Source organism: Lynx canadensis, chromosome C1, assembly GCF_007474595.2.
Source record: "Lynx canadensis isolate LIC74 chromosome C1, mLynCan4.pri.v2, whole genome shotgun sequence".
In the NCBI taxonomy this organism is placed as follows: Eukaryota; Metazoa; Chordata; class Mammalia; order Carnivora; family Felidae; genus Lynx; species Lynx canadensis.
The window spans coordinates 107,020,654-107,092,742 of record NC_044310.1 but is presented as its reverse complement, the minus strand read 5'-3'; the positions used below and the strand labels follow the sequence as shown (position 1 = coordinate 107,092,742).

General features: G+C 43.4%; 2 protein-coding genes across 2 annotated transcripts; both read right to left on the bottom strand.

Moving 5' to 3' along the window:
- Positions 1-14,669: 14,669 nt before the first annotated feature.
- Positions 14,670-16,603, bottom strand: LOC116738216 (putative small proline-rich protein 5). Its single transcript, XM_032594099.1, has 2 exons — positions 16,522-16,603; positions 14,670-15,297 (listed from the first exon to the last, which is right to left on the bottom strand). The coding sequence occupies exons 1-2, from the start codon at positions 16,601-16,603 to the stop codon at positions 15,026-15,028; spliced, it is 354 nt and encodes a 117-aa protein (XP_032449990.1). The 3' UTR covers positions 14,670-15,025.
- A 33,242-nt stretch (positions 16,604-49,845) lies between these two features.
- LOC115520949 (involucrin-like) lies at positions 49,846-51,432 on the bottom strand. Its single transcript, XM_030325776.1, has 2 exons — positions 51,159-51,432; positions 49,846-50,465 (listed from the first exon to the last, which is right to left on the bottom strand). The coding sequence occupies exons 1-2, from the start codon at positions 51,430-51,432 to the stop codon at positions 49,846-49,848; spliced, it is 894 nt and encodes a 297-aa protein (XP_030181636.1).
- Positions 51,433-72,089: the final 20,657 nt, after the last annotated feature.

The window sequence follows — 72,089 nt, the reverse complement described above, 5'->3', positions numbered from 1 at the left end:
CCTAGGCAGTTGGAACAGAGTGCCATCTCCTGGGCTCACCAAGACAGTGCAACTGTTTCCAATTTCAACAGAGTTCCTCCTTTGCAAGGCTGGTACAGTTGGGAGGCAAGGAGACCTCAGATGCAGAGGAGGCCCTAGTTATTCCTCTTACTTTACAGGCAGAAAATCTAAGGACCTCAGCTGGGACTCTTCTCATCCCAATGGCTCTCAAGCTGGGTCAGGGTGAGGGATCAGAGAGATCCCTCCAGAGGGATCAGCTACCTCCCATTGGAGTCAGTGTCTTTCCAAAGTTCCCTTGCTGGCTTAAGATCATAGTGGGGTTCAATGAAGACAGACTGACTTGAGTCATTGCATGGGAAATGGGGAAGGACTTAGTGAGATTCAGGAAGGCCAACTTGAATGGAGAGTAAGAGAAACTCTCTCTGGGAAAGCTTCCATTTACTCAACAACTACTACATAAAATGTAAGACTCTCTACCTTGTTGCTCCCAATCCCTGCAGGAGGAGAAGCACCACCACTGTGTGGCTGACGAGGAGACTGAAACCCACAGAGGTTAAGTAACTCATCCTAAGTCATGTAGCTGGTAAATTGTCTGACCAGAGCCCAAGCCTCCATCAGTCTGGATCTAAGACTGAGCTCTGCACTGCATCACACTGCCTCCCCCCAAACTATGTGTTCCCATGCCTCTTTACCCATCTGGCGCAGGACATGTGGACAGGCAGGCCACACTATGCTGTTCTCTCAGGCAGTCAGCAGACTATAGCATGAGAGTTTGCTGACCAGACACAGACACAGTGCTTTGAACAGCAGTATAGTATAAGTTTATGGGGGACTTATTAGTGCCAAACCCCGTGTATGGTGAACAAACAGGCAGTGGGTGGTGAGGAAGACAAGTGACCAGGTGATCACAAGAGAGTGTGACAGTCTCCAGGCCCCTAGTGCAGCAGGCTAGGAAAGCTGTAGGACATTTCAGCCTCCGTTGGGGGTTCACCAAAAGCTTTTGGACAAGGTGGTATCTAAGCATAGACCTCTGTCATCTTTTCCCTTTTTAGAATCAATGCTCTGGGGGTCCCTGGGTGGCTCAGTCTGTTAAGCATCCAACTCTTGATCTCAGCTCAGGTCAGGATCTCATAGTTTGCGAGATTGAGTTCCTCATCAGGCTCTGTCCTGACAGCATGGAGCTGGCTTGGGATTCTCTCCCTTTCTCTCTTTCTGCTCCTCCCCCACTCATGCATGCACACACGTGTGCTCTCTCTCTCAAAATATATAAATAAACATAAAAGGAATAAAAAAAACCGATCACTGCTCTAACAAACCACTGTCACTGGAAGAGCAGGGGAGACATTGTGAAGCTCAGGCCTAATTTGTGGAAAGCTTCCGTGTGCTGGAATGTGCTCCTGGCTGGTGAGGCTATGGGAGCCTCTGCACACAGAGGCAGGCCAGGAGCTGGCCAGGGAGGCTCTCTTGTAGTGGGACTCATGGTGAGAATGAGTGGACCAGCATAAACGACCAGATGATCTCATGACATGCCACCCTGGTGTGTGCTCATTCACCTTTGGTTATAACAGAGCTGTTAGCACAGTCCTGTCTAAACACTGCTCTGGCTTCACATTAGTAAAAGAGAAAGCCACAATTGGCAAAGGATCCACAAATGGAAGATGAATCTTGAGATGAGAGAGTTGGGATGAGGGTCTGTACACTTTGTCTCGGGGGTTATTCCCACCGGTGACCTTTCAAGACCGTCTCTAATTTCAGGTGGTGGAGATTTCTCACAGAGTGGGCTTTAATTACTACTTAGCTCCCACTCTTCTGCTTGCTAAAAACTTTTTCTGGCCCCCAGACCTAGGGAAACCAGCCCCTCTTGGCCCATTTTGGAGGCAGGAGGAACTTGAGTTAGTCTGAGTCTGAGCTGCTTGAACTCTGTTGTTGGCACCTGACCGTGTCCTGAGTGCAGACCTGGCCTTGCTCACCCCTTTACATGGCCACTGTCCTTGCTGTCTGATCCTGTCTCTATTACTTTCCTCTTTTCTTGCCACCTGCCCTGCAACCACAGGCTGCCAGCCCCCCGGGACAGCAAAGCCATCGCTATTCTATTAACCACCCCATCTATTCTTTTTTTTAAATATGAAATTTGTTGTCAAATTGGTTTCCATACAACACCCAGTGCTCATCCAAACAGGTGCCCTCCTCAATATCCATCACCCACACTCCCCTCCCTCCCATCCCCCATCAACCCTCAGTTTGTTCTCAGTTTTTAAGAGTCTCTTATGCTTTGGCTCTCTCCCTCTCTAACCTCTTTTTTTTTTTCTTTTCTTCTTCCCCTCCCCCATGGACTTCTGTTAAGTTTCTCAGGATCCACATAGGAGTGAAAACATATGGTATTTGTCTTTCTCTGTATGACCTATTTCACTTAGCATAACACTCTCCAGTTCCATCCACATTGCTACAAAAGGCAATATTTCATTATTTCTCATTGCCACGTAGTATTCCATTGTGTATATAAACCACAATGTCTTTATCCATTCGTCAGTTGATGGACATTTAGGCTCTTTCCATAATTTGGCTATTGTTGAGAGTGCTCTATAAACATTGAGGTACAAGTGCCCCTATGCATCAGCACTCCTGTATCCCTTGGGTAAATTCCTAGCAGTGCTATTGCTGGGTCATAGGGTAGATCTATTTTTAAATTTTGAGGGACCTCCACACTGTTTTCCAGAGTGGCTGCACCAGTTTGCCATCCCACCAACAGTGCAAGAGGGTTCCCATTTCTCCACATCCTCTCCAGCATCTATAGTCTCCTGATTTGTTCATTTTAGCCACTCTACTGGCATGAGGTGGTACTTGAGTGTGGTTTTGATTTGTATTTCCCTGATGAGGAGTGACATTGAGCATCTTCTCATGTGCCTGTTGGCCATCTAAATGTCTTCTTTAGAGAAGTGTCTATTCATGTTTTCTGCCCATTTCTTCACTGGATTCTTTGTTTTTTTGGGTGTGGACTTTGGTGAGCTCTTTATAGATTTTGGATACTAGCCCTTTCTCCGATATGTCATTTGTAAATATCTTTTCCCATTCTGTTGGTTGCCTTTTAGTTTTGTTGATTGTTTGCTTTGCTGTGCAGAAGCTTTTTATCTTGATGAGGTCCCAATAGTTCATTTTTGCTTTTAATTCCCTTGCCCTTGGGGATGTGTCAAGTAAGAAATTGCTGTGGCTGAGGTCAGAGAGGTTTTTTCCTGCTTTCTCCTCTAGAGTTTTGATGGTTTCCTGTCTCACATTCAGGTCCTTCATCCATTTTGAGTTTGTTTTTGTGAAAGGTGTAAGAAAGTGGTCTAGTTTCAATCTTCTGCATGTTGCTGTCCAGTTCTCCCAGCACCATTTGTTAAAGAGACTGTCTTTATTCCATTGGATATTCTTTCCTGCTTTGTCAAAGATTAGTTGGCCATAATTTTGTGGGTCCAATTATGAGTCTTTATTCTATTCCATTGGTCTATGTATCTGTTTTTGTGCCAATACCATGCTGTCTTGATGTTACAGATTTGTAGTAGAGGCTAAAGTCTGGGATTGCGATGCCTCGTGCTTTGGTCTTCAATATTACTTTGGCTACTCGGGGTCCTTTGTGGTTCCATACAAATTTTAGGATTCCTTGTTCTATCTTCGAGAAGAATGCTGGTGCAATTTTGATTGGGATTGCATTGAATGTGTAGATAGCTTTGAGTAGTATGGACATTTTGACAATATTTATTCTTCCAATCCATGAGCATGGAATGTTTTTCCATTTCTTTATATCTTCTTCAATTTCCTTCATAAGCTTTCTATAGTTTTCAGCATACAGATCTTTTACATCTTTGGTTAGGTTTATTCCTAGGTATTTTATGCTTCTTGGTGCAATTGTGAATGGGATCAGTTTCTTTATTTGTCTTTCTGTTGCTTCATTATTAGTGTATAAGAATGCAACTGATTTCTGTACATTGATTTTGTATCCTGCGACTTTGCTGAATTCATGTATCAGTTCTAGCAGACTTTTGGTGGAGTCTATCAGGCTTTCTATGTATAATATCATGTCATCTGCAAAAAATGAAAGCTTAACTTCATCTTTGCCAATTTTGATGCCTTTGATTTCCTTTTGTTGTCTGATTGCTGATGCTAGCACTTCCAACACTATGTTAAACAACAGCAGTGAGAGTGGACATCCCTCCCGTGTTCCTGGTTAAGGTGGAAAGCTCTCAGTTTTTCCCCATTGAGGATGATGTTAGCTGTGGGCTATTCATAAATGGCTTTTATGATGTTTAAGAATGTTCCTTCTATCCCAGCTTTCTCGAGGTTTTTATTCAGAAAGGATGCTGAATTTTGTCAAATGCTTGTTCTGCATCAATTGACAGGATCATATGGTTCTTATCTTTTCTTTTATTAATGTGATGTATCACATTGATTGATTTGTGAATGTTGAACCAGGCCTGCATCCCAGGAATGAATCCCACTTGATCATGGGGAATAATTCTTTTTGTATGCTGTTGAATTCGTTTTTCTAGTATCTTATTGAGAATTTTTGCATCCATATTCATCAGGGATATTGGCTTCTAGTTCTCTTTTGTGGCTGGATCTCTGTCTGGTTTAGGAATCGAAATAATGCTGGCTTCATAGAATGAGTCTGGAAGTTTTTCTTCCTTTCTATTTTTTGGAATAGCTTGAGAAGGATAGGTATTATCTCTGCTTTAAATGTCTGGTAGAATTCTCCAGAGAAGCCATCTGGTCCTGGACTCTTATTTGTTGGGAGATTTTTGATAACTGATTCAATTTCTTCGCTGGTGATGGGTCTGTTCAAGTTTTCTATTTCTTCCTGTTTGAGTTTTGGAAGTGTGTGGGTGCTTAGGAATTTGTCCATTTCTTCCAGGTTGTCCAGTTTTTTGGCATATAATTTTTCATAGTATTCCCTGATAATTGTTTGTATTTCTGAGGGATTGGTTGTAATAATTCCATTTTCATTCATGATTTTATCTATTTGGGTCATCTCCCTTTTCTTTTTGAGAAGCCTGGCTAGAGGTTTATCAATTTTGTTTCTTTTTTCAAAAAACCAACTCTTGCTTTCATTGATCTCTACAGTTTTTTTTTTAGATTCTATATTGTTTATTTCTGCTCTGCTCTTTATTATTTCTCTTCTTCTGCTGGGTTTAGGCTGTCTTTGCTGTTCTGCTTCTATTTCCTTTAGGTGTGTTGTTAGATTTGTATTTCGGATTTTTCTTGTTTCTTGAGATAGGCCTGGATTGCAATGTATTTTCCTCTCAGGACTGCCTTCCCTGCATCCCAAAGCGTTTGGATTGTTGTATTTTCATTTTCATTTGTTTCCATATAGTTCTCAATTTCTTCTCTAATTGCCTAGTTGACCCAACCATTCTTTACTAGGGTGTTCTTTAACCTCCATGCTTTTGGAGGTTTCCAGACTTTTCCCTGTGGTTGATTTCAAGTTTCATAGCTTTGTGATCTGAAAGTGTGCATGGTATGATCTCAATTCTTGTAAAGTTATGAAGGGCTGTTTTGTGACCCAGTATGTGATCTATCTTGGAGAATGTTCCATGTGAACTCTAGAAGAAAGTATATCTGTTGCTTTAGGTGGCAGAGTTCTAAATATATCTGTCAAGTCCATCTGATCCAATGTATCTTTCAGGGCCCTTGTTTCTTTATTGACCATGTGTCTAGATGATCTATCCATTGCTGTGAGTGGGGTGTTAAAGTCCCCTGCAGTTACCACATTCTTGTCAATAAGGTTGCTTATGTTTGTGAGTAATTGTTTTATATATTTGGGGGCTCCCGTATTCGGTGCATAGACATTTACAATTGTTAGTTCTTCTTGATGGATAGACCCTGTAATTATTATATAATGCCCTTCTTCATCTCTTGTTACAGCCTTTAATTTAAAGTCTAGTTTGTCTTATATAAGTATGGCTACTCCAGCTTTCTTTTGACTTCCAGTAGCATGATAGATAGTTCTCCATCCTCTCACTTTCAATCTGAAGGTGTCCTCAGGTCTAAAATGAGTCTCTTGTAGACAGAAAATAGACGGGTCTTGTTTTTTTTTTAATCCATTCTGATACCCTATGTCTTTTTGTTGGAGCATTTAGTCCATTTATACTCAGTGTTATCATTAAAGATATCAGTTTAGAGTCATTGTGATGTCTGTAGGTTTCAAGCTTGTAATGATGTCTCTGGTACTTTGTGGTCCTTGCAACATTTCACTCACAGAAGCCCTCTTAGGATCTCTTGTAGGGCTGGTTTAGTGGTGATGAATTCCTTCAGTTTTTGTGTGTTTGGAAAAACCTTTATCTCTCCTTCTATTCTGAATGACAGACTTTCTGGATAAAGGATTCTCGGCTGCATATTTTTTCTGTTCATCACATTAAAGATTTCCTGCCATTCCTTTCTGGCCTGCCAGTTTCAGTTGATAGGTCTGCCACTACTCTTATATGTCTACCTTTGTAAGTTAGAACCTGTTTATCCCTAGCTGCTTTCAGAATTTTCTCTTTATCCTTGTATTTTGCCAGTTTCACTATGCTATGTCATGCCAAAGATTGATTCAAGTCATGTCTGAATGGAGCTCTCTGTGCCTCTTGGATTTCAATGCCTTTTTCCTTCCCCATATCAGGGAAGTTCTCAGCTACGATTTGTTCAAGTACACCTTCATCCCCTTTCTCGTCTTCTTCTGGAATTCCTATTATATGGATATTGTTCTGTTTGACTGCATCACTTAGTTCTCTAATTCTCCCCTCATACTCCTGGATTTTTTATCTTTTCTCAACTTCCTCTTTTTCCATAATTTTATCTTCTAATTCACCTATTATCTCCTCTGCCTCTTCAATCCATGCTATGGCCACTTCCATTTTATTTTGCACCTCATTCATAGCATTTTTTAGGTCCTCATGACTATTTCTTAGTCCCTAGATCTCTGTAGCAATAGATTCTCTGCTGTCCTCTATGTTTTTTTTCAAGCCCAGTGATTAATGTTATGACTGCTATTCTAAATTCTTATTCTGTTATATTGCTTAAATCGTTTTTGATAACTTGGTTAGCTGTCGCTACTTCATGGATTTTCTTTTGAGGAGAATTCTTCTGCTTCGTTATCTTGGGTAGTCCCTGTGGCGGCTCCAAACTGCAGGGCACTTCCCATGTGCTGTGTGGAGTAACATGTGTTGGTGGGCGGGGCTGCAGTTAGACCCGATGTCTGCCCCAGCCCACTGCTGGGGCCACAGTCAGACTGGTGTGTACCTTATCTTCCCCTCTCCCAGGGGCAGGACTCACTGTGGAGTGGTGTGGCCCCTGTCTGGGCTACTTGCCAGGCTTGTGATGTTGCTTTGATGGGATCTGGCATATTAGCCGAGGTGGATCTGCAAGTTGCACAGGGGCAGGAGGGGCAGGCTTAACTTGCTTTGTCTTCAGTGGTCCCCTGCGGGAGGGGCCCTGCAGCACTGGGAGGGAGGCAGATCTGTTAGAGGGATGTATCCACAGAAGCACAGCATTGGGTGTTTGTGTGGTGCAAGCAAGTTCGGTGACAGGAACCAGTTCCCTTTGGAATTTCGGCTGGGGGATGGGAAAGGAAGATGGCGCTTGCCAGCACCTTTGTTCCCCCTCTGAGTTGAGCTCTGTCTTCTGGGGCTCAACAACTGTCCCTCCCAGCATCCTCTCACCCTCCCCGTTCTCTAAGAGCAGAGCTGTTGACTTTTAACATTCCAGATGTTAAGTCCTGCTGGCTGTCAGAACTCATGGAGTCCAGCCCCTCTGCTTTTGCAAGGGGCTCTGCCTTTCCGGGCGGGCTGCCCCTCCACCACCCCATTTCCCTCCCACCAGTCCATGTAGCACGCACCACCTCTCTGCCCTTCCTACCCTCTTCTGTGGGCCTCTTGTCTATGCTTGGCTCCAGAGAGTCTGTTCTGCTAGTCTTCTGGTGGTTTTCTGGGTTATTTAGACATATGTGGATGGGATCTAAGTGATCATCAGGATGAGGTGATTCCAGCGTCCTCCTACGTCACCATCTTCCCAGGTGTCTCAATCCCTATCTATTCTAAGGAGTATCAGAATGAGCATCTTTGTAACCAAGATTCTGATTTTACAACTCTTCTCACAGGGGGGCCTCATAATACAAGACATGAAGGGAGACCAATAGGAAACCTTATTAAGATTGTGGTAACTGTTAGCACTCTTCTGCCTGTCCACAAAGAGAATAGCATGTATGCCTGTGTGTGTGCATGCACACACATGTGCACATACACAGACACACAAATGACTGTTTTGTCTGCAGGGAGTCAAGGCACAAGGCACAAGCCACTACCAGAACCCAGTCTCATGTAAGGAATAGAATAAGAATATTCAGTGAAGACTTGAACTTTTGGCTGACAGCTATCAATCAGTCTTAAACACAAGCTAATCTCTCTCTTCCAACAGAGAGGCTCTAGCTCCATGCACATCTGTCTTGCCAGTTACTGTTTATTTCCTTAAGGCCATCATAAACAATAAAAAGGGCTCCTGGTAAGTTCCATGGAGGCCAGAAGTAGTGGCTAAGCAAATACCCTATGAGATGTCACCCAGACTTCTCTCCCAACACATACCCTGTGAAATGCAGATGGGAATAGCTCAGAACCTGCTTGCCCTGTTAGTTTCTAGCCCATCAAGGGGGAAATAGAATAAGTCAATAAGATGGGTTTGGATGAAAGACAGCTCTTCAGCCACCAGCTATGTAATCTTGGGCAAAGTTTGTTACTTCCTTGGGTCTGATTTTCCTCATTATTTTTTATGGCAGTAATGAAGAATAATAGGGTAAGAGTGTTAAAATCTTAGCATAGTGCCTTACTTTTAGAAGTAACTCACTCCTTTTAAATATATATGTATATGCACATATGGGTATACATATATATAAATCCAAAACTGACAGCAGTTGGCTCCCTGGAGGGAGGCAGGTTAGTCCTAAGGCTGAGAGACCTTAGAATATAGATGTGGATTTCAGTGAAGCTTGCTCTGTGCCTCCATGGCAAAGCCACACCCCATCCCTACTTCCAAGGGTTTTCCGTGACTGTGACTACTTAAGGGATGGGGAGATTATATAAAGATTAGAGTGAGTCAGACACCTTCTAGTGAGTCAGAGTGGGAAGGAAGCTGAGGAAGAATCCAGCAAGCCTGATGTGACCTTGTGTAGGTGAGGAAAACGGAGGCCCAGAAAAAGGAAATAATTTGCCCAGGGTCACACAGGGGGGCAATGACAGAATGAAGATAATAACTCAGGTCTCGTGACTGTCCAGTGCTCTTTATTTGAAGCTACAGTGCCTCCTAAAGCCCACTGAAGGTGAACCCCATTGTCCCATCAGCCCTTGGGGCCTGAGGACATTCAAGCTGAAGGCTGCCTGAAAGGCTGAGGAACGAAAGTATGGTTACCTTTTAATGTTACCAATAAAGGAGATGGAATCAGTCAGTCTGGTACCTGATAGCTGGCATAAATATTCTAGAAGAGAGGACTAGATGCCAGAAGCCGGGAGTCAGATGTCAACAATGACTACTCTCTGCTCCTGGGCAGCACCTCCAGATGACACTAGCCCTTCACACACACACACACACACACACACACACACACACACACACAGTGCCAGATGGCACCACAGTGGCCCAGGAGGAGTTTCAGCAGACTGGGACACAGGCCAAGCCTGCTGTATCTTCAGTGCCAGACATCTGTGATTCCCCCAGGAATTCCAGACAGCCAAGACACATGCACACACACGCAGAAGAAGGTAGAGTAGGCCACACTGGGCCACACCCATGGGCAGGGCTCCCACTTAAGATTCCCAGTGTCTAGAGCTGGAGCCTAGCTGTGGAGATCCATCACCAGCTGGGGTCCCCTGAAGCATAGCAGCTGGCAGTTGAAAGAGGTCTTCACTTTCCCAGGGGGCCTGTGGAAGAAGAAGAGAGGGAAGAGCAGATCACCACTGCCTGTCTGCTTGAATTTTTAACTCAGGCCTGGAAGTTTTAGTGGTTCTCATTTTATAGCTTAGAAAAGTTAAGTTGGTCAAGGTTACTCAGTGAAAAAGGGAATAAGAGATTTGAAACCAGGTTTCTTAGGCTTCAAAGCAGGTAGGTGTTCTTTTTCCTCTGCCACACCACCTTTCAGGGGATTTCTTTATTTGAAATACATAGCTGTATTCTTTTCTGAGGAAGACGCACATCCTTCCAAGCACCAGCATCAGACTGTCTCCCTCAGGTCTCAAGGCTGTGGCCAGATGTCCCTGCTGTAATGCAGCAGAGTCCTGGAAGAAACTACTGGGACACAAGAACAGCGGTTGGCCATCACATGAGTGAGGGTGACCCTGTGGGCATTTGTGTCTGTGTGTTCAGGTACCTACGAGTGTGTCAGTGTACAGCCACATCTTTGAGTGGGACTGACAGCATGTGACTATGTGTCAGTGTGTGGTGAGTTGTGAATTCCTGTGAGGGCCATGAATGTATATATATGGGAATACGTGCAATGGTGTGTGAGCATGAGTGAGTGTGCAAGAGTGACTATGCACAGGGATGATATTCAGCAGGAACATTCCAGCATACACCGGTGTTGCAGACTCCATGGTGGAATATTAAAACCACTTCAGTAACAGGTGGCAAACTGTCACTGCACCAACTCCCCTGCCAACCAGCATTCCTGCCACCACCCAAGCTGCCCCAGACTCCTCTACACATTGAGAAAGTAGGGGGTCCATGACCATTCCATCACAATTCTGGAACACTGCCCCAGAGTTCTCTACACACTGAGAAACTGGGGGGCACATGCTTATCTCACAAGGGCTTCTGGAACACTGCCTCGGAGTCCTCTGCACACTGAGAAACTATGGGGCCCATTCCTATCCCATCAGGGCTTCTGGAACGCTGCCCCAGAAGCCTCTACACACTGAGAAACTATGGGTCCCATGCCTATCCCATCAGGATTTCTGGAACGCTGCTTCAGACTCCTCTACATACTGAGAAACTGGAGGGCCCATGTCCATCCCATCAGGGCTTCTGGAACGCTGCCCCAGAGCCCTTTACAAATGAGAAACTAGGGGGCTAATACCCATATCATCACGATTCGGGACACTGCCCCAGAGTCTTCTACACACTGAAAAAGTAGGGGCCCATGGCCTATCCCATCAGGGCTTCTGAAACACTACCCCAGATTCCTCTACACACTGAGAAACTGGGGGCTCATGCCCATACCATCAGGGCTTCTGGAATGCTGCCCCAGAATTCTCTGCACACTGAAAAACTAAGGGGTCCTTTCCCATCACATCAGGGCTTCTGGAACGCTACCCCAGAGTCCTCTACACACTGAGAAATTAGGGGAACCATAACTATCCCATCAGGGCTTCTGGAACACTGCCCCAGAGTCCTCCACACACTGAGAAACTAGGTGTCCCATCCATGCCAATCCCATCAGGGCTTCTGGAACGCTGTCCCAGAGTCCTCTACAAACTGAGAGACTAGGGGGCCCATTCCTATCACATCAGGGCTTCTGGAATGCTGCCCTGTGTCTTTTACAAACTGAGAAACTAGGGGCTCATGCCCAAACCATCAGGGCTTCTGGAACACTGCCCCCAGAGTCCTCCACACACTGAGAAACTAGGAGGCCCATGCCTGTCCCATCAGGGTTTCTGGAACACTGTCCCAGAGTCCTCCGCACCCTAAGAAATTAGGTGGCCCATGCCCATCACATCAGGGCTTCTGGAACGCTACCCCAGAGTCCTCTACACACTGAGAAATTAGGGGGCCCATAACTATCCCATCAGGGTTTCTGGAACGCTGCCCCAGAGTCCTCCACACACTGAGAAACTAGGAGGTCCATATCCAAACCATCAGGGCTTCTGGAACACTGCCCCATATCCTCTACAAACTGAGAAACTGGGGGCTCATGCCCATACCATCAGGGCTTCTGGAACACTGCCCCAGAGTCCTCCACACACTGAGACTAGGTGACCCATCCATGCCCATCCCATCAGGGCTTCTGGAGCTCTGCACCAGCTTCTACTCTCAATACTCAACGTCAGTCTATGAAGATATAAAATGTACTTTGAATAACAACCCACTCTGTGTAATTTACATGAAGGTGTAAAAACAAGTTGAGGCTATGGAGGTTTGTGTACATGCTGGCTTTGCCTCCCCAGTAGATTGGTGGGCTGCACATTCTGGAGAGAGAGGATGCAGGCTTTAGGCCTCTTGTAGCTCCTAGCAGGGTCAGAGCTCTTCTTGTGTCACAGAGAATGTTGGCAGAGGGACAGAGGTTTCCAAGTTTGCAGCTCAGCTCCACTACCTACAGCTATTGTTACTGCAAGCAAAGAGGGAGCTTGTCTGAACCTCAGTCCTCCATCCATGATGGGGACGGCCATACCTTCTCCTATAGGGTGGTGTCAATGTGTGTGTTAGTGAGGACCTTGCTGCTGTACGTGCTTCCTCAGCTTGTCAGCCTCCTTTCTGCCTCCAGGGAGTGTGGCCTGCCTCACAGAAACATGGTTGGCTGTCCAAACTGAGAGCTGAGAACCACTGTAGGTAGAGCTGCCCAGAACTGCCTCAGGAGCAGGACCCATTGTGGACAGGTATCAAACCACAGAAGATTCTGGAAGTAAAGGGCAACCACCAAATGGGGTACTTATGCCCTAAACTAAATCCTGTTTCCTCCTATGAACACCCACTGTGATTCTTTTCTCTACTTAACTGGATCTGTCCTTGATCCTGAAATGTTCCCTGCACCTTCATAACTTTGCATCATTAAAGGTCTGGAGCCCACGTCCTCCGGTGCAGAAATAGGTGAAGGGTCCTATCTGTGGGCTTCCTGCTCCACAAGAACTGACAATAATAATAAAAGCAACATCTAACAGTCATCAAACACTTGCTATGGGTCATGTTATGCTCACTATTTATTTAAATTCTCCTTGAACACCTCCCCCTTGCACCCCAAGAGGAGACTAATCTTTCCCCCAACCACACAGATGAGAAAAACGAGCCTAGGGATATTCCCTAAGTCACTGTGAGTCACTCAGCAGAAGAGGGAGGGTGGGTTCTGGGATCCATAGTATGACAGTGACGAACAAAAAACTGTCAAGATGGTTCACACGTGAGCTCAGGTGTACGTGTGCTGATTATGGCAATTAGTAAGGAGAAAATTAAATGAAGCCCAGAGAGGCAAAATTCAATCTCCTGTTATGCTGTGGAGTAAGGGAGGGTAAGGAAAGACAGGCAAGAGCCCAAATGAGAGAGGCATGGGGGAAGGTGATGTATGAGGGTGAGGAGGACACACTTGGAGACTGTGCTGATTGGCAGCTCTGAATGTGGGGGTGTTAAAGAGTTCACCTCATTTTCAAGGTGTTCTCACTCTCTCTGTCTCTGAATTCCAAGAGCATGAAGTGGTGCCTAAGTCATCACATAATTGATGCCACCCTGACATATTGTTCCTTGTTTCACAGAGGTCTTCTCCCAGAGATTGTTGGACCCAAAGGCCCAGAGCCCCTGTTCTCTGTTTTTATAGCACCTCTCATGTTCTGCACAAATAGGAGGGAGGTGCTTACTAATGTGCTGATGGGTTGGTAGGGTAGAGGGGGAAAGATGGATAAATAGGTGAGTGGATGAATGGAGGAGAGACCGCTGAAAGGTGCAGAAGGAGTCTCAGGGACGAGGAGCAGCCCAGCCATGCAGGCAAGCAAGTCTCAGAGCTTTGGTCTGGAGCTAACTCTGTGTTCTCCAGGGTCTGTAATGTATGTTGGGGATAATCCAGACTTTCAATTCATGATAGTTTCCTCTCTGCCTCCTTTTGGGTATTTCTGCTGGCTCTTAGTGACTGCCCTGGAGCCCAGAGACATGAAAGAGAGACAGGTATAGGAAAGGAGGTTCAAATACTCTAATCTGTGGACCATTTTATAGGAGCGGGGTTTGGTGGAGAGGAATAGAGTAGGTAGTGGAAACAATAGGAACTAGCAGTTTGGATTCCTTGTAGGTTTGAATTATCTGGTTACCACAATCAGATAATGTGAAGAACCAAAAGTGGGAGGGCAGTAGGGGGAAATAGCTCAGGGAAATCCCCAACTGAAGAACAACTGGGGGCTCTGATTTTAATCACATGTTGACAATGGATATAGTGTGTTGAGTATACAGTGTGGTTGCATAGATTTTTCCCAATGGCACATTTGGTTAGCTTGGAGAAAATTTGGTCTTCTCTTTTATTTATGGGAGAAGTTTAAGGCCTTATTCTCAATTCCTTTGGACCTGGAAGCCCTTGGAGTGTATTCTCTGAAATATAATTTATCTGCCTCAGTCCTTCTCCTCTGCTAGGTAGCTCTTAGCTGATGGGGGGGGGGGTTCCCTTGCTCTTTCTCTGCTGCCAAGGATGCTTTTTCCTCACACATGTTCTCCAGTTGGGAATCATCTCCCCCTGGTTCCAGCTGTGCTTTCGATTTCCCTGGGTGTGGGGTGTGTCTCCATGCTGCAGAAGTGCTCACCTCAAATCCTTATCTTGGCAGGACCACTGGAAATGCCCCACCGCTCACAAGTACATTCATACCATGTCTGCCGCTCTGCCCACACCCACATGCCCAACTCCCTAGGGCTCTGCAGCAAGGGCAGGATACAAAACCTGCAGGATGTAACACTGTTCAACAACAAAAGAATCAGACTGAAACATTTGTGCCAGAGGAACTATGTTTAATTGTTTGGAAAACAGGAGTGAAAGAGGGAGGTGGTAAGAAAGGTGTCTGACCTGCTGCCCAAGCTTCCGAGAAGCAGACGGTGATCCGAGAAGCAGATGGTGATATAAATACAAGTCAGTAGGGATGGTTACACAGTTAAGAACCAGATCCTTGTCTGAGGTGGAAATTGCAGCTGATAATTAATAAGAGGTCGAGATTGAAGAAGCCACCTCCTGGTGCTTGAGGCCAGAAGCTGGGGGTGAGTGGGGCTGACAGCTGGCTGTCTGAGAAAGGGGCATTGAACTTCATGCTGCTGTTTTCCCTGGAGGTTCCGCCTCTGGTTACATGCTGGGGTCTCACTTCTGCTTGGACTTCTGGCACTGCTGAGGGGGTGGGCATTTCTGTTGGCACTTGGGCGCATAAGACTCCTTGCACTTGGGTGGAGGCTGACAAGGCTGCTTGGTTTGCTGAGGTGGAGGACAGCACTGCTGGGGTGGGGGAGCACACTGCTGGGGTGGGGGGGCACACTGCTGGGGTGGGGGAGCACACTGCTGGGGTGGAGGGCAGCATTGCTGGGGGGGAGCACACTGCTTCTGCTTCTGCTGAGACATTCTGGGTTGATGCACAACTGGAAACAGAAAAACACAGAAGTGAGGAGCACCCTCACCACAGAGATACTCTGGGCCCCAGGCTGGGTTGGGGGGGGACCTTCTGCCACATTCACATCCTGCTCTGCTTCTACTTTGCTTTGGTGGCTTCACAACTTAAGGTGTGTGTGTGTAAATGTGTGTGTGAGAATAAGTTGTGGCTAAAAGTTTGTAAGTCATTTGAATTCTTTCTGAGACAGAGAAACATGGAAGGAAGGAGGTAGGAAAGGAACAGGAGAAAAAGGGAGAAGGGAAAGAGGGAGAAGGAAAGACATGGAGGGCAAGAACAAAAAGAATATACTTTTATGGCAAAACTATGGAATGTGCAACAGGATTGCCTGGGATCAGAGTCCTGGCTAATCATTAACCTGCTGTGTGACTTTGAGCAAGTTACTTAGCCTCTCTGTACTCACATCTCTTAGGGTTGTCGAGATTAAATGAGTACATAAAATACATACATATAAACATGCATGCATACATACATGTACATGTGTGTGTGCACACCTGCAACCACACAGAGTACCTGGCACATAATGAACACAGCATAAGGATTTTGATTTATTAAATAAATTTCTAAAAGCAACTCTTTTCTCTAAGAGAATTATAGAAAAGAGGAATCTAGAGACAAAATGTATCTTTTAGCTTGACTCTTAACTACAGTTGAAGAAAATGGACCTCAGAGAGGGAAGTAATTAGTCTCCAGTCACACAACACAAGTGGGTGTAACAGTGGTCCTCAATTCCCAGACAGGACCTTGCCCCTGTGCCACATCATCCTGTCCCTGCTGTTCTGTGCTCCTCGGGGTCTCTGCATCCCTGTCCCCAATGCAACCTTCTTCTCTCCCACCCTATAGTTACCTTTTCCATAAAAGGCAACTCTGCCAGCTGCTATGTCTCATAGCTGGCACACCCGCTCCTTCTACTAACGCCCTTTCAACACCTGGCAAGACCCAACACCCGTAATACAACCAGCAGGATCCTCAAGGCACCGGCCTGAGGCTTTCTTCTCCCATCCCAGCCCAGCCCCCACACCCCTTGGCTGGATGGCTTGCAGACCGCTACAGGTTGGTCCCCAATAATACAGAAAAGAGAGATGCTAAATGAGGTCTTTCCGGCCAACCACCCAGAGCTCCAGCCCAGCTCCCAGCCAGGTTGGGACCACATGGAGCAAGGCTGCGAGCAGAGGCACCGCTTTGCCAGACTTACCCAAGTTCTCTTTGCCAAGAGGCTGGAGTGTGGAGATGCCAAAGGGTTTGGGCTGCCCTGAGCCTTCCCACCTTTTATACATCTCACATCCCTGCCCGAGGCCATGAGATGGCTTAGGATTGGAGTGTCCTAATTAGTCTCTTCCTCAAATTTCAGGTTTTACTCACCCCTCCAGGGCTGTCAGCCTCTCTCGTGGCATGGCAGGACTTGGGGTGATGGTGCCTTTACTCTGGCCTCCGCCCCACCTCCCTGTCACTTTACAAGGCTGGCTGCCTTGGATTTCCAAACCCACTCGTGACTTTTGACTTAGAACCTTGGCATCTGGGAGGGTCCTAAGCAGACATTCAGGACAGTACTGGTTATGGGGGTGTGAGGGCAGGGTTCCGGGAAGTTCTGTTTGGCAGAGAGGAGGGGGTGGCCTGGGTGGAGTATGCAGACAGCATTGTCTTCAGGGAAATTCAACAACTGAGGAGGTGAACGGCTCTCTGGGAAGCCCATTACACTCAGCAAATGCATGACTTTGACTTAACCTGGGCTCAGAGCCACATTCAGCTTGAACTGGTGGAAAGATAGGGCAAGCGGCTTTGGTTTTGTGTCTATTATTATTTAGGCAATAAATGAGGCCTGTAGTCCTCTGTCCTGCCTTCTATTGAAAAAAACATTAGGCTCCATTCAGGGGAACCAGGTGGTTACATTAGACAGTACTTATGTCTCATCTTTTTACATATATATGTATAAGTCACCCAGACTCTGGGATTCCCAAGGAAGTGATTATCATAAGGTGGAGGGGGTGGGGAAGCCAAGCATTGACTTAGACTGAGCTTCTAGAGGAGTCACCTAGGCTGGTCTCAGATTCTGAGCTGCCAGGGCCCCATCCCATTTCTTCCTCCCTACTCCTGTTAGAGATCCCAAGACAGAGAAGGATGACATAGGACACAGACCTTGATGCCCTCCATACTTGAGGATGGAATATCTTGAAACAACCCCAACAAATGTCCTGATCTTTACCGGTGGGTGACATTGGGCACTTAATGTCTTTGAGCTTCAGTTTCCTCATCTCCTAAGGGAGATAACCACACCAACCTGCTTGTTAAATGGCTTAAACTGCACAGCATACATAAAGTACAAGTATTTGGCACAGAATGAGCATTCCACAATTGTTGGGTGCTCCAGAGTTGGGCTCTGAAATACTAGGCAAGACACACTCTTGGAAGCATGGAATATGTAATTGCAAAATTTGAGGGCAAGTAGTGGCACTTGCCAGCCAGCATCCTAAGACCTTGGCTGAAAGAAATGGAAGTTGGCACGCTGGTGGTGAGGGTGGTGTGTTCAGATCTCAACACAGAGTTTAGCTGTAGCTCTACTGAAAAACTTAGACTATCCCAAGATCTTGGGAAGTCAGACTGTAACACTAAAGACACAAGGCTTGGAAATTGATGGTCTCTCTCCAAAACATGGTCCTGGCAGGGTGGGCACAGAACAAGTGAGAGAAACTGAGAGGAATCCAGGGGGAGAAATCCTTTGGCCTGGTGTCACTCTGATGGAAGCAACCCTAGAGAGTCTTGGAAAGGGATTTCAGCTCAGGTCCCTAATAGCAGAGAAGAAAGGCCATGTGGGGAAGTTATCCTGGGATGGCTATTCATCAAGATGGAGTACACCTCCATGGGGTGCTGGTCACTGTGCTGTGCTGGGCCAGTGGTGAGGAAGGAGGGGCCAGACCCTCACTGTTCCCTAAGGCAGTGGGGCATGGGTTTTCTGTGTGGCAGATCTACCTCTGTGTATTGGGCCTGTGTACATGGGAAAGGAAATAAAAGTGCAAGTCCTCTTCTCCTCCTCCTCTTTCCAATGTTTATAGATCTTTTCTTTTTAATTGCTGTATAGCTGACATACAATGTTACATTAGTTTCAGGTGTAAAACATTCAACAAATCTATATGTTAAGCTATGCTCACCACAAGTGTAGCTACTATCTGTCACCATACCATGCTATTACAATGCCATTGACTGTATTCCCTATGCTGTGCTTTTCATCCTTGTGATTTACTCAGGCAGTAACTAGAAGCCTGTACCTCCCACTGCCCTCCACCCATTTTGCCTATCCCCCACCCCACTATCTTCCTTCTGGTTTGTTCTCTGTATTTATTGACATGTTTCTGCCTTTTCTGTTTGTTTTTTTCATTTGTTTTGTTTCTTAAATTCCACATGAGTGAAATCATATATAGTATTTGTCTTTTTTTCCTGTTTTATTTCACTTAGGATATTACCCTGTAGGACCATCTATGTTGTTGCAAATGGCAAGATCTCATCTTTTATTTTTTCTAAAGTTTATTTATTTATTATCAGAGAGAGAGAGAGGGAGAGAGCAAGGGAAGGGCAAAGAGAGAAGGAGAGAGTGAATCCCAAGCAGGCTCCATGTTCAGTGCACAGCCCAACCCTGATCTCACAACAGCAAGATTAGGACCTGAGCCAATATCAAGAGTCAGACACTTAACTGAATGAGAGCCACCCAGGCTCTGCTCATCCTTTTTATGGCTGTATGATATTCTATTAGTTAGCAATAAAATATTCTTATATACACATACACACACCACATTTTCTTTATTCGTTCATCTGCCAAAGACTTTTAGGTTTGTTCCATATGTTGGTTAGTGTGAATAGTGCTGCAATAAACATAGGAATGCACATATCTTTTCAAAATAATGCTTTTATTTTTCTTTGGGTAAATACCCAGTCGTGGAATTGCTGGATCATATTTTTATTTTTACTTTTTTGTGGAGACTTCACAATGTTTTCCACAATAGCTACAAGATTTTTCAATTGCTTGACTTAGATTAGCTGAAGAACTAAAATCCAAATGTCACTGAGTGATGTCTGTGTAGCTAGGGAAAGTATGAACATCAGCTAATTCATGAGTTTTGGGTGTTAAATTCTGTCAGTCTTTTCTTGCAAGGGTCCTGACCACACCAGACAACTACCTCAAGAATGTATTACACAATATTGCTTCTACCACCAGAAGACAGAAAAGGAATGGATAATCTAGAAGCCACCAATAAAACTAATGCTTATTCTGGGCATGTGGAATGCCATTATTCACTAGCTTTCATGAGCATCGCTTTCTGTCTGCCTGTCTCTCTCTCTCTAGTCCTTTTTCTCTCCCTCTCTCTCTCTCACACACACACACATGTTGGTCTCTCCCACACTCTACCTCTAAGTGCTTATGGGCCTATAAGTCCAGTTCTCAGTAAAGTTGATGTGATAGAAGCTGGTGCATTCCTACTAATTTCCAAAGCATGTGTACATACTACCTACCATTAGTCTGTATCTAGCAGACCGATGAACCCTGCTTTCTTTGTATGGCTCCCATCCTCTAAGGCTTCGAATGACTTTAGACGACATTTCTGCCCCGTTAGGTTGTCCTTGGTGTTCATCTCATCCTCATTTTACGTGCATGAACATGCACATGCTGGGAGGGATGGGGATGAGAGGTGTATACGTGGGGAAGGAAGTGAGTGGGGAACCTTCCAGGATGTCCCTGGCTTACAAAAAGACACTCATTTGCTCAGTTTCTAGTGATGGGCACCTGTTAACACATTTAGCTTGAGAAGAACCAGGAACTAGCTTGGTAGAAGGGCAAGGGGATGACTGGATGATCCAGTCAGTCATCAAGTGTGCAGGAAGCAGACACCATGCCCAGTATTCTGGGGGCCGGGGACTGTGGGACCATAGGCCCAACCCTCAAGGAGGGTTTGATCTTCTTGGGGAGATAAGGCCAGCTCAGTGTGACAGAGGAACTGGAGCGGGGAGGCAGGCCACATGAGTCAAGAGCCGAGGGATGATAAGGAATAAGGGTGGCACAGAATTGCTGAGTCGCCATCACCCCTATAGGCTGGACCGCTGTTGACAGCCAAGCATCAGGGAAGACACGAGCAGCTCCAAGATGGTGGGCTCCTTCTGGGCACAAACACTGACTTAATCTTTGTACCCTGGTACCTAGCCAAGCTTCTGGTTCAGATTTAGAGCTATATAAATTTATGTGAGATGAACAAGAACATTAGAGGCAAGGAGATATGGACCGACTAAACGGGAGACGTTATGTGGTATTGGGGTAAAGAAAGTGACCTGCCTGGAGTGGGTGACCAGAGCAGATGAGCAGCAGCCAGGCCTATGGAGGGAAGACTCACCAGGACAGCAGGGATTTCAGGGTGGAAAGTGCAGTGAGGCCTGGGCTCTGGTTCTTAACGGTCAGATGTGACACATACTATACATTTAAAAAAAAATTCTATTGACTAGCATAGGGAGGTAGAAAGGCATTGGCTTATGTTAAGAAGGCCTTGGTATACTTCTGGTTCTGACAGTAATAAGCTGTGTGTGTTTGGACAAGTGGCTTCTCCTCTCTGGGGCTCAGATTTTCTATTTGGTGAAACATGATAATCCCCAGAGCCCTTTCCAAACATAAACATGTTATGACTTTCCCATAGGGAACGGGGAGCCAGAGGGCAGACACGTCTGAAAGCCTAGGTTGGCAGGAGGTGAGAGTAGGGCCTGGGGTGGGGATGACAGAGCCAGGGGGCCAGTTGGTAGAGAAGCAATGATAAAGACCTGACCTGAATACGGAGGACTGCAGGGCTGAGGGAATGGAGGGAGACAGGGGAGAACTCAAATCAAACACTGTGATCATAAGAGATAGAAATGGGGCTGGGAGCAGGGCAGAGAAGACCAGAGTGCACTTCATACATGCATCTGTGCCTGAAGGACATGGAGGAGCTAACTGACCATGCACTACATGCACACAGCTGTGCAAAACTGTGGTACACACTTGTGAACACCAGGAAGGAGGGAGATTCCATCTGCTGGGCCTGCAGGAACCACGGGAAGCTCAGACAAGGAAGCTCTAGGTCCCTGGGGTGCAACCCTCCTTCCTGGTAGCAGGACTGGGTCAGGGGGCAGGAAGCATTCCAGACTGAGAGGCTGGAGCTGGAAGGAGACTGTTGCACAAGCCCGTCACACAAAACATTCCCGATTCTTGGTCCAAGGACAGTGCCAGCGCTAACACTCTCAGCAGGCCACCAAGGAGTGACAGAGCCTTAGCACACTTTGCAGAGTGTGGTGTAAGACTGCGGAGCTCCATTGCTTTGGAAGGTCTTGTTTTCTGTTTGCTCTCTTGAGACTATGCACTTTCCAAAACCACCTATTTTAAAGTTAGCTTTATTTGTTCAAATTATAGTAATTATAAAGAGCCTTTGCCCTTACTTGGAAAAGTAAAAAGTTGGCCCTCTGTGTTGATTTTGTCATTTTTAAAAAAATAACTTTAGTTTTAGTGAACTTCAAACTCCTGGGTACCATGAAACGTGGCCCATCCAGTTTATCACTAAAAAAATGGAAAAGGTGAGGTAGACAAAGGAAGTGACTTACTTGAGGTCACATTTTATAAGATGCCGAGAGAGGACTTGAACACTGGGTTTCTGACCAAATCCCAAGCCAAATCAAACAAAACAAAATAAAATATAACAACCAAAACCAAACAAACAAATGAAACAGGACTTTGGCCAGTGTCAAAATGTCAGCAAGAAATTCCCCTCCTCTCCTATCTGCTCCCTGCCTTACACCCCCCTTACAGCCAGGCCTTTGTAATGATGACAAGACCAGGCTTGTGTGGCACTCACACTGTCTTTTCCCAGACTCTCCAGGATACTGTGCAAAGCTCTGGCCTGCCCTGGTCATCAGGAGACATTCTGTGGCCTGCACTGTGACCTCACTGAGATGGAATTCATTCTCTCTTGCCTTCATCCAGCCTCTCAGATTGGAGGGGATTAACCTCTTCAAACCACCTCTTCCTTCCTGACTCTGAGGAAACCCCTTAGTTGTGACAAGTAATTCATTTCCAAGGTCTCCATGCTGGCTTTTATCCACCAGACATTTCCATGCCCAGAAGCAATGCTTTCATTGTTATGATAGGGATGCTTTGCTGCCCCAGGGAACTGAACTTAACTTTGCTCTTTGTGGTCCCAAGATGTGGAATGAGGGCCCTGAAATTTTGAGGATCCACAGGAATCTGCCTCTAGGTTCCTGGTCTCGCTTGGTGGCATTACTCATTCCTGTGCTTCTAATTACCACCTTTACAGTAATGACTTGGGAAATCTGTATTTCCAGACCAGGCTTCTACGTAGTGCTTCAGATCCATGGGACATCCAGTCACCTCCTCGATATCTCCATCTGGTCTCATTGGTCTCAACACCAGTTCCAGAACTGAACTTCTCATTGTGCCCCCTGCTCACTCTTCATTTCGGTAAACAGGACCACCAAGGACCCCTACCATACACCCAGAAGACCTGACCAGAAACCTGGCACCACCTCTGGCCACATCCCACCACTCATCAAGTCCCACTGATCTACCATCTAGATATGTAGTGTATGCCACACACAGTGTAGATGATTTTAAGTAGCCCCTCCCTGGTCAGATCTTTCCTGATTGCCAAAGATATCCCCTAACCCATTTCCCTGTCTTCAGTGTCTCTAGTGCAAACTGTGTTCTACACAGAAGACCAAAATGATCGTCCTGAAAGGCAAATGTAAAAGAATTTCTTGTCTTTGGGAAATATACACTGAAGTATTTTGGAACAAAGATTACCACATCAGTAGAAAACAAAACATAGATAGATAGATAGATAGATAGATGATAGATATAGATATACAGTTATATAGATAGATATATATCTATATACATATAACATATGCATGTGTATCTATATGTATACCAGCTTTATATACATATATCAAAATATGAATATTGATACACATCTCTCTCTCTATACACATATATATATCTTCTTTCTGAACATACATACATGTCTGTATATCTCTCCATATAAATACATACACATGCATACACAAACAGGGGGTGGAAAAGAGATCAACATTCGGGAATCTCAGTGAACCTGTGTGGAAGGTATCCAGAAATTCTTTGTGTTGTTTTTGACACTTTTCTGTAACTCTGAAATTGTATCCAAATAAATAATTTTTAAATAAACACATTTTAAATGTAACGAACCTGTGTCATTTTCCTACATAGAAGCTCTCATAGGTTCCTCAATGCCTCTATCTACAGGGCCGAATCTAAATTCTGATGCAACATAGCCTGCACACCTCTTCAGGTTTATCTCACCACCCCTTGGGTCATGCTTCTGTCCCAATAGGAAAAACCTTCACGTAGTTTCTGGCAGACAATGTGCTGTTTCTCATTGCAAAATTTTTGCTCACATGATCTTTCTGGCAGGAATCCCCAACATTCATCTGCCCCTTTCTGTCTACTGGGTAAGTCAGAGAAATGATCAAACACATAGAATGGTGGATGGAGCTGAATGAACTTCCCATTTCCTCACATCTTCTTCCCTCTGGGTGGCTATGGTTTGTTCCATTTTTTGTTATGGATGGTTCCCCTCACCCTGGAATACAGACAAAAAGGATTCTTAATTTTAAGTGGGTTAGAGGCAGATGTAGAAAACTTGAGGAGGGCCTCTGGGGAAACCAAAGTCTCCCAACAGAACCCCTGGATCTGTGGTTTTATCTCTTGTCACTCAAGGGAAAGGACATTTGTTATGCCGTCTGGTCCTGCTCCTCTCCTGATTCTCTTTAGAGACAACTAAACCTTCAGCCAATCTCCTCTGAAGTTCATCAGGCAACTTTAAGCTGGAGCCAGAGGCTCACATCTGTGTGTTTGCAGGGGTAGGGGCAGGGATAAGAGGCAGACAAGATGAATCTTTCCTCCACCAAGAAGTGCACCACACTTCACCCTGGCTTTAGAGATATCAATCAGTTATCACATCTAATTTTAAAAGTACTTGTGATACATCCCCTTTCCAAGAAAGAAGACATTCTGTTAAGTCCCATGGATGGGGAGGAAGGACATCCACTGTTCTGGAACACTCAGATCCATAGAATGCAACACCTGCTTGCACATTCTCTGAATTGTCAGAGGACCCTAGAACTGAAGACTGCTGTCCTTCAGTAGCATTTAGGAGGCCACAGTGCTTTCTCTAGGTTGATGAAAACTAAAGGGAATTATGGTTATAAACCATCTTGTTCCTCCAGACTGTTTCTGTTTCTGTATTGTTCAGGATCAGAGAAATGGGCAAATGAGAGAAACTGAAACTGAACTAAAGAAAACAGAGGCTAAGTTTATCTCTATATTAACGAACTGACCACAGCAGAGAGGAAGAGAGGGAAGGAGAAATGAGTGTGTACACTGAGCCTGTGGATGTTGGCAGAGATTCTATGCAATTTTAGAAAGGAAGGAAATATTTGTTTTTTGAAGGACACAATTTCTATCTGTGTGGTATCATCCATCTCTATCTATCTACCTATCTATCATCTATCTGTACCTACATATGTCATAATAAATGTAATTTAAAGAAATTTTGCTCTCAGTGTTAATGGAAATTTTCCTTGGTATTTTTCTATTGATCTTAAGAATTTACTTGCTTTCTGAGGTAACTTTTTGATATGATACATAAATCTGTAGCTAAAACATTTTAGCTACAGATATATGGAAGTCTATTAATATATGACTGTTTATCTGTGTAAAATGTATTTTTACAATGTTAAAATATAAGTTACTCCCTGGTTCTTAAGATTAAAGAGAAATGCATTAAATAATAAGCTTGAAATATACTTCAATTTAGGCAGAAAATAATCAGTCAAAAAGGCTGGGGTATAGTCTTTCACCATTAATGCTCAAGAGACATAGCAATGTTGCAAAGTGTAGAAGAACAGATACCAAGTGTGGATCCCAATAGCCGCAGGTCCCACTACTCCTGGCTCTTTCCTGGGTAACTTCCTTCTGTTCTTAGCAGTAAAGCAGAGGCTGGGTAGACAGAGGCAGTGAAGAACTCTTTCCCTGCCTCCTCCTCCTTTTCCATGCATAATCTTCAGCTGGGATAGTGCTAGTAAGTGGGTGTGTGGAACCCAGACAAGCAGGTATCATGTTTGTTTCCCGGTAGAGATATCAGAAACTGTGTCTGGAATTCTGAGTCATATCAAGGCTCTTTAAGGGTGCATCTCTCTATTGCTTGTGCTACACACGCACACACACACACACACACATATGCACCTTTAGTTGTTCCCCACTACTCTGCAGGGACTCTCTTTGTGTTCAGTGTCCTTTGCTAGGCACTGAGGGAAGTACATATAAATAAAATGCATCCCTAGTTGTTTGCTAAGGACCTACTGTGTAGTTAAGAAGGAGTTGGGTACCATTGAAAATGGAAGGAGTATAAAAAGATCCTATCCTCAAGTTGCTTAGAGTCTAGCAACTGGAAAAAAAATGAAATGCACAAAAGGGGAGCTCAAATTTTATGTACATATAGAATCCTAGGTTTCTATTGATAATAGGATTGTGGACAGAGAAATAAGACTTTCTGAGGGAGGACAAGGCCCAAGACTCTGCTCAAGAGAGGAAAATAGAATTGCTGCAAGTAGGGGGGAATGGGTGTGGTGGCCAGTGTTGCACCTATGCATTTCCCCATCACCCTGTGGGTCCAGAAGGAGCAGCAGCAGGGCTAGATGGTAGGGCTGGCATTGGCCAAGGACCTCATGGATGTTAATAAGAAGGCCTTGACAGCAATGGAATGCTTGTCCAGGCTGCAGAAGGAGATAGGTGGTAGAAACTCTAGAGGCTACAATAAGGATGTGATGAGAGTCTCCCAGAGACACTGAGTCCAGACCTGTAGTGACAGAGAGAAGAGAAGTACTGTCTAGCCTGGAGGCCAAAGTTAACTTGTTAAGAAATAAGTTAGTGCTCTTGGAAACGAAACTTAGACATCCCAAGAGGGAAAGGGTGAATACGTAATGAGAAGTTAGCTACCTCCATTTTAAATGAATAATGTCTAATATTTTGAGGTTCTAATACAGTAGAAAACAAATACCCTTGAAATATAAAATTCAAATGGTATCTTCTTCATAAAGCCTTTCTCATGCCCAAGAAATGTGTCCTGTCTAAAGATAGACATTATTTCTCACATCCACAGTCTTTCCCACATCTACTAGGATATATAGAATGTTCCTATTGGTTATTGAGACATTTGGGCATACAATTTGTTAACTTCAATAGTGTTAAATGCTTGAGGACAGACCCACAAATGTTCTCCCCCAAATTAGCACAGAGTCAGGCTCCTTACAAGATCCCAGTAAATATTCCAGGGACTGAAGTCATGTTGTTCCATGGATGAAAGCAGGGGCTGAGGGAGTTGTTGTTTTGGAGAAGAGTAAACAGCAGTCTTACGGAACAAAGCAACCAGATATCAACTTTCCAAGGCCCCCTAATCACAAGCTCAAATGAATGTGGGGCTAAATACAATAAATGTATATTGAATGAATGGTTTGAAAAGAAGGTTATGGGAGGTTGAGCTGAGAGAGACAGTCATGTAGGTAACAGCTTCTTCACCCCATATCCCAAAAGGGACATATGCACACACACACACACACACACGCACGCACACACACACACATGCATACTTGCCGACTTAGGTGTGTAAAGAACTTTTGTGTTTACAGATACATCTGTATTCCCAATCAAGGAAGGGTATAAATAGAATGGTATCTACATGATGCAAGTTCCAGATTTGCCTCTCTGGGCTCCTCCTTTTGTTGTGAGGCTGCTCTGGAACATGGGTCTATGTAGGGGTGTGGTCTTGGATGCCAATGACATTGAGTGGCTCTTTGCCTGGTAAGACCGCCTCAGAATTGTAGGGAAGGTGTGGTGTAGAGACAGAGAACTCAGGCAAGCCTAAAAAAATATACGCATTCAACATTTAGTGGGCATCTATTATGTTCTAGTCATGGAAGTAGCACTGAGAGATAAACAAGACATTTTGTCTGCTCCACAAGTCAGCAGAACTATAGCAGAAAACAGACTGAATAAATTATTTCAACAGTACCTAGTAAGTGCTTTGGTGGAGTTACTTGGAGGCTGTTGTAGAAGTAGGGAAGGACATGAACCAGCCATGAAGCATCGTTAAAGGCCTCCTACAGGAGGGAGGTCCTGCTCAGTATTGTCTTCTCAATGAACTCATGGTGAGTGCAGGTCAAGGATGCCCTCCCTTGTCCCCCAGAAGTTCCCTGATTTGAGAGAGAACTTTATTCATCACTCTGGCTCAGAGAAGTCTTCTCCTCCCACCTGTTTCCTCCACTTCCACCTAACTTCATGGAAAACCATTCCATCATGCTACCAACATTCTCACAAAAGCCCAAAGAAGACTGAGAATTGGGCATCTGTCCAGAAATTGGTCTGATGCACTGACCAGTTTCCAGACTCATAAACTGTGTTATGGGGGTCCCTTCTTGCTACACCTCAAGGGTTTTTGTGAGACCTAATTAGGTGGGGAGGGCAGGAATCATCAAGAACACCCCATACCTGGAAAAACTCTTTTTACAGTGTGCTTGCAGCAGCAAATACTACTTATTGAGTGCCTACTTTGCACTGACCACTTCCTGAACACAGAGCAAACAGGGCACAGCAAAGCTCACACAGGCTCTTCTTCCTCAGGGCTGACATCTGGGGTGTGTGGGGGCAGGAGTGGAAGATAGATGATAAGCACATACACAACCAAGAAACAATAAGTGAATAACATCATTTCAGGTAAGGCATGAGGGCTATGAAAAACTACAACATGGTGATGTTTAGTCAGAGTGTTTAAGGAAGGCCTATGTGAAGCAGGGACATTGGAGCTGGGCTCAGTCATGGCAAGATGGTCATGCAAAAGTCTGTGGATAGAGGCAGACCAAGAGCAAGTGCAAAGGCTCTGAGATGGGGATGGTTTTGATGTGTTCAATGAGCATCATTTGACTAGAGCATATTAGATGAGGAACAAGTGAGTTCAGGGTACTGGGCAGAGACCATGTTCTATAGAGTATGGGACTCTGGAAGAGTCTGAGCTGGTAGTGAATTGATCTGAGTTTTACATGAAAAAGGCCACTCTGACTGCTGTTGGAAAGTGGCTGAGCCAAAGCATAAGTCAAGGTTCCTATCCTTTTCTTATCTTGGATCCGTATCAGAACCCAGAAAGCATATTTTTTATTCTAATTTTTTTAATTTTATTTTTTTTTTTCAACGTTTATTTATTTTTTTTGGGACAGAGAGAGACAGAGCATGAACGGGGGAGGGGCAGAGAGAGAGGGAGACACAGAATCGGAAACAGGCTCCAGGCTCTGAGCCATCAGCCCAGAGCCCGACGCGGGGCTCGAACTCCCGGACCGCGAGATCGTGACCCGGCCGAAGTCGGACGCTTAACCGACTGCGCCACCCAGGCGCCCCTAATTTTTTTAATTTTAAACTTAGCTGTGAAGCTTCACAGGTCCTTGGTTTCTACCAAGTAGGGGAGCAGTGATACATTTATTGATACTAAGGGTAGGTCTCTGTACATCATGACTCTTCTGGGAAAGTGCCTTGATTTAAAAAATTTTTTTTTCAATGTTTATTTATTTTTGGGACAGAGAGAGACAGAGCATGAACGGGGGAGGGGCAGAGTGAGAGGGAGACACAGAATCGGAAACAGGCTCCAGGCTCCGAGCCATCAGCCCGGAGCCTGACGCGGGGCTCGAACTCACGGACCGCGAGATCGTGACCTGGCTGAAGTCGGACGCTTAACCGACTGCGCCACCCAGGCGCCCCGAAAGTGCCTTGATTTTAAAAGTTTGTTTATCCATCTGAGCACATTTGGCCCTGTTATTTTTTTTTTAATTTTTTAAAATGTTTTTATTTATTTTTGAGACAGAGAGAGACAGAGTATGAGCAGGGAAGGGGCAAAGAGAGAGGAAGACACAGAATCTGAAGAAGGCTCCAGGCTCTGAGCTGTCAGCACAGAGCCCGATGTGGGGCTCGAACTCATGGACTGTGAGATCATGACCTGAGCTGAAGTTGGACACCCAACCGAGTGAGCCACCCAGGCGCCCCACATTCTGCCCTATTAGACCACTGACTCCTATTTGAGAAGGCTGTCACTATAGCAAGTGACCTCTTGCTCAAGGAAACTTCTCTCACTGCCCTTCCTGTTAATCATCTCAGATTAGCCCTACCGTACTTGTTAACCTGGTCTTCATCCGGGCCTCCTTTTTTAGCTTCTCAGAGTTCTGGTTGCTTTGGGGTGCTCCAGAGTTCAGTAAGGGCCACACAGTGCTGCTGGGTTCTGTCTTACCATGTGGGTTGGGTTCACACTTCTTATTTCGTTTTCAGCCATTCCATGCCTACAGCAGGAGATTCAAGAAAGAACACAGTAGGAAGAACAAAGAACATAGTATCAAGCCAACCAGCCCTTTCATTTTATTTCTCTCTGCTTCCCACACTCCAGCTAAATGGAACCTCTTAATCCCTCCACACTCACAGTGTTTCTCCCTCCCTCTCCTCCACTCAGTTCCTTCTGGAGCCCTCCTCCATCCCCTTTTGGTATCCATCTCTTGGTACTCATTCTTCAAAGCCTAGATCATATGGAATCTCCCCTAAGAAGGTGCTCTGAGAATCCACTAAGCCTCTGTGTGATTTCCTATCACTGATTCCCTGGAGCATTTGCATGGGAATGGGCTCTGGATTCACATATATCTGAGTTTGACTCTCACTGACTTGCTGACTACTTTGGGTATGTGACTTGTCCTCTCTGAATCTCAGTCTCCTTGTCTCTAAGGTAAGGAAGATAATCAGACATACATCATAGTGTTGTTGTGATGAGGAGATGAGATCATGCTTGTAAAGACATTGGGTCTGACCTATGGACAACACTCAGTAAATGCTGGCAGTTATTGTTGGTAGAGTCATCTGTGCATTTGTCTTATACCCCTCCCTACTCTGAATTCTTCAGGACACAAACTGCCCTATTCATCACCGTTTCCATGAAGGTGTCTCAAGTAGTATTGATACCCAAGCTTTGCTTTTTGGAGCCTTCCTTGGATGGAGTCATTCTTTTCCAGGCCTGCACTGCTGCATCATGACACTAGAGGGTAGCAAGAGACCACAGGCACTTTGAAGACTGGCAGGTCATCTTGGATGCTCTTCCTCTTAGATAGCCTGTACCAGGCTCAATCCCAAGTGTGTCTTACTCCAATGGGCATCTTTTTAACCTCCACAGTGGTACCTCGCCTGGTCAGATTGTTTTATTTATTTATTAATTTGTTGTTGTTGTTACTATTACCTAGTGGAGTGGTCCAAATGTTTGTTTCTGAGAGATAAGAGCCAGGGTTATTTTTCTTTGTGGGATATGAAGATATTAGATCCTGATCAAATGAGATATTGTGACATTACATTAACTTTTGCTACTGGAAATGACAATCTGGAGGAAATGCTTAGAACTAAAAGTAACATTAAATACTGAAAACCAGAACTCATCAGATATGCAGTAAAGGCAACACAGTGAAAGAGAATGAAAGAGGTAAACTTTTCATAAACGTTGAGAGTTAGTGATCTAAAAATGTATCATAAGAAACTAGAATTTAGGACATTAGAATATACAAAGTTGATGTAAGAAGATACTAAATATAAAATCAGAAGTTTGTGAAATAGAAAATAAATATACAACAGAGGGAGAAGCAACAAAACTAAATTGATTCTTTTTGAAAACATGAACAGTAGTTAAGACTGAGAATATTGACCAGGGTAAAAAAGAGAAAAAAATCAATGCTGAAAATATAAAAGGAGGGTCATAACTAGAGTCATAGCAGAAACTACAATGTAAAACAAATTTATAATAAATTTTAAGTTGAAATGAGAAAGAAAAATTAGTAGGAAAATAGTTCAGTTGCTGTCAATCTTTTATTATTACCAGTCGTAGTACTAGTAGTAGGAACAGGGAGAGACTTTATTCAAAATGATAATTGTAAGAAGAGAGAGTAACTATGGCAATAGAGAGACCTCTCTAACAACTGTCTCCTGTCAGGCTTTTTAGATGCTTACAGTCTGAGGCCTTTATCCCCATCTCCCAATTTCTCAACCTCCCTTTTTGCCTAGGGGTATTGAGTTCTGGCAAGCACAGGGCTCAGGGTTAGCCTGACAGCACCTCACCTTAGGGGGCTCTTCTGACCCAGGGCTTCATGACTCCATGTATAGAACACTAGGAGGAGCCTGCCTTATCATGTTGGTGCCAGCACAATGTGGAAGCATGAGGGAGGTAACATCCCCTAGGACACCACTGAGTATTGGAAGGCAGGCGTCCATGAAGAGACAACAACCTTTGGGTGCCTCAGGTTAGCAATTCTGACGCATGTCCTGTATGGTCCTTAGAAGCCCCAGAGTGGAGTTTAGCTGAAGGCGCCCCCAGTAGCACTCAGCTCAACAGCCCGCCCTTGGATTGACTTCTCTCTTGTTTTGTTTGATTTTTTCTAGTGCCCCCGAATTTGGCTACTTTTGGTCACTTCTCAAAGTAAACTACTTGTGTGCATTCTGCTGTCTTAGACCATACCTTTCTTGAGGGGAAACTAAGCTAAGGTATCTCTATAAAATGTATTAAAAGTTCTTTACTACTCTTTACATTTTTAAGTTGAAATCTGGTTTTTATTATATATAAGTAGTTACAAAGGACAAATTTCTATATTGTCATTATTAGTATTTTTCAATGACTTTTTTTACTATCTATGGAAAATTTTAAACATATACAAAAGTGGACTGGATAGTAGAATGAATCTCATGTATATCATCCAGCTTCAATAATTACCAAATTATAAGCAGTGTTGTCTTATTTATATCCCCAATCATTGCCCCCTCTGGGTTTTTTTTAAAGCAAATGACTCGTGTCATTTCATCTATAGATATCTCTAAATTAAGGACTTTTTTTCTCCAAGCAGTTATGTTAAATATTATCATACCTTTAAAATATAAAAAAATTAATAATGAAATATCCATTCAGTGTTCACATTTCTAATTATCTCATTAGAGTCATTAATTTTTTTCAGAATTTATTTGAAATGTGATCAAAATAAGGTAGACTCATTGTTATTGGGTAATATGTCTTTAAAGTTTATTTTAATCCATAAGGTTCCCTGTCCATATTTTTGCCTCCTTGAAATCTTCTATTGAAGAAATCATATTTGTCATACAGAGTTTTCATGGTCTGGAGTTTACTGACTGTGTCCTCATGGTGTCCTTCAACATCACCATTGGTATGGTATTACTTCCATTTGTTCATATTGTGATTTTTCTTCATATGACTGCCCTTGGACAATGGAGTCTGCTCTGTCCTCATATGCACAAAGTCTGAAGGGCCCAAGATTTTATGTCTACTTGGAATGACCCTTAGCCATTGGCTTATAGGCACTGGAGTGTGGAAGCTTGTCTCTCTTGCCTCACATCAATACATCTCTGAGTGTAGGGCTGTCTTTGTTGGGCCAGGTTGAAGCTACCCTCCATACATCTATTCCTAAAAGCAAACACCTACATGGCTTCATCTTCTTCCCAATCCTACTTCTACTCCCTTAATAGTTTCTCCTGGAAGAACTGCTTTAATAAATAACTTGTAAACAAATACTCACCTTAGGGAGTGCTGCTGGGGAACCCAGCAATGACAACCAGCTGTGGTCCCAGGAAGCAGAGACTGATGGTGGGATTCTGTAGTTGGCTTACTCCCTGGCCAGAGGATACAAGAAACCCTTCACTGTGGTAAGTGGAGTGTTAATTGCCCTTGGAATGTTGTAGCATTGTCATTATTATATTTTATGGTAAATTGGGGCAGATACAGTGGATGGTCTTGTGCTGGCTTGTGAAGTATTTTTGACATTTGAGAACATATGGAAGAAGTGGTAACCATAAAGACAATGGAATCGGTTGATTGTTCCTGGATCTTACTGATGCCTTAAGGAGAAAAAAATGACAAACTCAGGTCATCCATTAACTATCTCGGGACATAAGAACGTTGTGTTTAAAGACCCTCATCTCCTGCAGAGGGCAGATGGTTCTAAACACCGAGCCTAGGACATAATCGTGACCCTCATAGAAATCTGAATTTGTAGCACCCGCATGTTCCTTTTTTTGTTTTAATTGAAATGTTTCTGGCATACAATGTTACATTAGTTTCAGTGTATACAACACAGTGATTTCGTACATCACTCACCGTAAGTGTAGCTATCATCTGTCACCATACAATGCGATTACAATACCATTGACTATATTCCTTTTTAAAACAAAACTTAAGTTTATTTATTTATTTTGAGAGAGAGAGAGAGAGTAGGGAAGGTGCAGAGACAGAGGGAGAGAGAGAGAGAGTCCCAATCAGACTCTGCACTGTCAGCACAGAGCCCGACGCGGGGCTCAAACTCATGAACCATATTATGATCTGAGCCAAAGTCAAACTCTTAACCAACTGAGCCATCCAGGTGCCCTTTGACTATATTCTTTATGCTACACCTTTCATCCCTGTGACTTGTTGATTCCATGACCAGAAGCCTATACCTCCTACTCCCCTTCACCCATTTTGCCCATTGCCCACTCCCTCCCCTCTGACAACCAATAGTTTGTTCTCTGTATTTATGGGTGTTTCTGGTTTGTTTGTTTGTTTTGTTTTTTAGATTATACATATGAGTGAAATCATATGGTATTTGTTTTTCTCTGTCTGATTTATTTCACTCTGCATAATACCCTCTATGTCCATCCATCGTGTCACAAATGACAAGACTTCATTCTTTTTTATGGCTGAATAATATTCCATCATATATATATATATGTTAAATATATATATGTTAAATATATAATATATATACTATTCTATATAATATTCCACTATATACACACACACACTCATACACACACACATGCATATATGTGTGTATATATATATATATATATACATATCCATTCATCTATCGATGGACACTTGGGTTGTTTCCATATCATGGATATTGGCTATTATTAATAATGCTGCAATAAACATAAGGATTTGTGTATCTTTTTGAATTAGCTCTTTTGTTTCCTTTGGGTACATATCCAGTAGTGGAATTATTGTATCATATAACATCTCTCTTTTTATTTGTATCTGTACTGTTTTCCACAGTGGCTGCACCAATTTACATTCCCACTCACAATGCATGAAGGTTGTTTTTCACATGTTTCTTATATCAAGAGCAGGGCCCTAGGGAAGAAATGGAAACATATTCACAATGTTCTTGATAACACTGAATTCCAGAATCCTTTGAATTTTCTCAGCCTGTAGAAATGGGCCACTTTCCTTGGATAGGTGATCTCAGTCCTCACGTTCCCATTGGGCCAAAGACTCTGAAGAGTCTCAGCAGAGCCAGCCGGGTTAGTGCTGGTTCTGCCTTATAAAAGAGAGGGATGGGAGAATTATTCACTGAAGAAGCTGCAAGCAATATATTCAAGTGCACAAGAGAATTTACCTGAGAGAGAAGCTTGAGAATGTTAGACCTTAAGGAGAGGAATAGGAGACCGACTAGGACATTGTTTATTGATCTGGGGCAATAATTATGACTCAGTTCCTCAGAGATGGTCCTAATATGCTGCTGGGATGCTTGTGGGACTTGGAAAAAAATTATAAGGAAGGTGCAATGCCTGCTGAGAATATTGAGGAAAGGATAAAGTGTTTGAGAGGTGGATGTGCCAGAATGAATCTGTTATACAACCAAAACCCAGCAACTGGATATGTTCTTCAGGATAGCTTGAGAAACAATCCTTTTACTAAAGTTACAAAGAATGTACTGGTGAGGAAGAATCATCATCACTGAGAAGCCAGATAGTGGCTGTCCTCTGTAGTCTGGAGCTGAGGTAGGAAATATTTATTGAACTGAGCTCCATAGTCTTAGTGAAGATGATAGGATTCTGGAATAGCAGAGGATAGGTGGCATTAGTTAGCCATTAGAGGGAAGGGAACTGTGATTACTGTCTTAGTCAGCAACATTGAAATGTCAGAATGTTTACCTGGGTCCCCTAACTTACAGGGGTCTAGAGCAATGGGTGATAGAAAATGGTATTCTTAGGGACAAGATGGATGAGTAGGAATTAGCGATATATATATATATATATATATATCCATAAATATGGCTGATGTCAGCTGCCTCAAGGCTAAGTTATAATTCTTTACCTGATATTCAGTTCTGAGGCAGTTCTTAGACGCTGAACCCATTGATTGAAAGGAATACAGTCCTTTTGAGGAAAGACTTTATGACACTTCATCAAATATATACCATAGTGATGTATCCAATTATTTCCCAAGTAACTATTCTTTGGAAAGAGGGAAATATCCAGATTTTTTAAGGACTATTGGATATACAGTCAGAGAAGTGATAGAGTTCTGACCCAGGTTCTTTTCCCAATGGGTCCAAGAGGTCCATGGACATACAGTGGCCATTGTTTTCAGTTCCTGTATGCACTGATGCCTTAAAGATAAGATGAACTTGCAGGATGAACATATTTAGGACATGGAAGTTTTCTCAGGATCAAGTGTTTGTTTCTTGATCCATAGAGTAAGAGTTATCATAATAGAAAGGCCAAACTGAAAGTCATAGCACTGTACAACTCCCCCCCCCCCACCTATAGATTGTAAATAAAAAACAGCACAACATCATCCTGGGCAAAGTGGAAGAGAATAGTGCCACACTCATAGTAGTCCCCATTATACACACCTATTTAATACACCAGTATAACCCCTCAAAAAAATCATAGGTATCATGATGAATGACTGTGGTGTCAATTTTATGTGTCACTTTGGAGGGTATTTACAAAGCTAAACATATTCTTACTAAGTGATCCACAACTATGCTCATAGGTACTTGCCCAAATGATTTGAAAATCTGTCTCTAAGACAAAAACGTCTACACAAAGATTTTCAGCAGCTTTATTCATAATTGCCAAAAAATTGAAGCATACAAGATGTCCTTCAATAGGTGAATGGATCAACAAATAGTGGTACATTCATACAATGAAAGATTAGTCTGAGATAGAAAGAAATGAACTACCATGTCCATCAACTGATGAATGGATAAAGAAATTGTGGTACATATACACAATGGAATACTACGTGGCAATGAGAAAAAATGAAATATGGCCTTTTGTAGCAACGTGGATGGAACTGGAGAGTGTAATGCTAAGTGAAATAAGCCATACAGAGAAAGACAGATACCATATGGTTTCACTCTTATGTGGATCCTGAGAAACTTAACAGGAACCCACGGGGGAGGGGAAGGGAAAAAAAAAAAAAAGAAAAGAGGTTAGAGTGGGAGAGAGCCAAAACATAAGAGACTGTTAAAAACTGAGAACAAACTGAGGGTTGATGGGGGGTGGGAGGGAGGGGAGGGTGGGTGATGGGTATTGAGGAGGGCACCTTTTGGGATGAGCACTGGGTGTTGTATGGAAACCAATTTGTCAATAAATTTCATATATATATATAAAAAAAAAAGAAACCGAAAAAAAAAAGAAAGAAAGAAATGAACTACCAAAATATGAAAAGACATAGGTGAACCTTAAATGCATATTGCCAAGTCAAAGAAGCCACTCTGTAATGGCTACATGCTGTATGCTTCCAATTATATGACATGCCAGAAAAAGCAAAACTATAGAGACAATGTAAGGATCGGTTGTTGTCAGGGGTTCAGGGAGATTAGGGAAAGGTTAACAGGTGAAGCATAGGTGAGTGTTTTAGAGCAATGGAAATATTCTGTATGATAATGTTATGATGGATACATATAATTATGCATTTGCCGAAGCCAATTGGATTTTACAGCACAAGTGAACCTTAGTTTATGAAAATTGAAAAAAATTATTTAAGAGGTCAAGACATTCTAGGGAAGAATGCAGACTGTGACAAGAGAATCAGTGTTATATGAAACGACCTCACTGGAGGGATGACCCCAGTAACTTTGGAAATGAGAGGGATCAGTAAACAGGCATCATCCCATAGTTGATAATGATATTTATACTCATGGAATGGGATCCAAGTTAAAAATTCTAATTCTGCTATATGTGTATACTGGAAATGAATAATCAAAAAAACTAGATGGTAGATGGTGGGTATTGGGTTTCTTACTGTTGAAGTCAAAATTTGAAAGTGAGAAAGAGGAGGAGGCTAGAATGACCTATGGGGTAATGCATTACCATCAGAGACATCAGTGTGAACTTATGTTTACCTGAATTTAGTTACATATGGAACCACACACATACACACACACACACACACACACACCTTAGAATATACAGTATATTTTGTCAGCTGAGAGGTCCTAAAAGAAGTGACAAACCAGTAGCAACGAGCACACCACGTACCCAGGTCTTGGTTTCTAATATCATTCTTCATAAAATGAAAAAGAGATCCCTAAGAGAAATTATTGATTCTAGACAGAGGCAGAAAACATGCAAGATGAGCCTAGAGCATTTTGTAGTTCCAGGAAGGACACAGGAGCTAACTGAAAGAGCTCACAATGACTAGAGCTGGAACAGTCTGAGCAACAAAATGAACTACTACTCATGTCCTTTGTCCATTTCTTAATTTGTTTGTTTATTGATATTATGTAGTTAAGTGTTCTTTATATACTTTGAATGTTAACACTTTATCAGATACATGGATTGCAAATATTTTCTCTTTTCATTTCGTTGATTGTTTCCTTTACTGCGGAGAAACTTTTATAAATTCTAGTTGTTTATTTTTCTCGTGTTGTCTGTGCTTTTGGTGTCAGATCTAAAAAAAATCATTGTAGGGGCGCCTGGGTGGCTCAGTCGGTTGAGTGTCCAACTTCGGCTCAGGTCATGATCTCGTGGTCTGTGAGTTCAAGCCCTGCATCGGGCTCTGTGCTGACAGCTCGGAGCATGGAGCCTGCTTCTGAGTCTGTGTCTCCCTCTCTCTCTGCCCCTCCCCTGCTCACCCTCTGTCTCTCTCTGTCTCAGAAATAAATAAACATTTAAAAAAAAATCATTGCCAAATGGGAGTGGCCAAGATGGCAGAACAACATGGAAGTTCTCTGCTTCTCTCATCCCTGAAATGCAGTTAGATCAGCATTAAACCATTTTGCACACCTAGAAAATTGATCTGAGGATTAACACAACAATCTGCATAACTTGAACCACAGAACTCAACAGGTATGCATCACGGAGAGGTGAACAGAGGGAGAGAGAAGCCATGGAGGGTAGGGAGGTGTAGTTATGGAAAGAGGACAGAGAAAGCAGGGAGAGTAGAGGAAAAGCACTCCTCCCAAAAGTATATGGAGAGAAAGAGAAAGAATGGAAAAACCCATATGTGACTGAATACAAAAGGGAGAAAGGAGAAAGGAGAGGGTTTCCATACCATTAGGACTCTATAAACAGGGGAGAGCAGCATTGGAAATTCTGCAGCCCATTACCTGGTGGTGCTCTGGTGGGAAGGGCAAATCTCCAGAAGAAAGCAGCGAGGTCCAAGGGGTCCATGGGCCATATGGGGAGAAGCATTTCCCCTGCTATGAGGGCATTTGGTAGAGGCCATATGGCCTTCCCACAGGCAAGGCCCCAGCAGACCCCAAAGAACACAATTGCTGGTATTGGAACAAAGATGCCAGGGTGCAGTGAAACCTGGAGCTGGTTGTGTGTTGTTTACCATAATCCCTGAACCGCTTCTTACACAAACTTTTTCTGGGACAAGCCAGCACCTGGCCACAATCTCTGAGCCTCTGCAGCAGCATGATCACAGGAATGTTCCAGGGGCAAGCTAGCACCAAGCCATTTGTCAGTGAGACCCTCTTCCAGGGGGTTGGAGAGGGTCTAAACCACAGGGCCCTCAGAAGTGAGGGGTTTGGAAACACAGCCCCATCTGAGATAAAATTCAAGTGGGAGGTACCACCTGCCAGGCTGATGGCTTGATCACAGACAGAGTACAAGTGGGAAGCGGACAGAAGCTGGAGACAAAGGAGGGGTGCTTGATGGTGGTGGGGTAGAGTGCAGAATTCCTGAGCCAGAGACTGAGAAGCTGGATGACATTATTTTCACCTCTTCCATGTATGCACACACACATGCACACATGCCACACGGATCCACTCCAGTAAGCTAAGCAGTGCAACATAGTGGAGAATGGAACCATTACACCAAGCCCCATCCAACTGTGCCAACCAAGCCCTAGAAGACCACCACAAGTCTCTCCACCTGCCTAGTGTACAGACTATAAAGTGCTTTGTAATTTGACCTCTAGGGGAAACTGGATGTAATTTCATTCAGATTTCATTCTGTTCACTGATCCATCTATTCATTTTTCTTTTCTTTTCTTTTTCTTATACTTGGGTACAGAAGGAAAAAAGGTTATTTTTTATTTTCTGTTTTTATATAATAAAAAAAAATTTACTATTTTTTGTAAATTTATTTTTTTATTCTTTTTTTACCTTCTTAAATTCATTTTATTTTATTTTATACATTTTCTTAATTTTTAAATGCTTTCTTACTTTTTTCTTTTCTTTCCCTTTTTTCTCTATTCAATCAAGCTTTATTTAACAACCAGAGAAAAACATACCAAGACTCTAACTTCCTTTATTTTATTTTTTGTGTTGTTTTTAATCTTCTTAATTTTAATTTTATTAATTATTTTTCTTCCTCCAAAATTACAAAATGAAGGAATTCACGTCAAAAGAAAGAACAGGAACACAGGGACAGCCAGGGACTTAATCAGCACAGATATAAGCAAGATGTCTGAACTAGAAGTCAGAATCATGATAATGAGAATACTAGCTGGGGTTGAATAAAACATAGAATCCCTTTCTGGAGAGATTTAAAAAAAGTAAAATCTACTCAGGACTAAATTAAAAATGCTATAACTGAGATGCAATCTCAAATAATGCAATAGTGGCAAGGATAGATGAGGCAGAGCAGCAAATCAGCAATATAGAAAACAGAATTATGGAGAACAATGAAGCAGAAAAAAGAGGGAAACTAAGGCAAGGAGCATGATATAAGAATTAGACAACTTAGTAACTCACTAAAAAAGAATAGCATCCAAATCCATAGGAGTCCCAAAAGATGAAGAGAGAGGAAAAGGGGTAAAAGGTTTGTGCTTAAATTATAGCAGAATATTTTCCTAACCTGCGGAAAGATACAGACATCAAAATCCAAGATAGACTGAAAAGTCTCATTAGACTGAACAAAAACCAACCATCAACAAGATATATAATAGTCAAATTCACAAAATACACAGACTAGGAAAGAATTATAAAAACAGCAAGGCAAAAAAGTTCCATAACCTATAAGTGAAGGTACACCAGGTTTACAGCAGTCCTATCCACAGAAACCTGGCAGGCCAGAAAGGAGTGGCAAGATATATTCAATGTGCTGAATCAGAAAAATATGCAACCAAGAATTTTTTATCCAGCAAGACTGTCATTCAAAATGGAAGGAGAGATAAAGTAGTTCCCAGACAAAAACAAAACAAAACTAAACTAAAGGAGTTTGTGATCACTAAACCAGCCTTGCAAGAAATTTTAAGGGGGACTCTCTGAGGGGAGAAAAGAGGAAACAAAACAAAAAAGACCAAAAGCAACAAAGACTAGAAAGGACAAGAGAACACCACCAGAAATTCCCACTCAACAGGCAACACAATGGCAATAAATTCATATATTTAAGTATTCACTCTAAATGTCAATGCACTAAAAGCTCCAATCAAAAGATATAGGGTAACAGAATGGATAAGAAAACAAAATCCATTCTATATGCTGTTTACAAGAAACCCATTTTAGACCTAAAGATGCCTTCACATTGAACGTAAGGGTATGGAAAACCATCTATCATGCTAATCATTGCCAAAAGAAAGCCTGAGTAGCCATACTTATATCAGACAATCTAGGTTTTAAAATAAAGACTGTAACAAGAGATAAAGAAGGGCATTATATCATAATTAAGGGGCCTATCCACCAAGAAGATCTAAAAATTATAAAAAATTATGTCGCCAACATGAAACACCCAAATATATAAATCAGTTAATCACAAACATACAGAAACTCATTGATAATAATGTCATAATAGTAGGGAACTTCAACCCTCCACTTGCAGCAAGAGACAGATCATCTAACCACAAAATCAACAAGGAAACAATGGCTTTGAAAGACACACTGGACAGGAAGGACTTAACAGATATATTCAGAACATTTCATCCTAAAGCAGCCAAATACCCATTCCTCTTGAGCGCAAATGGAACATTCTCCAGAATAGATCACATACTTGGACACAAATCAGCCCTCAACAAGTTCAAAAAATGGAGATCATACCGTGCATGTTTTCAGACCATAACACTATAAAACTCGATATCAACCACAATAAAAAATTTGGAAAGACAGTGAATACTTGGAGATTAAAGAACATCCTACTAAATAGTGATTGGGTTACCCAAGAAATTAAAGAAAAAATTAAAAAGTACATGGAAGCCAATGAAAATGAAAATATGACAGCCCAAAACTTCTGGGATGCAGAAAAGGTGGTTATAAGAGGGAAACATATAGCAATCCAGGCCTTCCTAAAGAAGGAAGAAAGGTCTCAGATACACAACCTAACCTTACACGTTAAAGAGTTGGAAAAGAACCACAAATAAAACCCCAAACCAGCAGAAGACAGAAAATAATAAAGATTAGAGCAGAAATCAATGCTATAGAAATTTTTTAAAAAACACAGTAGAACAGATCAATGAAACCAGAATCTGATTCTTTGAGAGAATTAACAAAATTGATAAACCCTTAGCCAGTTTGGCAAAAAGGAAAAGTAAAGGACCCAAATAAATAAAATCAAGAATGAAAAAGGAAAGATCACTGCAGAAAAGGAACCAACACTGCAGAAATACAAACAATAATAAGAATATTATGAGCAATTATATGTCAATAAATTAGGCAATCTGGAAGAAGTGGACAAATTCCTAGAAATAAATGAACTACCAAAACTGAAACAGAGAGAAATAGAAAATTTGAACAGACCCATAACCAGTAAATAAGTTGAATTAGTAATAAAAAATCTCCCAAAAATCAAGAATCAGGGACCAGCTGGCTTTCCAGGGGAATTCTACCAAACATTTAAAGAAGCGTTAACCCCTATTCCCTTGAGGTTGTTTCAAAAAATAGAAATGAAAGGAAAACTTCCAAACTCATTCTACGAGGCCAGCATTACCTTGATTCCAAAACCAGACAAAGACCACACTAAAAAGGAGAACTATAGACCAATTTCCCTGATGAACATGGATGCAAAAATTCTCAACAAGATACTAGCCAACCGGATCCAACAATACATTAAAGGAATTATTCACCAGGATCAAGTGGGATTTAAACCTGGGCTGCAGGGCTGGTTCAATATCTGCAAACATGATCCTCTCAATAGATGGAGAGAAAGCATTTGACAAAGTATAGCATCCTTTCTTGATAGAAACCCTCAAGCAAGTAGGGATAGAAGGATCATACCTCAAGGTCATAAAAGCCATATATGAAAGGCACTAGGGGTGCCTAGGTGGCTCAGGTGGTTAAGCGTCCAACATCAGCTCAGGTTATGATCTCATGCTTCGTGGGTTCAAGTCCCACATTGGGCACTCAGAGGCTGGAGCCTGCTTTGGATTCTGTGTCTCCCTCTCTCTCTTCCTTTTCCCCACTTGCTCTTTCTCTCTCTTTCTCTCTTTCAAAAAATAAACATTAAAAAAATAAAGACCCACTGCTAATATCATCCTCAATGGGGAAAAACTGAGAGCTTTTCCCCTAAGGTTAGGAACACAACAGGGATGTCCACTCTTACCACTGTCATTTAACAGAGTATTGGAAATTCTAACCTCAGCAATCAGACTACTCAAAGAAACAAAAGTTATCCAAATCATCAAGGAGGAAGTCAGACTTTCACTCTTCGCAGATGACATGATACTCTATATGGAAAATCCAAAAGATTTCGCCAAAAAACTGCTAGAACTGATTCATGAATTCATCAAAGTTTCAGGATATAAAATCAATGCACAGAAATTGGTTGCATTTCTAGACACCAATAATGAAACAGCTGAAAGAGAAATCAAGGAATTGATACCACTTAAAGTTGCACCAAAAACTAAAATACCTAGGAATAAACCTAACCAATGAGGTGAAAAAACTATACACTGAAAACTATAGAAAGCTTAGGGAAGAAACTGAAGACACACACAAAAAATGGAAAGGTATTCCATGTTTATGGATCAGAAGAACAAATATTGGTAAAATGTCGATACTTCCCAAAGCAATTTACATATTCAATGCAATCCCTATCAAAATAATATCAGCAGTCTTCACAGAGCTACAACAAATAATCCTAAAATGTGTATGGAACCAGAAAAGACCCTGAATAACCAAAGCAATTCTGAAAAAGAAAACCAAAGCTGGAAGCATCACAATTCCAGACTTCAAGATGTGTTACAAAGCTGTAATCATCAAGACAGTATAGTACTGGCACAAAAACAGACACTTAGATCAATGGAACAGAATAGAGAACCCAGAAATGGACCCACAAATATATGGCCAACTAATCTTTGACAAAGTAGGAAAGAATATCCAATGGAATAAAGAGAGTCTCTTCAGAAAATGGTGTTGGGAAAACTGGACAGCGACATGCAGAAGAATGAACCTGGACCACTTTCTTACACCATACACAAAAATAAACTCAAAATGGATGAAAGACCTCAATGTAAGATAGGAAGCCATCAAACTCTTAGAAGAGAGAGTAGGCAAAGACCTCTTTGTCCTTGGCTGCAACATCTTACTCAACATGTCTCCAGAGGCAAGGAAAACAAAAGCAAAAATGAACTATTGGGACCTCATCAAAATAAAACGCTTCTGCATGGTGGAAGAAACAGTCAGCAAAAGTAAAAGGCAAATAATGGAATGGGAGAAGATATTTGCAAATGACATAGCAGGTAAAGGGTTAGTATCCAAAATCTATAGAGAACTTGTCAAACTCAACACCCAAGAGACAAATAATCTAATGAAGAAATGGGCAAAAGACATGAATAGACACTTTTTCAAAGAAACATCCAGATGGCTAACAGACACATGAAAAAATGCTCAACATCACTCATCATCAGGAAAATACAAATCAAAACTAAAATGAGATACCACCTCACACCTGTCAGAATGGCTAACATTAACAACTCAGGAAATAACAGATATTGATGAGCATACAGAGAAAGAGGAGCTCTTTGCAACTGCTGGTGTGAATGTCAACTCTGGACACTCTGGACAACAGTATGAAGGTTCCTCAGAAAATTAAATTAGAACTACCCTATTACCCAGCAATTGCTGTATCCAAAGGATACAGGTGTGCTATTTTGAAGGGGCACATACAGCCCAATGTTTATAGCGGCATTATCAACAATAACCAAAGTATGGAAAAAGCCCAAATGTCTATCGACTAATGAATGGAATATATATATATATATATATATATATATATATATGATATATGATATATATATTATATATATAATATATATAATGGAATATTACTCAGAAATAAAAAAGAATGAAATCTTGCCATTTGCAACAATGTGGATGGAACTGGAGGGTATTATGCTAAGTGAAATTAGTCAGTCAGGGAAAGACAAATATCATATGACTTCACTCATATGTGGAATTTAAGATATAGAACAGATGAACAGAAGGAAAGGGAAGCAAGAATAGTATAAAAACAAGGAGGGGGACAAAACATAAGACACTCTTAAATATAGAGAACAAACTGAAGATTGCTGGATGGGTTGTGGTTGGGGGGATGGGCTAAATGCAAGGGGCATTAAGGAAGATACTTTTTGGGATGAGCACTGAGGGCTATATTCAGGGAATGAATCACTGGATTCTACTCCTGAAATCATTATTGCACTATATGTTAACTAACTTGGATGTAAATTAACAAAAATTAATTAATTAATTAAAAAAAAACATTGCCAAGGTCAATGTCAAACAGCTTTTCCCACACATGTTCTTCTGGGAGTTTTATGATTTCATATCTTCCATTTAAATCATTAACCCCTTTTCAGTTGACTTTTTGTATGGTTCTAAGAGGCCAATTCTATTCTTTTTCATGTGGATGTCCAGTTTTTTTCCAACACCATTTCTTAAAGAGATTATGTTTTCCTATTGTGTATTTTTGGCATCTTTGTTGAAAATTAGTTGACCATGTGTGCATGGTTTTATTTATGGTTTCTCTCTTCTGTTCCATTGAACTATGTGTCCATTGTTATGTCAATACCATACTGTTTCCAACAGGAATATGAAAAGATGCCCAGCATCACTAATCAGCAGGAAAATGAAAATTAAAACCACAATGAGATATCACCTCATATTTGTTAGAATAGCTATTATAAAAAAAAAGTCAAAAGCTAACAAGTGTTGGCAAGGATGTGGAGAAAAGGGAACCATTGTACGCTATTGGTGAAAATGTAAACTGGCACAGCCTTAATAAAAAATAATATGGATGACCCTCAAAAAACTAAAAATAAAACTACCATATGGTCCAGTAATTCTACTTCTGAATATATACCCAAAGGAAATGAATTCCGTATCTGCGCTACCATGTTAACTGTAGCATTAGTCACAATGACCAAGAAATGGAAATAATATAAATGTCAGAAGATGCATGGATAATCAAATGTGATATATAACATATTATATATTATATTATATTATATTATATTATATTATATTATATTATATTTAGTGTACCATATAATTTTTATGTAATAATATATATTATTTAGCTTAATACATAATTACTTATTCATGACCAAAAATGCTGAACTTGGAGAGTAGAATGATAATTAACAGAGGCTGGCATTTGGGGGAAAGGAGAGATTTTTTAAAAAAGACAAAAAGAAGCCAAGAAAAGAGAATGAATGGTGGTTGCCATTGTTGCGATTGGTTTGCAAGATGAAAGAATTCTGGAGATGGAAAGTTGCATAACAAAATAAATGTAGTTAATGCTATTGAACTGTGTAATTATTAAGGTAGTAAGTTTTATGTTATGTGGGGTTTTTAATTTTTTTTAATATTTATTTTTGAGAGATAGAGACAGAGCACGAGCAGAGGAGGGGCAGAGAGAGAGGAAGCAGGCTCCAGGCTCTGAGCTGTCAGCACAGAGCCCAATGCAGGGCTCAAACCCACAAGCCATGAGATCATGACCTGAGCTGAAGTCGGATGCTTTAACTGACTGAGCCACCCAGGCGCCCCTATGTTATGTGTGTTTTACCACAATAAAAAAGAAAAATAAATAACTATTGGATTATAAACCAGAATATAAAATAAATATCATGAGTCCATACCGATATAAACAAGTGATTAAACATATAAACAGCAAGAAGGAAGAAACAAATTTCCTATACAGAAAATACCAAACAATTTATGTTGATACTTGACACTCAGGACAGGACACTATAGATAGATGGGAGTCTTCATAGAATGTGATAACAATGAAATTTTACCCCTATGCTCTTTCTCCTTAAAACCCCACAACTTAATTCTAATCATAAGATAAATATCAGACAAACCCAAATTGAGGGACAGTCTACAAAATAGCTACTCCCTCAAAAACGGTCAAGGTAAACAAAAAAAAGAGAAGTCTGAGACACTGTCATAATCACGAGGAGCCTAGGAGACAAGATGACTAAATATAGTGGGGCATCTTAGGTGGAATCCTGGAACAGAAAAAGACATTAGGTAAAAACTAAGGAAATCAGAGTAAATCATGAACTTTAAGTAATAATAATATATTAATATTATTTATTAATTGTAATAAATGAACTATATCCATGTATGATGTTAATAATACAAGAAACTGGGTGTGGAGTGTGTTGGAACTCTCTGTACTAGCTTCTCAACTTTTCTGTAAATCCAAAGCTGCTCTAAAATAAAGTTTATTTTAAAAAAATCAAAACCTGGGGCGCCTGGGTGGCGCAGTCGGTTAAGCGTCCGACTTCAGCCAGGTCACGATCTCGCGGTCCGGGAGTTCGAGCCCCGCGTCAGGCTCTGGGCTGATGGCTCAGAGCCTGGAGCCTGTTTCCGATTCTGTGTCTCCCTCTCTCTCTCTGCCCCTCCCCCGTTCATGCTCTGTCTCTCTCTGTCCCAAAAATAAATAAACGTTGAAAAAAAATTAAAAAAAAAAAAATCAAAACCTAAGACTCTAAAGGGAATGTGTGCATACTCTGAGTTTTTCTGGTAACTTCTCCCTTGGCCCCCAATCTTCCTGTCCAGTCCTACCCAGGATTCTCTTAACTCTTGTCCTGTTGGGAGGACTGGAGTGTGTTCATCTTTAAGTAAGTACAGATGGTTCCTAACTTACTATAGTTTGACTTAGGATTTTTTTGACTATGGAATGATGTGAAAACATTATGCCTCCAGTAGAAACCAAACTTCAAATTCTGAATTTGGACCTTTTCCTGGGCTAGCAATGTGTGGATGCTACTCTCTTGTAATGCTGGGCAGTGGCAGGGAGGCCAAGCTCCCTGTCAGCCACACAGTCACAAGGGTGAACAACTGAGACACTTATAACCATTCTGTACCCATACCACCTATCTGTTTTTCATTTTCAGTACAGAATTCAATAAATTCCATGAGATGTTCAAGTCTGCATTATAAAATGGGCTTGGTGTTGGATGATGTCACCTAACTATAGGCTAATGTAAGTGCTCTGAACATGTTTATGGTGGGCTATGCTATGCTCTGATGTTGGGTAGGTTGGGTGTATTAAGCGTATTTTCATCTTACAGTATTTCCAACTTATGATAGGTCTAGCGGGATGTAACCCTACTGTAAGCTGAGGAAGATCTGTAATGAGTGCCACTGACAAGTGTTAACAGGAGCAATGAGGTTAGATCAGAAGTTTAAGTAGAATACCCTGTCCTCTGTGTCATGCGTGCAATGTGGGGTGTGTAGGGAGCCAGGGAGTAAAGGAGACCAGCTTGAAGGCCACTGCAATAGAGGAGGTGAGGAATGATCTCAGTCCAAGCTTGGGCGTGTTGCAGGGATAGCAAGGAAGTGGTCCTGGGCAGGGCCTGGGGAAGAAGAGGAGGAGGAGAGATCATGGTGTCTCTCCTGAGATGAATACACAGATGGTGGTATCACTGCCCCAGAAAGGGTACTTAAGGGGGAGACATGGCGAGTGTTGCCATGGGGTTGGGCGGGGAGTGAGGGAGGCCAAGTGCCTTTCAGGTCTGTTGAATCTGGCTGCCTATGGACGTCTCAGTATACCCCAGACATATACTCATTGCTGTGATAAAATAGCTTTGGGTGGCTTGAGACAACCTGCTTGCAATGATAGGGTTAAATAGTGAAAGGCAGGTGATTTGGAGCATTAAAGTAGAGTTTAGGAGAGAGAGTGTCCCAAGTCCTGATGTGACTGATGGCAGTAAAACTGGAGAAGTGTCATCAGGGTAATGACTGCAGTGGCCTTGGGTCTGTATTTCTACAGCCTTTTTGGCACTCCCATGATTACAGCAAGCCCGATCTTTACCTTCTTTAGTCACACTGTCACTTTCCCCATCAGACACCAGTCTTGAGCTTGTCTCCTCTTCTCACATTGCTCAATTCTGCTCCTATCACTTTCTTAAAATCTTCCTTAGCCAAGTAGACAGTTCATAAGATTCTTGGAAGCTATTCTACAGACAGAACACCCAGAAAAGGACAAGAACCCAGCTGGAGCCCCACACCTCCCTGGTGTTGTCTTCCCATGGTCGTCCCCGATGTGAGGAGATGAAAGGAGATCGGAGGCAGTGTGTGGAGCTTGGCCAGGGGCTAGGATTGAGCCTAGTGTGTGGTGTGAGGCAGTGCTGGAATGAGGTGGATAGATTCTCCTTCCCCCAACCAGAATAACTTGTCCCTGTTTCACGACCAGCAATTGGCAAACATTGATTTCAAGTACATGAGTGAAGTTATTTTTGTTTGCTTTGGTTTTGGTTTTGGTTCCTTTTAAGAAGTTGCTGAATGCACTGGGTGGTTTGGGGAACAGAATTAAAGATGTCTGCCCTCTTTTGGGAATTGGCCAAGAGAGTCCATTGCAACCATTGACTCACGCACAGGTTCTTTACATGGTGAGAGACAGAGGAGAAAAGACAAAGAGAATACAGGATCCCAGACTTCCAGGATTTATTCTGTATTATTGTAAATACTCACAGATTCAACTATAATACTGGGGACAAAGTCAGAATTAGTGACAGAGGCCATGGCCACCTGTTGGGACTGAGCTCATTAGGGATGGGTTCTGGGCAATAACTTTCCCTTCTCCCAGCCCCATCAAAGAAACATGCAGAAGGACAGGGTTAGGCAGGTTCACAGATGAGGTGGGCCACCAGGCTGGGGACCTGAGGTAAGAGAGGCCACTGGCTCTCTTGTCACTTGTGTGGGATAGCCTGAGAGCCTCTGGTACTGGGGGTGCTTACTTATATTTTGGGGGGCCATATACCTCCTGCTTCTGCTGCTGTTGGTCTATGAGGGGCATGACTTCTCCCCTCAGTGGATGGACTAGTAGGGGCTCTTGGACCTGGCCAGGAGCTGGGACAAATGCAGGCTGCGTCAGTTGGCCTTCCTGCTGCTCTGCTGGCTCTGGCTGCTGCTCTTCTCTCTTTTCCAGGTGCTCATTTCTCTTTGCTAGATCTCCATCCAGTTGCTGGCCCATGATCTTCTTCTCCTGTCCCAGCTGTTCCTTTTGCTGCTGCTTCCTTTGTGCTTTCTCCTGCTCCAGCTGCTGCTCCAGGTTTTTTGCTTCCTGATGTTCCTCACACTGTTCCTTTTGTTGCTGCTGCTGTATTTCCTGCTCCTTCTGCTGTTCCAGATGCTGTTCCAGGTGCAGTTCCTGCTCCTGTGACTCTTTCTGCTGCTGCTGTTCCAGATGCTGCTCCAGGTGAATTTCTTGCTCCTGTGGCTCTTGCTGCTGCTGCTTCTGTTCCAGATGTTGTTCCAGGTGAAGTTCCTGCTCCTGTGACTCTTGCTGCTGCTGTTCCAGATGCTGTTCCAGGTGCAGTTTCTGCTCCTGTAACTCTTGTTGCTGCTGGTTCTTTTCCAGATGCTGTTCCAGGCAAAGTTCCTGCTCCTGTGACTTTTGCTGCTGCTGCTGCTTCTGTTCCAGATGCTGTTCCAGGTGCAGTTCCTGCTCCTGTGACTCTTGTTGCTGCTGGTTCTTTTCCAGATGCTGTTCCAGGCAAAGTTCCTGCTCCTGTGACTTTTGCTGCTGCTGCTGCTGTTCTGGATGCTGTTCCAGGCAAAGTTCCTGCTCATGTGACTCTTGCTGCTGCTGCTGCTGCTGCTTCTGTTCCAGATGCTGTTCCAGGTGCAGTTCCTGCTCCTGTGACTCTTGTTGCTGCTGGTTCTTTTCCAGGTGCTGTTCCAGGCAAAGTTCCTGCTCCTGTGACTTTTGCTGCTGCGGCTGCTGCTTCTGTTCCAGATGCTGTTCCAGGTGCAGTTCCTGCTCCTGTGACTCTTGTTGCTGCTGGTTCTTTTCCAGATGCTGTTCCAGGCAAAGTTCCTGCTCCTGTGACTTTTGCTGCTGCAGCTGCTGCTGCTGCTGTTCTGGATGCTGTTCCAGGCAAAGTTCCTGCTCATGTGACTCTTGCTGCTGCTGCTGCTTCTGTTCCAGATGCTGTTCCAGGTGAAGTTCCTGCTCCTGTGAGTCCTGCTGTTGCTGCTGCTGTTCCGGATGCTGTTCCTGCTGCTGTGAGTCTTGCTGTTGCTGCTGTTGCTGTTCCAGATGATGTTCCTGCTGCTGTGGCTCACATTGTTGCTCAGTCACCCCCTTCACGAGAGTTGTATGATTCTCCCCTTGCTCCTGGGGGACCTCCCCATGCTCCCCATGCTCCTGGGGGACCTCCCCTGGGAGCTTAGAGGGCATCTTCTGGCACAGGGCAGGCAGTGGGGTTGGCTGTTTCACTTGCTCGGGCTGGGTATTGATGGGAGGGCAAACTGGCTTGAGGGGCTCCTGACAGAGTGCGGGAGGCAGAGTCACTGGCAGAGTGTGTTGCTGGGACATCCTGGAAGCTGCTTTAGATCAACCTAAAAGACAGGAGGGGTCAGAAAGGTGACTGAAGGCAGAGGGAGTAGATGAATCCTTGCAATCTGTAGCAGTGCCTGGTTTCTCAGCATCCCTTCTCTTACCTTGGGTTGGGGCTCTCCTACCCACTCTGGGTTGCTGTTCCCCAGAATCACAGAGTGGAGGGGAGGAGGGGGACAGCCAAGAAAGACCCTCCTGGGAGCCTCTTGTTCCCAGAAAGAGCCAACAAAGAGGTCTGTCTTTGAAGTTTCTGGACAAGGGTTGGCTGGGTGCCATTTTTTGCCTAAACCTTGCTTCTGCCCTCGTTCCTTTTTTTTTTTTTTTTTTTTTTTTTTTTTTTAGAAAAAGAGAGTGTAAGCTGGGTCGGGACAGAGAGGGAAGGAAAGAGAGAGAATCCCAAGCAGGCCCTGCACTGTCAATGCAGAGTCGGACACAGGGCTTGATCCCAACCCACAAACCATGAGATCATGATCTGAGCTAAGACCAAGCTGGACACTTAAATCACTGAGCCATCCTGACTCTGCCCCTACTTCTAATCTCCACTGACCAAGAAGGAGAGATGAGCTCTGATGGGAAGAGGTGAGTCCCTAGGAAGAGAGGGACTTTGGAGGACTCCTGAGTCCTAGAAAATCAGTGGTCCATGCCAGGGTCATGGCACATGCCCTGGACTGGTCACATGACCTAGAATCTGCTTAAGTGTCACACTGAAAGGCTGCGTGTTTCTGAGCAGGTCGCTTAGCCCCTCTGGGCCTCAGATTTCTCCTCTGAAAAGTTAGCAGATTGGCCTGTTCCACTCCATAGCTTTCTCTCATGACCTTTGGAGCTTCCACTGCAGCCCTAGCACCTGGGGGGTGGGGTGGGGTGGGGTAGAGGGAAGGCCTGGGAGGTTCCTGAGAAGTGGAGCGAGTTCTTTCGAGTCTAGTACATTTCAGTTGCATTTTCCTGCCACTGCTTTGCCTAGGTCTCTCCAATTAGAAGTCTTTCCCCATTTTTCAGTCCTCCATTCTGCAGCATAGCAAGAGCCACATGCATTTCCCTCAACCCCTGCCCACTGATGAAGGCACAATCACAGTCAGCCCAAGTAAGACAGTTCAGGGAAGAAATTGGCTCTACTCCTCCTCATCCCCATCTCCTCTCTCTCTCTCTCTCCTCTCTCTCTGTCTCTCTCCCCCTCTCTCTCCAAAACATCAAACCAAGAAAAGATGGTACAGGAGGGGAGCAGATTGCTCTCTGTTCTGTATTTCCATGCCGTGGCATATGTCTTTCAGCATAGTGACCTGAGTCCACCTGGAAAGACATGGAGTCCATCTGAATCCAGTCTGAGAGTGATCCACGCACCCACCCAGGCTAGCCACACAACCACACTCTAGTGTGCAGTGCCAGTCCCAGGGCTCCCAGCTAGTACTTACCAGACTCACAGTGGGGACAGCTGTGGAGGCCTCTAGTGCAGTGCTGAGCTGAGCAGGGGCCAGGGTGCCCTTATATGTTTCCCCAGCCCAGCCTCCTGCCCTGCTTGAAGAAGATGGACTGGTTTCACCACTCAAGTTGGTCAACTTCTTCCAGCCCTTTCCTGACTCATCACAGGTACCTGAAGCAGAAAACCCCCCAGGGTCCCTTTTCACAGAGACTCACAGAGGGCTCTGGGGACTCAGTCATTCCTGTGATACTCATCTGACCTGGGCATGGGGAGGTGAGGGAGGCATCTTGGGAAACTTGTCCCCTTTTTCTATTGCTTTGTGACTTCAGACAAGCCTTTTCTCTGAATATCAATTTCTTCACTTGCAAAACAGGGTCATTCTCACAATTAGACCTAGAGATTCATTTCCAAGGGCACAGAATTGAAAGTTGTATGCCTCTATGGGATGTTCAGGCCAGCGTATGTGGTGTCAAGGTGGAAGAATCACATCTCATGAGGGATGAGTTTGCCAGACCACTAGCCCACAGCCTGTCTGCTCTCAGGAAATACCTATAACTCCGCTCTATGTGGAAATAAATCCTGGCTGGAGGGGGTCAGACTTTAGACCTAAAGAATCGAGTAGAAGGCTTGTAAGAGTCTTTTGCTATAACCTAGGGGCTGTCTAGGTCCCATGTGCAAGTGTGTAGTTACAGAAGTTCTCAAGAAAGCCATGTTCATAAATAATCCAAAGCATGGATGAATCCAGGCAAAGAAACAAGTATTAAATACACAATATAAAAAATAATAAATATTTCTTTTTATGATTGCTTTTTATTGCTTTTTTCTACATTTTTTTGAAATGCATAACGGTTTTGATCAACACCAAATCATTCATTGCTTTCTCCAAACCATTCTCTAAAAATAGCTTAAACAATCTTTCAGAGTAACGGTTGAAACTTATCCCTCCTCAATGCTGAAAGTGACTAGCTCATCTGGAATAAAATTCAAACTCACTGCTATGGTTTCAAAGGCCCTCACAAAGTGTCCTCAGTTCCTAGGACAAGTCCAGGGCTCCCCACCTCAGGGCTTGGTGTCTACTCTCTTTCAGCCAGCAGGCTCCTCCAGGGTCTCTAACTCTTTATGTCTTTTAGCTTCAGTATAAGTGTTGGGGTCTGCCAGAGAGCATTCCTTGACTCCCTACCTAGAGGCTTATCTTCTGGTTCGCTTCATTTCACTAATAATAGTCGAGATTTGTTCACTTACTTATTTTTTATCTTTCCCACTGGAAAATAAGCTCCATAAGGCAGGGGGTTTTCCTGCTGTGTTTTCTGCAATGTCCCCAGGATCCATCATAACCATCACATATACAAAGTGCTCTATAAGTATTAGTTGAAGGAATGGATGAATGGTGAATTTCACCACTTGGAGATAACCACTATTAAACATTTTAGCATTGTGTATGTGCAAATGTGTGTGTAAACAAAATTGAATTATAACATGCTCTTCTTTTTTTTAATGTTTATCCATTTTTGAGAGACAGAGAATGAGCGTGAGCAGGGGAGGGGCAGAGAGAGTGGGGAGACACAGAATCTGAAGCAGGCTCTAGGCTCTGAGCTGTCAGCACAGAGCCTGACGTGGGGCTCAAACTCACAAACTGTGAGATCATAACCTGAGCTGAAGTCAGATGCTTAACTGACTGAGCCACCCAGGCACCCCTAACATGCCTTTCTTTTTAATGATTGGTTAATAGCTTATTTTGTGGATATCATTTATTTAAACTCTCTTCTTTACAACCTAATCAAAAGGAAATATTAGAATAATATGAAAGCAAATACTCATTTCTGGGGTTAATTGTGAGGAATATTCTGATTCCCTGTGGTTTCCTGACAGGCATCTCCTTCCAGCCCCATAAATATCTATTTATAATGCTAATTTTGCCATGCTCCTAGAGCTCAGTCTGGAAAAACAGGTGGAGGGTCCTCTGCCCCTGGAGTACCACTGTCTGCTCATGCCATCTCTGTTCCCTGAACCCACCCAGGACCTCACACTTCCTCCCCCATAGCATAGGAACTACGTTATCTGCTGGGGCAAGAAAAGCCTTCTTCACACCCTCTGACCTCCCCTTCCCCAGTGAAGAACTAACCAAGTATCCTCACATGGACACTCATGCCTTGCACTCGGATGCTGACCTCACATGGGAGGAATTGGCCTCTCCCCAGCCCTTCACAGTCAGTCCCAGGGCAGCAGACCCTGCTCAAGGAAGTCACACCGGTCTTATGGGTTTCTAGGGGCTCTTATCTGCCAGATCTGCCTCCCGCCCTCTGATTCACAGCATAATGAGAGCTTTGGGGGGAAGACAGTGTGTGTGAACCTTTGGTCACTGGGCAAAGCTAGGGTGTGGGGAGAAGGGTGGAGTGGGGAACTGAGGGAGTCCATGTGGGCAGGGGAGGGTTTAGAGAAGCCCCAGCCTGTTAGGGGCTCAGAGGTGCCAGACTCTGCCCTCAGACTGCCCCATTTAGGTGACAGACATACATGCATATGGAGGAGATTCAGTGTCTGTGTGAGTGACCTCATAGGCCCCGGGTGCACATGATGAGTCTGGGTAACTGTCCAGCCCCCGCCCAGTGTAATGAGTATGAGCTCATATCCCATGACACATGCAGAGGACTTGACCCCAGCTCTTCCCCAACCCAGGGAGGCTCCAGATATTTCTGTCAAAGAAGCAGAAACTGGCTGGGTTCTCTTTCTCCCTGAGACAGCCCATTTGAACTGTTGCTTAGCTATAGGGGGAGGGAGCGTTGGTCACAGCATTTCACTGCTCTGGGTCCTAGGAAGGTGACTTGGACCAGGAGGTCCCTCGTTCCCACTTTGGGTGGCCATGCCCAAGCTGTTCCCTGGTGAGGCAGTGCCTCCATTCTCTGAGGCTGCTAACTTGTCCTTCTTCCCCATAAGCCTCCTCCTCTGCCAGAGTCACTGCCACTAACATCATCTCTCAATCTGCAACCTGCACTGGTAGGATCCCCACGTGCCCTGAGTCCTTACTGGCCTCCTTCATGGCCTCCTAAACCTGACCTTCACTCCTCATTCGCCTCTTGTGTCCATCTGTTGTTCCAGGAGGAAACAAAGCAAGGACGAGAGATGAGACCCATAAAGGGCCAGGAGGCTGATTCTCCTTCCCCAGGGCTCTGGATTGGCTCACGTGATGTGCCCTGTTTGTCCCTGTTTGTCTTCCTCTGGCTTCCCTTCCTTGACCTGTGGGATTGCTGGTTCCCACTTTCAGTCCCAGTGCTGATTGCTGTAGAAGGCAATGTGTGACTCTGCTCTTAGAACAAGAAGAGCAAAGACATGGAAGACTGTCAGTAGGGAGAAACAGAGATGCTTAGTGCCCTCCCCTCCAGCTGGCAGGTGCCCTTCCCCTTGGGCTCACTGTTTGAGAAATTGAATTCTTTGTGGTTGAATTTTGGCCCAGAATGCAGTGGCATGCTTGAACTAGAGGGGACTTAATGAATGGGGAAGGCCTCATCTGGTGCCTGGTGCATAGGAGCTTCCGAAAACAGCCAGGTGAAAGCAAGGGGGCCAGACCCCTCTTGTGACAGGTGAGCACTGAAGTCTGGAGAGGAGACATGAGCTGCCCAAGAGCCTATAGGAGGTCTGCGATTGAGCTAGGTTTAAACCCACATGATCCTGATCTCCTTGTAGTGGGCTCTCTTCCCTACCAGGCTGCCTTCCCAGATGCCTGAGCATCTGATGGTGGTGACAGATTTCATTATGTAACTTCAGACATCTTTCAACTCTGTTTGTCAACCATTTACTGACTGACCCCATTGTGGTCAGTTCTAGGTTTTCTGGAAGAAGGGCCAGTCTTCCCTGGCTCAGATTCAGCAAAAATGCACTTGCTTTGACCCTTGTTAATCCTGGGAACAGAAAGCTCTACTTCCTGGCTAGTATTGATGTATATTTTAGCCTAATACAACCTGGAGGAGTGTTACTTTTCAAGGATGGACACTGGCTTTGGGATAAGACAGGCCCGGGTTTGAATCTCACTGTACCTCTTGTTATCTGGACATGTCACATTTACTCTATGGCCCTTAGTTTCCTTTTCTATTAAATGGGGATACAAATACCTCCTTTTATTCCTGTGAGGATTTGGTGAGGTAATATATGTGGTTAGCACATAGACTGCACTGAAACTGACTGTTTTATCGTTGGGGGTCATGGCCATGTTTTCTGATAGAAGTCAGTGTGTTACCTGCCTAAATACAGAGTTTTAAGGATAAATGGTATTCCAGAGCCAACAGATTTAACCTTCTCATTTTGCCATTGAGAGGTCTAAAGCCCCAAAGGCCCACAGTGCATGGGAGTGGAATGGAGACAGAAGTTAGGTCTCTGATTTCCCATTTGCTGCTTCTTGGGGTCAGTCTGCTCCTGGGCCTCTGGCAGTGCTTCAGCTTAGCCCACGAGATGATCTGTCTTGTGTACATGAGTCCCCATGTGGACCAGTTGTGTTCCCTTATGCTGGGCTCACTGAGAAATCCAAATGAGATTGCGTTCCTACAGCATGATAGCTCCTGGAGGGGCCTGGGGGCCTGTGTGGGAAGAAGACAGGCAGCCGTTTGGGTCTAACTTTGATGTGGACAACAAAAGGAATCCACTTCCTTTTATTGTGACAGTTGAGGAGTGCACGGACAGCCAGAGATTGGTGACAAGGTCTCCACCAGCCACACAGAATGCAGATTATGGGCAAAGAACACGTGGGACAAGACTTCACCAGGCTGTGTGCAGGATCTGAAGGTGCTGGGAAGGACACAGCTGGTGGAAGGCAGACTGGAAGAGTGATAAGGCCACGAGTGGAGGGAATAGTGAGGGACATCACAGAGCAGAGACACGAGGCAGGTGCAGAACAAAAGGGGAGAGAGGGACCAAGTCCAGCTGTGCAGCCCCTGAGAAGGGTTGCCAGTGATCAGACAAATCAAAGGAGGCAGGACTTGGCCCCAGGACTTGGCCGACCTCCTGGCTTTACACTCTCCAGCCCTCTTCCTCCCCTGCTCGTTAGGGAGGATGGGGCACCAGACCCTGCATCAGCTGCCTCCTGAGAGGAGTAATTAGTCTTAGAATTACTTCTGCAAGAGGTTGCAGTGTGTGCACACACGTGTGTATATACAAGTGTGTGTGGGTGAGTGTGTGCAGGTGTGTGTGATCGGGGCCATCTGGAGGAGAGGCTTTCACTAGGTGGAGTTAGTGCCTACATTTCCCTGCCTCTCTTGGATCCTACTGAGCTCCTGTGAGCTGCCCCAGCATGGCCCCTTTCTAACCTCATCTATATCATGAAGCTGTCCAACTGGCCCAGGCCACCAGATGGGTTGGTGTGGTCCAGACTATAAAACAGTGCCTATTTCCTCCCTGAAATGTGCCTTCCCACTTAACTATCTCCAGCAAACCGGGCCCCAGTGCAGAGTCAGTACACATGCTGGCATCTGGGGCCCCACTTGAGCCAGTGTACTGGTGTGGGCCTTGGCCTGCCACCCTACCTTCCCAGCTGGACAGGGAGATACTGATGACTTCAGGAAGTCCTAGATTTATGTGGGGGGGGGGCTGCATCTGCTCTCAGGAAAGCCCCATTGGATGGAGCCACAGGTACAGAAACTGAGACATGTGGGTACCCTTCAATGCCATACCACATGAGCACTCAACTACCTGGCCTTGCATGGATGCAAGTGAGAACAGACCAGGACTGCAAGAGTCCCCCTGGGGAGAATGCAAAGGAAACAAACCTACAAAGACTGCTGTTTCTGAGATATAGTGCAAAATTCTCCTCATCCCCTGTCTAATTTAATTCTCTGCATGTCACAGATGAGGGACTGAGGTACAGAGCAGTGTAGCAACTGACCAGTGGTCCCACAGCCAGCAAGTGCATCAAAAAGGGAGCCTCTGTTCCTGGGCCAACCTCTTTCTCCACCACTGAAGACAGAGATGCCCACTGAATGTGATAGTAACAGGAGTCCTTCTGTGTCCCCAGGACGAGCCCAGGGCTGCCACAGAGAAAGATTAGAGAGCTGCAAAGCATAGACAGGCAAGATGAAAACTGCAGGAGTATTATTTTCCTGCCACTCAGGTTTTACTGGAAAGCTTATGTGGCGTGGGACAGGGGCAGGAAGGGGAAAGAGAGGTCAGAGGGATTTGGGGAAGAAAGGCAGGTTCAGGGCTTCTCCTTACAGACAAGTTCTTGCTTGCTGGACTTCAGCCTTGCCCTCCTCTCTTCCCTGTGCCCGGTTTCTGGTGTTTCTCCCAGGAGGCTCTGGTCTCAGAGCCATCTCCTAGCACTAAAGGATCCAGGTCTGAGAGAGCTGATGCTGGAAGGGCCTTCAGAGTCAGTGAGTCCAACTGGCTTTGCAAAGGATGATGCAGTTTAGAGAGAGGAAAGAAGCACACAGATCACACCAGGGTCAGCAGCAGGTCTGAGCCAGGCCCAGCTCTCCTGAGTTCACTTATACTGACCTCTATATCTTTATACATTCCGTTCTCTCTGCTGACATAAATTTTTCACTTTATGTCTTATTGCTTTTTCATTCAACTGCTATTTATTGAGAGTTTCCTGTGAGCCCTTGTTCTAGGTAGTAGGGGCACAGCATTGAAGAAAAGAAGTGAATATGTCCACCCTCCTAAAGCTGTCATCCCAGTTCAGGGGCAGACAATGAGCAAAAATAAATGCATACCCAGAATATAAAGCATGTGAGAAATACTATGTAAAAAAATAGGGCAAGAAAGAGGTTTATGGAGTGCTAGGAGAGGGGATGTGGTTTATTTTAAATGGATTAATCAGGAGAGACCTCACAGCAGGAGCCTGATGAAAATGACATCATTGTGAGGATAAGTGGGGGAGAGGAAACAGCAGGGGCCATGTCCCTGAAGCAGGGCTTTGCCTGGCATGTTCTGGAACCAGCAAGCAGGTGAGTATGGCTGGGCATGTGTGAACAAGGGACAGAGATGTAATAGAGGAGGGCGCAGAAGTGGGTGATGGTGGGCAGTGCAGGAAATCATGCAGCATCTTGGGCTTTCGTGGTGGAAGAGACGAGAAGCCATATAGAGCAATGGCATCATCTGACTTACTCTGAAAGGGGTCTCCCAGGCAAGGATGGAAGCAGTTAGGCAACTGTGTTAATGTAGCAGTGGCTTGGACCTAGGGGGATGGCAGTAGAGGCAGGGAGCAGTAGTCAGATTACAGACGTGTTGTAACGATGGAGTCAGTAAGATTCTCTAACAGATTAGATCTAAGGTACAGATGGGAGCCAACAGGAACTCAAAAGTTCTTGAATGGCTGTAAGGATAGAGCTGCCATTCCCAGTGATAGAGAAGACCACGGAAGGAGCTGGTTTTGTGGAAAAGATCAGTAGTGAGCTTTGGGGCATGCTATGTTTGGGGTGCCCATTAGATATTCAAGTAGACAATTAGATATACCATCTTGAGTTCAGAAGAAGGGTTCATGCAATGGTTGTAAGTTTGGAATCACCAGCCTATCAATAGCATTTGAATCATGGGCCAGGATGAGATCATCATGGGAATGAATACAGATAGAAAAGAGGAGAAGCTCACGGACAGTCCCCTGAATCACTCCAATGGTAAGTGGTCAGATGAGGAGGAGGTCAGTGAAGACTGAGGAAAACTGGGGAAGAGCAGCCAGTGAGGTAAGAAATGCGCCCTGAGAATGGGGTCTGCTGGAAGTCATGCGGAGACGGGGCCAAGGAGGGGCATAGACACGGGAGAAATGCTGTACAGATGAGGACTGAGAATGCCACGGGGCTAGGTAACGTGGAGTCTGTTGCTGACCTTGACAAGGAAGCCAAAGGTAGCAGTGAGTATGAAAGCCAGAATGTGGTGGCTTCAAGAGCAAAAGAGAAGAGGGAACTTGAGAACAGTGAGCATAGACAGTATTTCCAAAAAATGTTGTAGTGAGAAGCAGATGAATGGGGTACCAGCTGGTGCTGACTCCCTTCCTCTAGCTCCTAAACCTGCCACCTGGCTCTACCCTTCCTCTGCTGGGGAGCCATTACTGACAGACCACAGTCCATGAGGCTTTGGTCATGCTACACCCTGTGTTTGTTTCAGCCCTCCTCCCACTCCCCAGTTCCTATTGGTGGAGGGTTTGTCTGCAGACTGGGACTCTCCCGCTTGTTCCCTGTTCCTGGGGACCTCTTCTGCAGATGTCTCCGTGACCTACTTGTGCATGTCAGCTAGACCTCTACTTCAAATGTCACCTCCCTGAGATGGCCCCTCTCACCCTACCTAAAACAAAGCACTGACTGCACCACACTATCTGTCTCATGACAGCTCTCAGCACTGTTTGAACTTACATTATTTATTTGTGTGCTTGCTTCACTAGAATGCATGTTCATGAGAGTGGGACTCCCACCCATGTGAGCTTCCTGACTTCCCCAGTGCCTAGACCCACACGTCCATCTCCTTCCTAAATACCTCTTACAGGAATGAATTTCCTCATGTTAGAGGAACATGTGCTTTTCCATAAATAAACTTAACATCTAATATCTACTCACCATTCCTGATGACAGAAAACATCACGTGTTCAAATTCCTGATAAAGTCAGGCAAGTCTGGTTTAACCTTAGGCACTGTAGGATCTCCTCTCCCACTCCTGCTTTATGGAAGGTATAAGTTTTTAGATGTCTTCCATGAGTCCCAAAAGTCTGCTTAGAAACTTCAAAAAGTTTATTTTGAGGATCCAGCCCCAGACCCTCACCTGGATTGCATGCTGTTGACCAGAGGGATGTGCTTTGTGGGAGAGAAAGGATAGGGTCTCAACATTCCAAAATTTTGCACCCCCCATGCTGTCTCTCCTTTTTTGTGGCAGTGCTGATCATGTGACTTTGTAAACACCCTTTCCTTTAATAGCCCCAAGTTTCCAAGAGCAAAAACAAGACTCCATGTGTCCTCTGGCATCTGCTGGTGGTATTTCTGTGCTTAGAGTTTCACTGCTTCACTCCCTGCCTCCAGCTGGGGCAACAGCAGGAACTTTAGCCACCTTCCATCCCTGCCTCTAAGCAGCTCCAAGAAGCAAAGGAAGCTGAGTGGGTGATGCCAAAGATAAGTGTGAAATCTTCATTCAGGGATGAGAAGAGTGTGCTGAGTCCTGGCACCTCTGAAGGGCTGGATGGCTAATAAAGTCAGGTGAGCCCCAGCCCTCCTGAGGGGTCTGTGTTGGACCCACCTCCAGGAAGTAGGCAAAAGGGAGAGGGGCTGGAGCCAGGATTTTACCTGGAGAGAGAAACATTCCAGCTGGCTGAGGCTCAGGGAGCCCAATCTTCTGTAGCTTCCTAGGCCTTGCATAGTACGAACATTTTTGGTGTGTACAGCATGACGTCAGAGTTTAAAAATACAGTTTGCAATTTTTGCCCATGACTCCTAAATGCAACTCATCCAGTTCATTCGGTGCTCAACCAAGCACACAGCAATCAATTTAGTCCTGGGCGGAGGAGAGGGAGCTAGCTGTATTGGACTACTAAAGACTCATTTGCATCTCTCCAAAATGCCACCATGCTAATGTGAGTTTTCTGTCACTGAAATAATTCCTCTTTCCCCTCAGTTTTATGGAGGTATAATTGAAATGTGCCATGTAAGTTTAAGGTGTCCAGCATGATGTTTTCATACACACATATATTGCAGGATGATTATTCACAATAAGCTTAGCTATCACTTCACATGATCTACTCACTTTCAAGTATATAACAGCACATTGTTAAGTCTAGTCACCATGCTGTAAATTCCCAGAATTTACTCATTTTATAACTGGAATTTGTACTCTCTGTGAACAACATCTCCTTTTCCCCACCGCCACTCCCTGGCAGCCACCACTCCTCTGTCTGCCTCCATGTTTGGCTTTCTTACATTCCACATGTAAGAAAGAACGCACTGCAGTTCTCTTTGTCTGATTTATTTCACTTTACATAATGTCCTCAAAGTATCCCACACCTTCTTCCATTCATCCATTGATAGATTGTTTCCATGTTTTGGCTATTGTAAATAATGCTGCAATGAACATGGGGGTGCAGGTATCTCCTCAATATAGTGATTGCGTTTGAAATTGTTCCTTTTTATTCACAATACTTCTTTGACTTCACTTCCCTCACCACCCCACATCCAACCTCTTAGAGTGGATTGGACCATTTGTCTTAACATTAGGGTTCCCGTTTTCTGATTCAGGAGCAGGTTGGCAGCATCAAGGTCCTGGACCTTGGGGATTTCCATCCCACTCCAAATGTTTATGCCCATGATCCCAGCCTTTAATGAAAGGCCCAAGAAAGTTCCTTATCACATTTTAAAAAGGTTTTCCAGTCTCATTTTTAGTCTCCTGAGCCTAGAAGTCTCCTGAGTCCGGGCCATGGCACACAGCCTATGACCAGAATCATACCCCCTGCAGCCTCAGCAGAGAGCTTCTGCCTTTGCTTTTTATGCCATGAGGGTGTACTCAGGAAGGAACCCAAAGAAATATGTGGCGAAAGGATGTATTCCCAGGAAGGATTAGGTTTTTGGAGTTAAAAAAATGCTTTCTAACACAGCATTTATACCTGTTGTATCTGTTCACCTGTGTTGCTTTTAAACTGCAAGCATCACAGTACAGATTTGACTTATTTACTTTATCTATTTATATATTTCAGAAGGGTATCACATAGAACCTGGCACTTATTTGGTGCTCAAACAAATCATTGGGAAAGCACAGTGAACTGCCATTTCTATGAGTGTAAGGTAAAAAAGAACAGATTTATGCCTCTACCTTAAAAAGTTAAAAAAGAAAAAAGACACTACATGAGACAATGGTTGTTAAGCTACTAGACACATCAGGCAATGAAGGAAAAATAAATACTTTTTCAAAACCCAAATCTAAAATAATTTAACACCAGCAGACTCTGAACCATAAGAAATGTTAAAGCAGTCCTTCAGGATCAAGGAAAGTGACATAAAATGGAATTATGGCTCCATACAGAGGAAGAAAGAGCCGTGTAACTGGTAACCACCTGGAGGAAAGCAAAAGACTTTTGCTTATTGCTTATTTTTTTAATGTTTATTTATTTTTGAGAGAGAGAAACAGAGCGTGAGTGGGGAGGAGCAGAGAAACAGAGAGACACAGAAACCGAAGCAGGCTCCAGACTCTGAGCTGTCAGCAGAAAACCCGACATGGGGCTCGAACTTACGAACCATGAGATCATGACCTGAGCCAAAGTCGGATGCTATCAACTGAGCCACCCAGGTGCCCTTTTTGCTTACTGTTTAAACCTAAAGAATATATGATTATTTAATGCAAAATTGAGAGCAATGTATGATGACAATATAATTTGTTATATGTATAATATGTATACATGTAGAAGAGAAAAGTATCACACCAACAGCACTGGGGCCAGAAGGGGAGAAAGGGAAACACACTCTTCATAAGTTTTTATGCTACAAGGGAAGGGGTAGAATGTGGAGGTGGGCTGTGCTGAGTTAGAGATCCATACAGTAAATCCAGTGTAACCACCAAAATTACACAGTGAAGAGTTACAGAGAAGTCAACAACAGAGATGAGATGAGATCATATAAAACTCAGTGCAAAAGAAAAAGGAAAATAGGCAAGACAGAAAACAAATCTCAGGATGCTAGATTAAACTCAACCATAGCAATAATCACACTACAGGCAGTGATCTAAATACTCTGACTAAAAGGCAGAGATTGTCAATTTGAATTTTAAAAGACCCAATTATACATATTTTTTAATTTTTGAAAAAATTTACATCCATGTTAGTTAGCATATAGTGCAATAATTTCAGGAGTAGAATCCAGTGATACATCTCCCACATATAACACCCAGTGCTCATCCCAGCAAGTGTCCTCCTAAATGCCCCTTGTCCATTTAGTCCATCTCCCCTCCCACAACCCCTCCAGCAATCCTCAGTTTGTTCTCTGTATTTAAGAGTCTCTTATGTTTTGTCCCTCTCCCTGTTTTTATATTGTTTTTGGTTCCCTCCCCTATGTTCATCTGTTTTATATCTTAAATTCCACATATGAATGAAGTCATAAGATCCTATGATATTTGTCTTTCTCTGACTGAGCAATTTCACTTAGCACAATACACTCTAGTTCCATCCATGTTGTTGCAAATGGCAAGATTTCATTCTTTTTAAAAATTTTTTAATGTTTATTTTTGAGAGAGAGACAGACAGACAGAGTGTGAGCAGGGGAGGGGCAGGGAGAGGGAGACACAGAATCCAAAGTAGGCTCCAGGCTCTGAGGTGTCAGCACAGAGCGTGACCTGGGGCTCGAACTCACGAACCATGAGATCATGACCTGAGCCAAATGCTTAACCGACTGAGCCACCCAGGTGCCCCATAATTTTATTATTCTTGGTTGCCAAGTAATATTCCAGTGTGTGTGTGTGTGTGTGTGTGTGTGTGTGTGTATGTGTGTATATATATATATATATATATATATATCACTTCAAATATATATTATCTGGGAGGAATCCATTTCAAATATAAGGACACAAATAAGTTAAAAGTACAATAAATGCTTGCCTTCTACCAATCAAAAGAAAGCTGAAGTGGGTAGCTGACTTCAAAGTAGATTTTAGAGCAAAGAATATTACCAGGGATACAAGGTCATCTTTTAAAGATTAAGAGGCAATTTATGAAGAGGATATAATAAATCTAAGAATTTGTTAATCTAATCAGAGATTTTCAAAATATATAAAGCAAAACTATTAGAATTACAAGAAACAACAGAGGAATTCACAGTTATGGCCAGAGGTCTCAACACGACTCACTTAATATTTGACAAAAAGGGGTGTGAAATCAGTACAAATATAGAGGACTTGAATCATGCAGTGTAACAAATCAGCCTAACTGCTACTATCAAATATGCCATGCAATGAAAGTAGAATGTATTTTCTTTTCAAGAGGACATGGAGTATTTACCAAGATGGAGCATATTCTCATCCATAAAATAAGACTTAATAAATTTAAAAAGATTCAAATCATACAAAGGATGTTATTTGACAACAGAGGAACAAAATTAGAAATAACAAAGATCTTTTGAAAATCTCCCAACATTTGGAAAATAATAATTTAACATAATTATAACTAACTCATAGATCAAAGGAGAAATCAAAAAGGAAATTAGGAAGTCTTTTGAATCAGAAAATAAAAACAACATATCAATAACTTTTAAATGTAGCTAAAACAGCCCTTAGAGGAAAATTTATAGCATTAAGGGCACATATTAGAAAAAGAAAAATTTCAAATTAATGGCCTTGGCTATCATCTTAAGAAACTAGAAAAAAGAAACATAAATTAAAGTCAAAGTAAGTGGAAGAAAGGAAATAATAAAGATGAGACTTATCTTTAAGATATCAGTAAGACAAAAACTGAAAGCAACATAGAAAACCAATGAAACAAAAAGCTGGTTCTTTAAGAAGACTGATAAAAATCAATGAAGTTGCCAGCCAGATGGAGTGGGAAACAAAGAGAGAAGACATGAAGGACCAGTACCTGAAATGAAAGAGGTCACCTTATTACAAATTCTATAGGTATGAAAAAATAATAAGAGCGTACTATAAACAACTTTATACTGATAAATAAAACAGATAAAATATATTTCCTAAAAGACAAAAACTAACAACATTCATTCAAAAGGGAATAATCTGAAACACTCCAAATCATTTAAAGACATTGTGTTTTTAATTAAAAACCTTCCCACAAGGAAACCTTCAGGCACAGATGGTGAATTCTAACAAACATCTAAGGAATGAATTATATCAATTCTCTCACAAATTGCTGTAGAAATTAAACAAAAAAATCCCAAAACTGTAGATCAGTATCCCTCATTAACATAGAAGCAAAACTTCTTAAAATTTAGCAAATCAAATAAAAGGACATGTAAAAAAGGATTAAACAAACCCAGTCAAATAGGGTTTATCTCAGAAATGCAAGGTCTTTTTAACATTCAAAAATCAATCAATATAATTCACCATATTAACGGACTATAATCATCTTAATAATGCAGACTTTTTTTTTCAAAATCCAACATTCATTTTTGTTAAAAACTCTTAGCAAAGTAGGAAGAGAATGAGCATCCTCAAGTGACAGGGAAAAAAGATAAAATGTATACAAAACCTTATGAATTTACATGAAGTTATTAACACTAATAAGCAGTATACAAGATTGGTGAACAAAAATAATTGTGTTTTTACATACTAACAGTGAAAATCAGAAACTGAAGATAAAACATTCTGTTTGCAATATGATCACTTTGATAATACATATGAAATATGTAGGGAAAATATGACGAAATATGTGCAAAACTTGTTCACCGAAAATTACAAAATTTTAAATAATTAAAGGTAAGCTAATAAATGAAGAGATAATTTCATATTTATGAATTGAAACACTTAATATTGTTAAGATGTCCATTCTTCTTCAAATTAATCTATAGATTTAATTAAATCCTGGTCAAAATTTCAACAGGCTTTTCTTTCTTTTTTTGTGTGTGGAACTTGACAAGTTTATTCTAAAATTCATATGGAAGTGCAAAGGACCTAGAATAGCTAAAACAATTTTCAAAAATAACAAAATTAGAGAACCTACATTATCTGACTTCAAGACTTCTATAAAGTACAGTAAATAAGACAATAGTGGCAGAATAGAAAAATTGACCTAAGGAACAAAATAAGAATTCAGAGATAAATGCAAACAGATATGGCTACTTGATTTTTGACAAAGATGCACAGGCAATTGAGAAAGGGTAGTCTGGAACAACTGGAGATCCATATGCTGTCTTCTATACTCCCTCCATCCACCCCCACAGAGAACTCCTTTGTTCATACCTTTCATCATATGCAAAAGTTAGCTTATAGAAGGAAGCATAGGAAAAAAATCTTTGTGACCTAGCATTAGGCAAAGATTTCTTAGATATGACACCAAGAATAAGATTCATAAGAGAAAAAAATTGTTTAATTCAATTTTATCAAAACTAAGAACTCCTCTTTGCAACTGTTTGAAAATGAAAAGATATAGCCCCAGGGGTGCCTTTGGCTCAGGTCATGATCTTGCAGTTAGTGAGTTCGAGCCCTGTATCAGGCTCTGTGCTGACAGCTCAGAGCCTGGAGCCTGCTTTGGATTCTGTGTCTTCCTCTCTCTCTCTTCCCTTCCCCTGCTCTCTCTCTCTCTCTCTCAAAAATGAATAAACTTAAAAAAAGAAAAGAAAAGATAAGGTCCCAGACTGAGGAAAATATGTGCAAATAATTTATCTGATAAAGAACTTGTGTCAAGAATATATATATTTCAAAAACCCCTCAGAATTCAGCAATAACAAACCAAACAGCTCAGTAGAGTAACAGAGAAAATATTTGACTGGACAATTCACTAAGGAAGATACATGGAGGCAAATGGGCAAACAGAAAGTGCTTAATATCATTAGTCATTAAGGAAATGCAAACTAAGTCACAATGAAATAACACTGTATATTTATTAGAATATCTAAAACTAGAAAAACAGCATACGAAATGTTGGCAGGAATGTGCAGCAGCTGGCATTCTCAAGTACTTCTTGTGGGAATGTGAACTGGGACAAACATTTTGGAAAACAGTTGGGTGGTTTCTTAAAATATAAAGTATACACCTACTAATGACATAGTCATTTTACTCCTAGGACTTTACCCAAAAGAAATGAAAGCATATATCCATCCAAAGTCTTGTCATGAATGTTCATAGCAGCTTTATTTGTAATAGCCAAACCTGGAAACAACCCAAATGCCCATCAAGAGATTAATGGATTAAAAAAGTGAGGTGTATCCATACAATGAGGGCATTCACGACACAGCAATAAAAAAGAATGAATAATTGATACATGCAACAACTTGTTTGAATCTCAAAGTAGTTTTGCTGAGTGAGAGAATCCAAGTATAAAAGAGTACATACTAGATGATTCCATTTATAGAAAATTGTTGAAAGAGCAAACAGATTTATAGGGACCAAAGTAGATCAGTTGCTTTCTGGGGATTGTAGGGTGGGACAGTCATGAGGGAGGAAACACAAAGCAGCATTAGAAACATTTTAGAGGTGATGGATATATCAATTATATGTCAAAAAGGCGGTAAACATTAAAGGTTACAAGTATAGTGAATTGAGGCTGATTTCTCTATTTCTACCTGCCCACCTAGATTAATGGAGGTGTGTTTTAAGGATACATTATTGGAACATGGTAGGTTCTTCGCAGGGAAATCAGGACCTGGTGGCAGAGAGAAGTTTGAGAACCATGTATTGTATATCCATGTGTCTGACTTAAGTACTTTAAGGGAATTATCCCATTTAATTCTCATAAAAACCCTATGAGGTATTATCATTACTTCCATTTTACAGATGAGTAAATAGAGGCTGAGAGATTGAACAATGAACTCTAGAACCAGAGAGCCAGCACTGATGCCCCAAGACTGCACTGTCTGTGCCACCACAGAGCTTGCCTGGGGGCCCTACCTCCACCTAAAAAATCTCTGCAGTGGGGGAGGGGAATCACTCCCAAGGATGTCCTCTGGCTTGTTCTGGCCTCAAATGTGGTAGCCATAGACCCAGGGGCACTGATATTCTTGCATTAAGGGTGACCAACTGCCCCCCCGCTTTAACTGGGACTGGAGGGGTCCCTGGAATGCAAGTCTTTCATTTTAAAACTGGGATGAGGGGTGCCTGGGTGGCTCAGTTGGTTAAGTGTCTGACTTGTGGTTTTGGCTCAGGTCATGATCTCATGGTTTATGGGATCCAGCCCCACATCAGGCTCTGTGCTGAGAGTGTAGAGCCTGCTTGGGATTCTCTCTCCCTCTCTCTTCCCCTCCCCTGTTGGTGCGTTCTGTTTCTGTCTCAAAACAAACAAACAACCAATAGGATGAGTGAGTCACCCTAACTCTGCCAGGCAGAGGCCTTGTGCTTCCAGGCTCTGGTTCGCATGACATTTCCAGAACATTTTCATGGACTACAACTAGATGGGTGACATGGTTTCACAGATTAAGGAGAAAAAGAGTGATGTTCTTTTTAATGCTCTTTTATTTTTGTGCTAGCTAATGTCAGGATCACTAGGAAAGACGATTCTAGCTTCTTCAGCCTTCCGTTTCCAGTTGGGGGCCTCCCCAGGGTAGGGAGCTGTGAAGGCAAATAGGGACTTCTGCTTGGGAGTAAATGGTGGTCAGTGAGAAACAGCTTTTCTAAATGTAGGCTTCGCCTGACCCCACCAGGTGATGGACATGACTCCTCTACTTGTTTGGCTTCTTTTGCCCCAACACACCTGGCTTGGGAACCTGTTTTGGACTTTGGGGCTGCTCTTGGGTTTGGGAGCTCTTGTTCTGAGTTTGGGGTGATGTGGGCTCAGAGTTCTTAATAAGGCAAGTGCACTCAGGCTTGGGTTCTAGACAGCAGCACTTGGGCTGAACGCAGCATGGAGACTTTTTTGGGCAGCATGAGGACTTTTGTGGGCAGCATGGGGACTTTTGTGGGCAGCATGGGGGCTTCTGTGGGCACCCTGGAGATTTGGGTGGGCAGCACGGGGATTTTGACTGGCTGCACAAATTGCATTTTGGCTGGTCACACATCTTCTGGAGTTTTGAACGTCCTAGGAAAAAGAGAAGAACATTCTCAGAAGGACAGCTGGCTGACTGATTTCACTCCCTCTTCTCTGACCCCCAAGTGCATCCATCCCCAGAGTGAAAACTGAGACCAGGCTGGGAAGGCAGGATTGGATGCCTCTTGGGCACAAGTCAACCCCTCAGTTCTGTGCCTTTCCATGTGTCAGTGTGCTGGTTGCTCACCAGGTGGTCATTAACCATATGGAAATGCAAAGACCAGAACATGTAAGAAAGTTGCCTAAGGTTTCTCAGTTAATGAGGAATAGTGTGACACTTAGTAGCCTGAGTTCAAGTCTAAAGTCAGGCACTTCCCAGACATTGTCTCATGAGTGACCACAGCCAGCCTAAGAGGTCAGCATTTTTGCCCATTTTCCATATTAGGACAACTGGGTCTTGGAGGTCTACGTCAGCTGCTGTAAGTGGATCCAAGCTGGACTCCGACCCAGCTCAGAGACCATGCTTGTTTTGGTGTCAAATGTGGCACCCAGAGACCCAGAGGCATCAGGAGTCTTGCACCTTGTGTGACCTCCCATCACACCCTTCTGGAATGCACCACCTTCTCCCATGTCTCAGCAGGTAGGAAGCCAGCTGCCAGGGTGGGGGGCTTCAGTGACAGGAAATAGAGAGGAGGGGTTCTGGTACTGGGCGTCTGAGATCTCAGCTGAGTCCAGGCCAGCCTCCATAACACCTGGGTCCTGGGGAAGTCGCAGAGCACTTCTTCACCTCTGGGCGCTATCTCTTGGCATAGGTGTCAGTGATAATGAAGCCAAATGAGACTTTATAGATATCCTCAGACCCAACCATTCAGGACTTGTGTAATTTCCTAGTTCTTTTAGGAGTGGGAAATTTCAAGACAATCCTGTCTTTGCGCCTCACCCACCCAACCCAGGAAATCCAAGTGCCCCTGAACAGCTCCCAAGGTCTCAGTCCTAATATGTGGCTCTATAGCAGCCCCTTCTTCTCCCACCCCCACACCCTGGTTTTTGCCCCACCTCCCCAATAGCAGGTGGATAAAAGCTGCTGTCAAGGCCCCAGAGCAGGACAGAGGGTCTAGAAGTGGCCAGGAGTCAGAAGGCAGAGGGACCTGGGGAGTCATCTAGACTTGAGGCAGACAAGGAAGAAGGGGGAATGAGCATGTGCCTCCAGTCAGGTACATCCCACAGGCTATACGCCCACACTGGGAGGTGCCAAGTCTGTGAGAGCCTGGCCTCCTGGGCGGAGGACGATAGGCGTGACAACTGCTGAGGTAAAGCTGCCACTGCCGTCTGGCCTCCAGCACTCACAGATAAGCCTCTGGCCTACACGGGTTTTTTAAACTGAACCAATTCCTGCTATGGGCTTTCCACGAGGCATACACACTCATGCATCTGGTGTGTGCGTGCAGAAGCACAGGCACAAGGACAGCAGGACTTGAGGTTTCTGACAACGGTCATGTGGCTGGACCAAGCAGAAATTTCTGTGGACTTGTTCATTAGGCTCTAACACTGGAGCATGTGTGAGCAGCTCACAGGGAGCTTGTTTCTGCTCTGGCCTCATTGCCTCCTGCCCATGGGCCTTCTCCACCTCATTCCTGCCCTGCCCTGCCCTGCTCCAAA

Coding starts and splice junctions, on each gene's coding strand:
- LOC116738216 (XM_032594099.1), bottom strand. CDS start 16,603: ATGTATAAAAGGTGGGAAGGCTCAGGGCAGCCCAAACCCTTTGGCATC. Junction 15,298..16,521: donor TCTTGGCAAAGAGAACTTGG/GTAAGTCTGGCA, acceptor TTCTGTTTCCAG/TTGTGCATCAACCCAGAATG.
- LOC115520949 (XM_030325776.1), bottom strand. CDS start 51,432: ATGTCCCAGCAACACACTCTGCCAGTGACTCTGCCTCCCGCACTCTGT. Junction 50,466..51,158: donor TGAGCCACAGCAGCAGGAAC/ATCATCTGGAAC, acceptor AGCATCTGGAAA/AGAACCAGCAGCAACAAGAG.